Raw genomic sequence first — 72089 nt, 5'->3', positions numbered from 1 at the left:
TGCATTGTTGCTGACACTAGAATCCACAGTCCTTCTAGGAATGCAGTGTTATTTATGTTTTACTGTCTTGGTTGCTATGGGAGCTGGGGCAGAGATCCCAAGAGACAATATCATGAAGAAAATCTGAGGAGATGCTTCAGTGTGTTCAATACATGTAGTGAGTATTATAACTTCTAGCATGATATACTTTGGACAATAATTTAGGGAAAATAAAATAGCACTAGGAAAATAAAATTTCAGTAGAAAGAGAGCATACAGAGAAAATGAAAAGAACTCTATTTTCATGCTGGTTAAGTTGGTATCTGTGTGAATTAGGACAAGCCATACAACATATCAAGGATATATTTTCTCATCTGTAAAACAAAGAGAATTCACAGAGTTCAGTGACGGCAGTATAATTTTATGATTTTTCTAATTATTTTTTGGTGTTATTGTAAAATTGCAGTAATTAAAAGAAACTAGGAGAAAAGTTAAGAATAGTAAAAATTTTAAGAATAATATACTTTATAGTCCATAAAGGATAAAAGCACATTTTTGTAAAAATTAACTTAAAACACCAAATATATATGATATGTAAAATTATCATATGCTTTCTTTTATGTATTTAGATTTTTTTTCATTTACAGTTCCAAATTACATTATTAAACAAGTACCCACCAGTTAGAAGAAATAAGGTATTTTTAAGAAGAGCTGTTCACTAAAGTTTTATGTTCAAGGTATTTTCTCATCTATGAAATTAGTGAGGTTGTACTTTGGACTGCTCTTCTGTGATTTTTTAAAAATAGAATGCTATTTTTGAATAAAGACAAAACATGATCAGAACTTTAAAAAAAAGAAACATGAATATTGGGGACTGAGAATGTGTCATTGACTTGATTTAAAATAGTCCATGGTCTGTGGCCCTGAGGAAATCAGAAGTAAGTCAAAGGACAAGGGGGAAAAAGTCATCTAGAAAAAATTGAGGACAATGTCCCTGGGTGTGATTTGGAAGGAAGCAAGAATGACATTTGCAGAATTTGGCAAGAAAACTATGGGAAAGAGCAAGATCTAGAAGAGCTGCTTCCAAGTTTTAGGGCAGTTGGGAATCAAAACCCTGAAGAAATCTGGATGAAGGGAAATTCCACTTTGGCATCCCTGGAAATGCTTAAGTGGATAGGCTTGCCTGTCGATATTATTGAAAGGATGCTGATCGTTTCCTTTGTCTAAAGCACGAAAGAGAAGAAAATACATCTTATAATAAAACTCAGACACATTATGGCAAAATTAAAATAAAAATTAAAGGAGTATTTCATATTAGATGTTTTCCCTAAGCCAGAACTCCTTTCTTTGGTGACTTAAGAAATAAGTAATTAGGGACATTCTAAAGGGCATAAATATACTTCAAGGAATATCTAAGAGCAACAACATACTTATTAAACATATAAGCTTCAATGATTTTTTGAAAAAGCACAGGCTTCAATGCATAAATAAATTTACAACTTCCCAAATCTTAAAACCAAAACATGAAATGATTTCTCCAGGGGAAAAAAAGGAGATAAAAGAAAGCCTTGATAGAAACCCCAGAAATAAGTCCATGTACAATTAATTTATGACAAAGGGAGCAAGACTCCGCAGTGTTGGAAAGATAGTCTCTTCAACAAATTGTGCTGGGAAAACTAGACAGCTACATGTTAAAAAATGAGATTAAATCATTCTTTAACTCTACACACAAAAGTAAGCTGAAACTGGATTCAAGACCTAAATGTGAGACCAAACACTATAAAACTCCTAGAGGAAAACAGAGGCAGATTTTCTGACACAAATCGCAGAAATACCTTTTTTGATCTGCCTCCCAGAATAATGGAAATAAAAACAAAAATAAACAAATAAGACTTACTTAAACTCACTAGCTTTTGCACAGCAAAGGAAACCCATAACAAAACAAAAAGACAACACACAGAGTGGAAGAAAATATTTGCAAATGATGTGATGGATTTTGTTGTTTTTCAGTTGCTAAGTCATGTTCAACTCTTTGCGACCCCATAGACTACAGCACACCAGGCTTCCCTGTCCATCACCATCTCCTAGAGTTTGCTCAAACTCATGTCCATTGAGTCAATCATGCCATCCAACCATCTCATCCTCTGTTGTCCCCTTCTCCTCCTGCCCTCAATCTTTCCCAGCATCAGAGTCTTTTCCAACGAGTTGGTTCTTTGCATCAGGTGATCAAGGATTGAAGTTTCGGCTTCAGCATCAGTCCTTCCATTGAATATTCAGGACTGATTTCCTTTAGGCTTGATCTCCTTGCTGTCCAAGGGATTCTCAAGAGTCTTATCTAGCACCACAGTTCAAAAGCATCAATTCTTTGGTGCTCAGCCTTCTTTATGATCCAACTCTTACATCCGTACATGACTACTGGAAAAACTAAGGCTTTGACTACAGGGCCATTTGCTGGTAAAGTAATGTCTCTGCTTTTTAATATGCTGTCTAGGTTTGTCACAGCGTTTCTTCCAGGGAGTAAGTGTCTTTTAATTTCATGACTTCAGTGATTTTGGAGCCCAAGAAAATAAAGTCTGTCACTGTTTCCATTGTTTCCCCATCTATTTGCCGTGAAGTGATGGGACTGGATACCATGATCTTAGTTTTGTGAATGTTGAGTTTTAAGCTAGATTTTTCATTCTCCTCTTTCACCCTCATCAAGAGATGATGAGGTTTAGTTCCTCTTCACTTTCTGCCATAAGGGTGGTATCATCAGCTAATCTGAGGCTGTTGATATTTCTACTGGCAATTTTGATTCCAGCTTGTGCTTCATCCAGCCCAGCGTTTCTCATGATGTACTCTGCATATAAGTTAAATAAGCAGGGTGACAATATACAGCCTTGACATACTCCTTTCCTAATTTTAGACCAGTCCAGATAAGGGATTAGTGCTCAAAATTTGCAAACAGCTCAAGATGCTTAATAGCATCAAAACAAACAACCCACTCAAAACTTGGGCAGAACTCCTAAATAGACGTTTCTCCAAAGAAGACATACAGATGGCCAATAGGCACATGAAAAGATGTTCAACATCACTAATTATTACAGAAACGAAAACCAAAACTACAATGAGCTATCACCTCACACCAGCCAGAATGGCTGTCATCAAAAAATCCACAAGCAATAAATGATGGAGACAACGTGGAGAGAAGGGAACTCTCCTAAACTGTTGGTGGGAATGTAAATTAGTACAACCACTGTGGAGAACAGTATGGAGGTTTCTTTAAAAAAAGCTAAAAATAGAGTACCATATGACTCTGCATCCCACTCCTGGGCATATATTTGGAGAAGAAAATCATCCAAAAAGATACATGCACCCAAATGTTCACTGCAGCACTGTTTACAATAGCCAAAGCAAGGAAGCAACCTAAATATCCATCTACAAAAGAATGGATAAATAAGATGTGGTCCATATAGATTACTCGCCCCTTGAAAAGAAGAAAATTATGCCATTTGCACCACCATGGATGAACCAAGAGAGTGTCTTACTGAGTGAAGTAAGTCAGACAGAGAAGGAGAAATATCATATTCATCCTTTATATGTGGAATCTGGAAAGACATGATACAAATAAACTTACTTACTAAATGGAAACAGACTCACAGACTTTGAGCGTGAACTTAGGGTTGCCAGGAGGAAGAATGGGGGAAAGGGATAGTTAGGGAGTTTGGGATGTACATGTACACACTGCTATATTTAAAACGGATAACCAACAAGGACCCACTGTATAGCACCTGGAACTCTGCTCAATGTCATGTGGCAGCCTGGATGGGAGGGGAGTTTGGGGGAAAATGAATATGTATATCTAGGTATGGCTGAGTCCCTTCACTGTTCACCTGAAACTATCACAACATTGTTTGCTAACCAACTATACCCCAATACAAAATTAAAAGTTTTTTTAAAAGAAATCCTTGGCAAAAAATTAATTTGTCAAAGTAATTCATATTCTTCACATATGTACTAATGATTAAAACATTTAGAAATAATCAAGGGGTTAATTTTATTTGTGTTAGATGAAACTGCTGCTACATGGAGTTTTTATTTACCAATATCTAACCCTAGAGGCAGTTTTTAACAGAGTAGTTCAAAGAAGATTTCCAGCATTTGTACTCATTAATATGCCTTTGAAGAATGACTGACACCTTTATGGAGGCAAAACAATTATTCTTGGTAGAATTCTTGTTCTGTGAGATACTAATGATCAGGAGGCAGCTTCCCGGTGTATGCAAGGGAAGGTAATGAAAGGGCACAGGGTCCCAAAAGTGCACCCTTGGGCATGGGGACCAAACTTTAGGAAACACAATCCATAGTCTCCTGAATTTTAAGTTAGATTTTATGTTCGATTTTTCTCTCTATTTCCATGTCAAAGGAACTCTGTTTTGATACACCTTTGATTATTATACATTTATTGCAGATTTACACTTAATTTGATGAGGCTACCTAGTTCCTTGACTGATAAACCCACTTGTGCAACAGTCGTTAATCTGTGTAGGGCAATCTTTCATACTTATACATGAAAGGGGATAAGCATTTCAAGAGGATTAGAATCACAGTAAGTCTTTTTATCCTAGAAAATTATGATATTACAAACTTACTTCCTATACTTACTAACAGATTACCTCCATTGGGAACTATAAAAGCAAATTCTCAACCCCACAAAAGGTACAAAAGAAAAAAGCATACTTCATGAAGTCTTGATTGGCCTTAAGAGAATAGTTATGTCCAAAGTACAGTCATTGTGATTTTCCTGTTTCATTATTTGGAAAGCAGTTGAAAAGACACGATTAAAGGATGGGCACTCCATGTCTCTCTGACTGGAACTTGAAAAGGTCCCACCATCTCCCCTAAACCTTCTCAAGAGACATTGCTTCAATGTCTTACAGTTTTTTTTTTTTTAAGCAGAAGACTGTTTGTACATAATATTACTTATTTCTTCATCCAATTCACTTGCATTTCCTAAGTCAGGCCCTTGATGATCATGGCTAGATAGCCTCATACTCAAGTTTCTGTTGTCAACTCGTCTTGTGCCCATGTTGACTATTTCAAATGATAAGTTCCATTGAAAGCAAGCCCCATTTTTTGTCAGTTTCATTGAGAAGAATTAGGTAATATCATTCACTATTGGTGGAAGTTGAAAGGGCATAACCTTTTTTTGGTGGGGGGCAATTCTATAGTATGTATCAATATTTAAAATGTGTGTAACCACTGACCCTTCAAATCTGTCTCTAGGCATTTATTCTATGGAAATATTAAATAGACAAAGATGCATAGTACAACAATGTTTACTAAAGTTTTTTAACAATGAAAAGTGGAAGTATTTGCTAAAATATGGTGCATATGTAAATGGAATACTTGGAAGCAATTTGTTTAAAATGAGATATAGTTATATTCCTTGACATGAAGAGATGACTATGATATATGACTAAGTGAAGATGAAAGCTATGGGAGACCAAGTCTATACAAAGTCTTAATGTATCATCCAACATCTTTACTAGAAATTCATACTCAGATTCCATGTGTTTGTATATGGCTAGACTGAAAGAATACTCACTGAATCACTAAAAGGAATGATCTAGAGAGTAGAACAATTCCTTTCTCCTCTATATCTATATTGTTTGAATTTTTACATCAAGCCTATGTTACTTTTTTTTTTTTTTAATATTAAGCTATTTCTATTTGGGGAGGAAAATTTACCCCAGTGAGAGGAAAGAAGGATTAACATGGTATCATGATAATGGTTCTGAATCATGGATATCAAGAAAACTCTCTGAATGTCATGATTCCTATGGTCCCATAACTGAACTTTCACTCTTGAATCATTGTTTGGAAAAAGCTCAACGTTTTAAGAGTTCTAAACAAAAGATGACTGAAAGTAAGACTATTTTGCATTAGAAAACATTTTCTAAGTCTTCTTAGCCCAGAACTCATATCCCAAGAATGTGGTTTATCTTCTGGTGATTTATTATTATTATTACTACTCCTGTCAGTACTAACTGTCATATGTCGTTAGGTGTATGCGAGGCAACATATCCCTTCCTCTCTTCTTTTCTTTATTTTCTTCTTCTTCTATTCTGCCTCCCTGACCTCTTTTTCCTTCTTCTCTCTCTTAAACTTTATTTTTTCCCAAGTGCCTATTATGAGTATATGCTAGGAAACATATAAAGTATCTGACATTTAAGATTGCTAATTTAAACAACATCAAATATAGCTTCTCAATTTTACAGATGAGAAAGCTGAGTGTCATAGAAATTAACTAGCTTGCCAAAGGTCACAAGCTAGTGAATAGTAGAAACAGAGTTTCAACATGTCTTAACTCCAGAGCTCATGATTCTTTCTTTTATATAATACTTCTTATAAGGCAACCAGAAAAATATCACAAATATATTAGTGTTCATTGAATAAAAAATTTAGCATAATGACAAAATTTTAATGGATGGCTGTATCTTTACAACATAAAAATCGTTATCAAGAATCTGGTGGAAGGGGTAATGATACTCAGATTTGGAGAATCTTGGCAAACCACTGAATAATACAGGAATGCACATTTCACCCAGTGAGAGAGGATTTTCGTCAAGAGGGAAGTTAACACCCACATGGCAAACACAGTTTGCGGATGCCTGACATTTGTGATTTCTTACTCGATCAGAGTTCACTGGAGGGAAGTCCTACTGCAAAAGGGCCCCACAGAAAGAATACTCAGTGGTTCCTTGTAATCAAAATCGTTCTTGGATGGGCTGCTCCTGTTTTGTCTCTCTATCTAGTCACAGTCGATGCCTATTGTGGCATCTGCCGCTCTCTGATATTTTCATTCCAGCATGTGATCCTCATTTTGTCTACAACCTCAGGGTACCCACGTGTTCATCCCAAGCATGCTGTCTCACAATTCCTTCCTCTCTTCTCCTTTTCTTTATTTTTTTCTTCTTTTTCTATTCCTCCTCTCTGACCTCTTTTTCCTTCTTCTCTCTCTTAAACATGATTTTTTCCCAAGTGCCTATTATGAACCCAAAACTATGTCAACCGTCAGCCAGAAACACTCTGGATGCACATCCCTTCACAGTCCTCACCTACTTTCCCTGCTTGTTTTATTCATTCTTGTGACACAGTATCAAACACAAAGACTGGTACTTATTAAACGTTTAATGAATACATAGTTGAATATCTTCTAAGCCTTTAGCTCTATATATTTAATTTAAAACAATATGTATACAATTTTAAAAGCCTATAGAAGGTAACTAGGCTGAGAAATGGGGAAAAGCAAGGATATGATTAGAAGTTTAGAAAAGATAGGGTGTGTTCATTGTTTGTGGATTGAGAAGAGTTCTTATAAGCACAAGTAACAGTTAGCATGCTACTAAACTTCAGGGCACCAAACTAGTTCTTCTGCTCTATGGTTTATCCCCAACATCTGAAATTTTCCCCTTGTCACAGTTTTGGGGAGTTTTTCAGGATTATTTTAAAAGATGTAAACACTTCTAGTAATGTTAGGATATTATCTGTCATATATACCTTAATATGATGAAAGCCCATCTGATTGATTTCCTCTTAATTCAACAATGAACTCTACAGCAGGGATTCCCAACCCTCTTGTCAGGAACTGGGCCACATCGCAGGAGGCGAGTGGCAGATGAGAGCAAGTGAAGCTTCATCTGTGTTTACAGCCGCTCCCCACCGCTGGCATTACGGCATTCCTGCTCAAGCTCCACCTCCTGTCAGATCAGCGGTGGCACTAGATTTTCATAGGAGCTTGAACCCTACTGTGAACTGCGCATGCAAGGGATCTAGGTTGCATGCTCCTCAGTTGCAGGAAAACAAGCACAAGCTCGCACTGATTCTGCATTATGGTGGGTTGTATATTATTATATTATATATGTAAATATTATATTGTTCATTATATATATCACAATGTAATAATAATAGAAATAAAGTGCACAGTAAATGTGATGCATTTGAATCATCCTGAAACCATTTTCCCAACCCTGCTCCTGGTCTATGATTGTCTTCCATGAGACTGGTCTCTGGTGCCAAAAATATTGGAGACTGCTGATCTACAGAACTACCAAGTCACACAGAGTAAAATCCCTACCCCTAAAGAGCTCATAGCTAGAAGAGAAAAAACTTGACAGTGTGCATGTGTGTTTCTGTCTGTCTTTCTGGACATTTTCTTGGTGATGTCTTCTGGTTCATTTGCACATTTCTTTCTGGTTTTTCTAGTTAATATTTTCACTTTTGCCTACAGTCAGTTCTCCATAATGGTGCTTGCTTTATGACACAAAGAAAATGTAGGGCACACTCTATGTTCAGAAAGTGCTTTGCCAGCTCTTTAGTTGATTCCTACTTGTGCCTACTACACTATGGATGAAGAATCCCTTTTAAGAATAAGAGGGCAAGTGAAGAAGTTATGCAACATGCTTGAAGCCACAACACAAGTCTGTAATTAGCCACTACCTTTTTAACTGACTCATAGTCTACTGGCTTACTCACTCTTTTCAAAATCATCACCATTCTGAAGTCAAAGAGTCAACAGTCAGTCACTGGGAACATATGTTCAGTGAATGGTACACAAACTAATACAGGTTACCTTTATGTTGCTTCTTAATCCTAAAATATGTAAAACAATTCTCATATTAAATGGTCCAAGCAGTGTGTGGGGAGAGAAAATCAAGTGAAATATGACTAATTTTTTTGTAAAATTTCATCTTAAGATTCTGACAAGCTCTAAAACATTGGTAATGATATTGCATTAACACAGCAACTTTGCTTCAATAAAAGGAGAGCCTTGGCATGAACTCTTCTTTAACCTACCACCCACATGCTGTGAAAACACTCCCTCTCATCATGGCTTTGTCTCTGCTCCTTATTATCCAGTGATTAGGTATGCTTCCTCTTCAACTTAAAAACTGTCAGAAAAAAAAAAAAAAATACCCTGGTTTCCTCCAAAAGAAATAAGCAGAGGCAAAGGTCAGAGGGATGCATTCCATGGAAGCTGTCCATCGTAGAGCAAAGTGCAAAGCAGCTGGCCTGAATCAAAAAGTGCCTGTCCCCCCAGCACATACACACCGCCCACCAATAGCACTGAGAGTCTGGGACCACATCTCCCATCTCCATATTTCCAAAGCAGAGTGAGACTCTGGTTGTTGAATACCCCTTTTCACAACTCTGGGGGAAGAAGCTGGCTTTACATGTGTGTATCAATGTTGTATTTAAATATTTGTGAACAAAACCATAGTTCCCCCTTGTGGGAATTCCTTTTCTAAACAAAGTCAAATTTTCTCCCATGTGCCTTGCCTATGGGAACCAGGCTCCTCCAGAAGGAAGGAGCTTCCTGTACTATTTCTCAGCTTGAGCTGTGCTGTGCTTAGTCACTCAGTTGTGTTGACTCTTTGCGACCCCATGGACTATTGTCCACCAGGCACCTCTGTCCATGGGGATTCTCCAGGCAAGAATACAGGAGAGGGTTGTCATACCCTTCTCCAGGGGATCTTCCCAACCCAGGAATCAAACCCAGGTCTCCCACATTGCAGGCAGGTTCTTTACTGTCTGAGCCACCAGGGAAGCTGGTGGCTCAATTTATCCCACTGCTTTCCCACCCTCTTGTTGCCATTCTTTTGCTCAGTCTCTCACCATCTCTTAACTCTTGCTTTGTAAATGAATTGATATCTGCTTGCTCTCCCCTTTAAAATCCACCCTTCCCAGTGCCATTATATCTTTGTAAAACACAGATTTGAGCCCATAGCTTTGATGGTTTAAAACTTATACACAAACATTAAGGATGATTATGTACCCTAAATCCATACCTCATTCCTTGGGTTAATCAATGTATTAATCCAGAAAATATTTGGTGGAAGAGGTACTAAGAAGTTTAAGTCATGGATAGGATATGGTTTAGGATGGAGAAGGGAGGTAAGGGATGAGGGGGACCTGGGTTTGGAATGAAGATATTGCTTATCTTTTATACTGTATATGCTAAAGAAAGATGCTAACAGCATTTTAAAAAGTGTAGGAGATCAGCAAGAGCTTCTTGTGCAAAAAATTTTCATATTAAGATGACTGACAAGCAAAACATCTAAAAACACTTTATATTGTATTTTATTTTTGTCCCAGGTTGGTAACGAGAATGGGAAGTTGAATCATTAAAGAGAGGCAAAAGCCACGTGTTATTTATTGTTACACTTCCTCACTGCATCTAGGCTAATATCTTGGACACCGTAGGTTTGCAAAAAAGATTTTGTGAAAACTATTTGCTAGTTTGAGCTTCATACATTGAAACTAGGTTTGAAAATGTAAATAGTATAATTTCTACTAGTTTTCATGGAAGGCTGATCACTAAAATTTAGTTAAATCTGAATTTTCTTTATTAATACAAAGGGAAAATATTCTTTTCTTAATTCTTTTTAACAATTTTAAAATTTAATTTGGAGTATTGTTTATTTACAATGTTGTGCTAGTTTCTGGTGTAAAACAAGGTGATTCAATTATACATATATCTATATTCTTTTTCATGTTTTTTTCCCATAAATGTTATTATGGAATATGGTGTACAGTTCTTTGTACTATACAATAGGTCCTTGTTAGAGAATATTCTTTAAAAAAGTGTTGACTCTAAGGTTGCATAGTATTAAATCTTTTTTTAGTGTGACTCTCCTTATCATAAACCACTTTACTCACACAGCAGTCCATTGGATGCTGTGGTGAAAAATAATTATTTGGTGAGGGAATATTCTATTTTATTTATGTATTTATGTAGCAAGAGTTCATCTTAGGAACTGAGATGAAGATAAATTATGGAGGAACTAGGCCGTTACGTGTATTCCCCACTGCCCTATAGAGCAGATGCATAAAGCAAGAGGTATGAGCCTCTGCTTTAAATTTCTGGACTGCTTACTGCAAGGTAGAAAGACTCTTCTATCTTACCTGATACATAACTTAAAGGACTTGTGCATAGAAAGTATATTAGCATCCCATAGAATGGCCCATGTGTTTGGAACATAAATAGAGCTGCTTTTAAAGACATCTCTTCAACTAAGTAATTCTGTGTCTTTCTTTGAAACACACAGCTGAATTAGTTTATTTATTTATCTCTTTGTATATTATCTTCTCCAGTGCTAGAATATAAGCTCCATGAGAGAAATCAAGTGCCTGGTGTAGCTTGTGCAGTATTGAATCCCCAGTGGCTAGTAAATGGCATATGAGACGTTGAATATATGAATGAAACAGGGTCATGGTACTCTAAAACAGCACTGCTCAATAGAAATGTTATGTGAGCCACATACATAACCTGAATTTTTCTTGCAGCCACACTAAAAAGTAAAAATAAACAGTAAAAATAAAAGTAAAAAATAAATATAAATAATTTAGGGTTTGTTTTAAAAACATTTTTTAAAATTTAGGGTTTTAAAAATTTAGAGTTTTATTGGGTTATATTTTATTCAACCCAATACATCTAAAATGTTGTCATTTTGACATATCATCAATGTAAACATTTTTAATGAGATATTGTACTTTTTTTCCATATTGTGCTGAAAATTCACTATGCTTTTTATACTATCAGTACACCTCCATTCAGACTCTGAAGTTTATTTTGAAATGGCTGATAAACATTTACACTGCATAAAATTTATGGTTGAAAGTATAGATTCACATATTCAGGTTCTTTCAGTTTAGTTCAGTTTAGTTACTCAGTCATGTCCAACTCTTTGTGACCCCATGGACTGCAGCACCCTAGGGCCTCCCTGTCCATCACCAACTCCCACAGTTTACCCAAACTCATCTCCATCTAGTATCAATGATGCCATCCAACCATCTCATCCTGTGTCATCCCCTTCTCCTCCTGCCCTCAATCTTTCCCAGCATCAGGGTCTTTTCAAATGAGTCAGTTCTTCACATCAGGTGGCCAAAGTACTGGAGTTTCAGCTTCAGTATCAGTCCTTCCAATGAACACCCATGACTGATCTCCTGTAGGAGGGACTGGTTGGATCTGCTTGAAGTCCAAGGGACTCTCAAGAGTCTTCTCCAGCACCACAGTTCAAAAGCATCAATTCTTCAGCGCTCAGCTTTCTTTATAGTCCAACTCTCACATCCATACATGACTACTGGAAAAACCATAGCTTTGACTAGATGGACCTTTGTTGGCAAAGTAATGTCTCTGCTTTTTAAAATATGCTGTCTAGGTTGGTCATAGCTTTTCATACAAACTTTTAAAAGTTTTATAACAGCTGAATCAAGACCATTTTTAAAATTTTAATTAAAATTAAGTAAATAAAAAATGTAGTTTCTCATTCATACTGCTGCTACTGCTGCTGCTAAGTCACTTCAGTCGTGTCTGACTCTGTGTGACCCCATAGACAGCAGCCCACCAGGCTCCCCCATCCCTGGGATTCTCCAAGCAAGAATATTGGAGTGGGTTGCCATTTCCTTCTCCAATGCATGAAAGTGAAAAGTGAAAGTGAAGTCACTCTGTCGTATCCGACTCTTAGTGACCCCATGGACTGCAGCCTACCAGGCTCCTCCGTTCTTGGGATTTTCCAGGCAAGAGTACTGGAGTGGGGTGCCATTGCCTTCTCTGTTCATACGAGCACATTTCAACTATTCAAGAGCCACATGTGATTACTGTATTAGACAGTCCATCTCTTAAAAAAAATGTTTAAATTGTAGTATCACATACACATGATATACATTCAAATGTGATACTCATTTGAAAATCTATTTGAGACAATTTGTTACTAGAATAAAATATCAACATATATTTCGAAAAGTAAACCATTATTTATAGACTGGGAGAAAATATTTGCAAAAAACACATTTGATAGAAAACTGCTACCCAAATGTTCGAAGAATTCTTAAAACTAAATAATAAGAAACAAAGAACACAATTTAAAAAATGGGCAAAGACTTTAACAGACACCTCAGAAAGAAGATACATGGATGGCAAATATGCATATGAAAGAATGTTCCACATCACACATCATCAGGAAAATGCAAACTAAAACAATGATACCACTGCAACCTATTAAAACAGCTGAATCAAAACACTGACAGTACCAAATGCTGCTGAGAACGTGGAGCAACAGAACTCTCATTCATTGCTGGTGGGAAGGCAAAATGTGTACATTTGCTTTGGAAGACAATATGGCAGTTTCTTACAGAACTAAACATAGTATTACCCCATCATTTACTCAAAGAGGTTGAAAACTATGTCCATCCACACAAAAACCCGCATGTGGATGCTTCAGTTCAGTTCAGTCACTCAGTCATGTCCGACTCTTTGCGACCCCATGAATTGCAGGACACCAGGCCTCCCTGTCCATCACCAACTCCCGGAGTTCACCCAGCCTTACGTCCATTGAGTCAGTGATGCCATCCAGCCATTTCATCCTCTGTCATCCCCTTCTCCTCCTGCCCCCAATCCCTCCCAGCATCAGAGTCTTTTCCAATGAGTCAACTCTTTGCATAAGGTGGCCAAAGTACTGGAGTTTCAGCTTCAGCATCAGTCCTTCCAAAGAAATCCTGGGGCTGATCTCCTCCAGAATGGACTGGTTGGATCTCCTTGCAGTCCAAGGGACTCTCAAGAGTCTTCTCCAACACCACAGTTCAAAAGCATCAATCCACAGTCCAACTCTCACTTCCATACATGACCACAGGAAAAACCATAGCCTTGACTAGACGGACCTTAGTCGGCAAAGTAATGCCTCTGCTTTTGAATACGCTATCTAGGTTGGTCAGAACTTTTCTTCCAAGGAGTAAGCATCTTTTAATTTCATGGCTGCAGTCACCATCTGCAGTGATTTTGGAGCCCAAAAAAATAAAGTCTGAACACTGTTTCCACTGTTTCCCCATCTATTTCCCATGAAGAGATGGGACCGAATGACATGATCTTCATTCTCAATGTTGAGCTTTAAGCCAACTTTTTCACTCTCCTCTTTCACTTTCATCAAGAGGCTTTTTAGTTCCTCTTCACTTTCTGGCATAAGGGTGGTGTCATCTGCATATCTGAGGTTATTGATATTTCTCCTGGCAATCTTGATTCCAGCTTGTGTTTCTTCCAGTCCAGTGTTTCTCATGATGTACTCTGCATATAAGTTAAATAAGCAGGGTGACAATATACAGCCTTGACGCACACCTTTTCCTATTTGCCACCAGTCTGTTGTTCCATGTCTAGTTCTAACTGTTGCTTCCTGACCTGCATACTTACAGCAGCTTTATTCATAATTGCCAAACCTTGGAAACAACCAAGATGTCCTTCAGAAGGCGAATGTATGAATGGTCTGTAGTACATCCAAACAATGGAATATTTTTCAGTGCTAAAAAGAAATGAACTATTAAGCCATGAAAAGATATGGAGGAAACTTAAATGCACATTACTAAGTGAAAGAAGCCAATCTGACAAGGCACATATTATATGATTCCCGTTACATGACATTGAGGAAAAGCCAGGGCTATGGAGACAATAAAAATGACAGTGGTTGACAGGGTTGTGGGATAGTGGTGGGAGCATGGAAGGGAGATGAATAGGCAAAGCACAGAGGGTTTTTAGGGCAGTGAATACTCTGAATGATGTTATGAGGATGAATATATGTCATTATGGGCTTCCATGTTGGCTCAGTTGCAAAGAATTCCCTTGCCAATGTAGGAGACACAGGTTCAATCCCTGGGTCAGGAAGATCCCCTGGAGGAAGAATGGCAACCCACCACAGTATTCTTCCCTGGGCTATGCCATGGACAGAGGAGCCTGGCGGCCTATGGTCCATGGGGTTGCAAAGAGTCAGATATGACATAGTAACTAAACAACATGTGATTATATTAATACTTTGTCCAAACACATGGGACATACACACCAAAAGTGAACCCTAAGGTAATATATGGACTTTGAGTGATTATAATACACCAATATAGGTTCATTCTTAGTAAAAATTACCATTCTGGTGAATGATATTGATAATGGGGGAGGCAATGCCTGTGGGCGGCCACGGAGTACATGAGAAATCTCTACTTCCTTCTCAATTTTGTTATAAACCTAAAACTTCTCTAAAAATTTATCATAAAAGCAAAACAAAGTAAAAACAAAAGCCATTTATTAATTTAGAACATGAAGTTATCCCTGTATGAAACTTGATCATTTTTATTTTCTTGTTTGTTTGATGAATTCATAATAGTAAGCCTACCCTGCATGGTACGTCACCCACAGTCTATATATCTATGCAACAGTTCAGAGTGATTGAACATTATCACTGTGCCATTAACATATGCAACCAGTAAAAGTTACTATTGTAACACAACATTACCAGTTTTTCGTAGCAAATTTCTTGCCTATAGAAATCTGTCCTTTACGGAATCCTCTTACTCAACCATTTCTTGGAAGCCCTTAGGATTCTTACAAATCAATGATATGCTCAGCAGATACTGTTCAGTGCAATATACAGTGTAGTGATAAGGAACACACCCCATGATATTTGAATTTCTTTTTTCTTTCCTAAAATCTGGGTGTGTTCATGGGAGTTTGTTCCCCATGTGACTGTCTTCCATCATTTTGGTGTGGGTGCGGGGGGGACCAATAAACATGGTTACTTTAGAAAAGCATTCTCATGACTTATTTACTATGTAGAAGAAGGAAATTAGATTTCAGAAGCTGGTGACTACCCCACTCCAGACTGTATTTAAGTAAAGCAACACCATTTAGATCTGGATAAATTTAGAACTTATTATATAGGTCAAGACAGGACGAATTTTCTCAGTAAGGGGAGTATATTTTGAATCGGTGCCTTTTTTTTAGGAATTTTGTGGAAATCCACACAATGCTCTTATTTAGGGAATGGAAAGAATGAGGTTAAATGATCATTTGTCAGTTAAAACTGCTGTCTAGATTCCTGGTGGAGAATTAAACTTACTTTTTCTTTTTCATTCATATAAAACATTTGAAATGAGGAAGCTGGGGTACTTTAAAATGCCATTACTTATTTTGTTTTAATTTCCAGGTAATTCCTGAGACAGTACTGCCCTCAATAGCCTTTGCAATTACTTAAGAATATCCAAGGTAATTCTTACATCCCTCAATTCAAACAAATCACATAATTATAATTTTAATAGGAACTCCAGAAAAGGGAGTCAGAATTTATCCCAAGATAATTACACTGGTCCACTCTTCACTGGGATAAATAGGTATGTAAAAAATAGGAAATTCAATGCACTGAATTTTAAGCTGTCAAAACAAAGTTGTGAAAATTTCTGTTAAAGGTTAAAAATAAGTTGTACTCTGCGTCCATGACCATTTGCCAAGGAGAACCAAAGTTGAGAAATTTCTATTAAAAACATGACTCAGAGGAAAAACTGCAGAGGCTGGCAGTGAAGGAAATGATCTTATATCATTCCCAATTGGTTATGCCCAAGATCACATGTTCTGGGCACCTTTAAAAGGAAGTTATCTGGACGCAGAGGGTAACAGCATCTTGCTGAAAGCTGCACTTCTTTCTCACCTTGAAGAATAATTCTAGAAAGCTCACAAAATGTGTGATGCATTTGTAGGTACCTGGAAACTTGTCTCCAGTGAAAACTTTGATGATTACATGAAGGAAGTGGGTAAGGAAATGCATTGTTGAATGGCTGGGCTTATAACTTTTTCTCTAGGAAAGAGAAGACTATGGTTCTTTTTCACTCTGGAAGCACTGGTCTGACATGAAATGCTGCTTTTTCTATAGAGGTGATAAAAACAACAAGTGAGAATCACTTGTTTCCAGAAACATTCTAGACGGAAGTCACAACTAATACTTCCTTTCCTAAAGGTGAACTGATATGAAAAAGAGTATAAGTGGCATTGTATAGAAATGACAAGATTTTATTTGATTGCTAAACTTGAATATCTTTGGTTTACTTGGCTTTCTGCCTCTTTTTCATTCATTTCTTTTGCATATAAAATAAGCAGTAACTTGGAAATAAGCCTATATTTATTCCCTAGCATGTGATAATTTCCATTTGAAACTGAAAGCACTGTATTTATCATCTTAATGTAATTTTTTGAGTAATGTATGTTGACCAATTATTTTATTGTTTTAAAGTCAGTCTGTTAAAATGTGTGGTTGTATTATGGAAGGAAAAATTCTAATTTCTGAAAATGTTTTCCTTAAAAGTCTTAGATATTTGTTTGACTTAATATTACAAGGCATGACACAGAATTATTAATAGAGGCTTTCAGGTTTGGGGATTCTGCTAAGATCACCTGTGTGTTCCTCAGATAATTACAAAGTTAAAGCAAAGGAGCAGAGAGGCGGGAATTCAGTCAGGCAGCCACACCCATGCATGATGAAGATGTATCCACGGGTTGCAAATTGGGGAGGGATTTTTTTTTTTCACAATATCTTTATTAGAGGTTATAATTTAATCCCTAAACCTCAAGACTTAACCTTCTTCTAAATCTTATAGTTATTTCTTGCTTGTTTATAACTACTGTTTTCCATGTCTATAGACAAGAAGGAAATCAGGAACACCAATATGAGTGAGAACTAGTTTTCCAGACTACTGACTAGTTGTAACTCAACAAACTAATCAATATGCACTGATATGGATATTACAGGACTTGAGTCTATTTACCTATTTATTTTTAGAAGCATTTTACACTTTTCAGTTCAGTTCAGTTCAGTTGCTCAGTCGTGTCCAACTCTTTGTGACCCCGTGAATCGCAGCACGCCAGGCCTCCCTGTCCATCACCAACTCCCGGAGTTCACCCAAACCCACGTCCATTGAGTTGGTGATGCCATCCAGCCATCTCATCCTCAGTCGGCCCCTTCTCCTCCTGCCCCCAATCCCTCCCAGCATCAGAGTCTTTTCCAATGAGTCAACTCTTCGCATGAGGTGGCCAAAGTACTAGAGTTTCAGCTTTAGCATCATTCCTTCCAAAGAACACCCAGGACTGATCTCCTTTAGAATGGACTGGTTGGATCTCCTTGCAGTCCATGGGATTTTCAAGAGTCTTCACTTTTAGTATTTTATTTAAATTCTTATACCATTGCGTTTGGGCTTCCTATGTGGTGCTAGTGATAAAGAACCCACCTGCAAATACAGGAGATTTAAGAGACAGAGGGTTCGATCCCTGGGTCAGGAAGATTCCCCTAGAGGAGGGCATGGCAACCCACTTCAGTATTATTGCCTGAAGAATCCCATGAACAGAGGAGTCTGGTGCGCTATGGTTCATAGGGTTGCAAAGAGTCAGACACGACTGAAGGGACTTAGCACACATGCAGGCACCATGGCCTTTTAAAATTATTAAGTGTTGATGATAATGAAAGACAATAAGATACATTCTGAAATTAGCTGCTCTAATTGATTACCTTCAGTCAGCAGGTATCGTTTTCATCAGTCAAATGGAAACAGAATCAAGCAAGAGGAGAGTGTGATTTTCCTAAGCTTGGAGAATCTGGAACCACACCCGATGCCTCATGCATTCACTGTGCTGACTCACTCCATGAATTTGAGGTTACATTTTGTAACAGAGACAAGACTTGATGAAGCAGCATATTATCTTCCCACCTGTCACCACTTTCAGACAGGGAGCTTCAAATCAGAGCCTTGGCATTGCTTGTTTTGTATGATATATTGCCTCCCCACTATTCTTTAATTTTGGTATCTATACATAGTCAAAGAAGTAGATTTGTGCATGTGCATTTAAAAAATCCAACACAACTATGACTGTTGTAAAATCCTATGCAGTGCTGGTAAGGTACTGTTTTCTATGTTAAGTTGTAAATCATTCAACCCAAAGCTGTAACATCCCCCAAAACACAGTCCTATTTTCTTTCTTTCTTTTTTTTGTTTAAGAGGAGTTTGCCACTTAAGTGATTGGGAAGCAAAGTATTCATTTCTGAACTTACTAAAATAATGATTTCTTAAACTTTGAAATCTTCAGTTGAGGCTTAAGCCCTCTTTAAAATTTTCTATAATTTATTGGGAATACCATCACCATTCTAAAATTGTATGAATGCAAGAAATGTTTTGCCTTTCAGAAAAATTAATCAAGATCTTCATTTCAGAGTAATTATGAAAAGCCAAGAAAACTAGGCGTGGCAGTGAATGCCATGAAATGTGGTTTTTGTACACCCAAATTAAATTTTACCTGAGTGACTCTCTATTGGTCCCTTGAATCCTATTGAGAGTTCTACCTTTGACTATGGATTAGATCATTTTTGTTATTCAAGAAGCAATGGTTGAGATTCCCAAGTGTTTCACGAACTGAGTCAAATGAAGGTGGCTGCTCTCATGGTTGAGATGGCCAGATATTTTGAGAGTGCAGTGATTTTTAAAATATGTATGTCCCAGAAAATTTAATCTTTTACATATGCTTATGGAAAATTAACAATGGGTCTCCTGAAGAGTCTCATCTGAAACCCAGAGAGGGAAATTTAAAGAACAGACTTACATCTAATTGTGCCTTGGGTGTTCTTTAAGTATTAGCTGATTTTACTTATTTTCAGGAGATGTTTAAATAAAGACTTTGATAATAAACTCATTGGAGTCTTTCTCCTTTAATATACTCACTGGAGTGCAGATAGGTACACAGGCACACATATATCTAAGTACACACACACACACACACACACACACACACGCCTGCTCTTTCTTAGATAAATACATGAGAGAAAAATCGTATACTTGACATTTTTCTTTTCCCATCTATAGGTGTGGGCTTTGCTACCAGGAAAGTGGCTGGCATGGCCAAACCCACTTTGATCATCAGTGTAAATGGGGATGTGGTCAACATTAAATCAGAAAGCACCTTTAAAAATACTGAGATGTCCTTCAAATTGGGCCAGGAATTTGATGAAGTCACTCCAGATGACAGGAAAGTCAAGGTGAGGAATAAAGAACTGGAGCAGAGTAAAAGCCTGATTTATAAACGACTGCTGCCTATAGCAAGCCATTTTGTAGAAGGAGGAAAGCCATTCCATTATAAGCCAAAAAGCTCAGATTGCTAGATCTGAACCATGTTACCTTTGATATTTAGTTGGTGAATTTTCTCCCATTTAATAAAATTGTCCTTATTACTTTAAAAATGTTTAACATAATAATTTGTCATACCATATATGTGTGTGTCTGTGTATATATGCATATATTATTTAAAGTAAATTGAAGTAACATAACAATGTTAGAGAACTTTTAAAAGAGTGGGGGGAAAGAAAAAAAAACACCTATGATGCTATTCCACATAAATTTATTATGTATATTCTTTCACAGTATTTTTTTCAAATGCATGTTTGTATAATATTCTGATCATAATATACATGTAATTTTGCATGTTGTTTTTGGCATTCATTGTTTTCTTTTGCAACATTTTCTTGTAATTTAGAATTGCTAAGTACCTCAAAATAAGCAAATAAAAGTGCTCTATTTTTTTTTTCCCTCCATGATTGTAATTACTTTTAATTATCCCCACAGAGCATCATAAACTTAGATGAAGGTGCTCTGGTACAAGTACAAAACTGGGATGGGAAATCAACCACCATAAAGAGAAAACTTGTGGATGATAAGCTGGTGCTGGTGAGTATCTTCTCACTACCTAACTCTAGATTTTAGTGCTAGATCATCCCATAATCGTTATCCTACCTAGAGAAATAGACAATTGCCCTTGTAGAATGAAAAGTTAGTCTATTGGGATTATGGTTTCACTCTGGCAATTATCCTTCTAAGCTCCGTCTATGTATACTGTGCCCCAGGAAGTATTTTCTTATCCCTCTCAATGTGAACCATATTGTATTGTGCATTTCTAATTATGTTTTTCACTCACCACATAGATTGTAAGATTCCTTGAGGGCAAGACTTGTATCTTCTTGATCTTTGTGTCTCCCTAGTTTATTACAATGTCAGGTATATAAGAAGAGCCAAGAGTGAATATCTTTTGATGAACATTTTTTCCTTCTCAGCATTGAAGGAGACAATAAATAAATAAACCATGAGTTGTTTAGTCCCGAGGTTTTTACCAATATTTTGCCTTTGTGCCTAGGAATGTGTCATGAACGGTGTCACTGCTACCAGAGTTTACGAGAGAGCATAAGCCAAGGGATATTGAAATGGATGACGTTTGCATCGAACTCCATGACTTTCTGTTGGATGTGCTGTCCAAACATATATTGTTATTTTCCACTAATAAGCAAGAAACTGATTTTCTCCCAGACTGATTTTGATATGGTTGTGTTGGTTAAATAAAACTTTTTAGATTTATAAGGCTATGTAATGATTTATTCATCATGTTTAACAATTTCTTACTCATAATTTAGTGATGGAAATATAAAATTGTATTATTGCTTTGTTTCCAGTATAATATGATTTGTAAAATAATAATACAAGGTGAAAAAAATATGAATTTCCCATAGCCTTAGGTAGAAAATGATAAATATGTACTATTACTGAATATGAAGTCCTTCTTTACCATAGCTACAGTCAAGCAACACCCTCTCAGGGACCTAAGATAGACTTAAATGTAGTGAAATTGTCCACAGTCAGCTGGGCCAAGTGTTGTCATTTCACAAAAATCTGTCTTAGAGCATCAAGAAAGAGAGGTGGAATAGGAACGAAGAGTGTACAAAAAGATTTCTGGGCTATAAATTTTAACCTGAAAAATTATTAGTAAACCAAGGTATCCCTGGAATCTGTCTAGAATTAAGTCCAAATCATCACATGTTACATTTATTCCAGAAAAGACATGACAGGCTTGTAATGAGTTATGATGTAAATGTTCCTGTAGTCATTTCCAAAGTTTTCTTTTTTTCTTACCAGTGGAATTTTTAAAAAAAAAATATTGAATATGTCCTGGAATTTTTAATGCAAATAAAATTTCACTGGAATTTCAATATATAAAACAAACAAAAATGATAATAAAGCCAGTAAGAGTGTGTTTTCATTTATGTGTGTGTGTGAGAGAGAAAGAGAAAATTTATTTCTTCTGCACTTTGTGGAACTTTGAGGTACCTCTATAGATCCTTGGAGTTCCGTGTACATAGACTGAAATTTCCCTATCACATACTTAGCTTTCATAGGAAGCCAAAATCTTTTAAAGTGTGTCTTGCAATTGATACATTCTGTTTGTGATGCTTACTTTAAAAATAAGTTTATTAGAGGCTTCCTGGTGGCTTAGATGGTAAAAGAATCCACCTGTAGTGCAGGAGACCCCAGTTCGATCCCTGGGTTGGGAAGATCCCCTGGAGGAGGGCATGGCAACCCACTCTAGTATTCTTGCCTGGAGAATTCCATGGACGAAGGAGCCTCCTGGGCTACAGTCCATGGGGTTGCAAAGAGTTAAACACAAGAGAGTGACTAACACTTTCACTTCCAGCAGTTCAGTGGTTAAGATTCCATGCTTCCACTGCCGGAGGAGTGGTTCAATCTCTGGTCAAGTAACTAAGTTTCCACATTCCACACAGCATGGAAAAAAAGAAAATATTTATTGTTTTCTGAATATAGTCCATAGGGTGGCAAAGAGTTGGAAACAACTGAAGCAACTTAGCATGCACACATGCACCATATGCATAGGTGGTGTTAGTGGTGAAAAACCCACCTGCCAATGTGGGAGACATAACAGATGCAGGTTTGATCCCTGGGTCAGGAAGATCCCCTGGAGGAGGGCATGGCAACTCACTTCAGTATCCTTGCCTGGAGAATCCCATGGACAGAGGAGCCTGGTAGTCTATAGTCCATAGGATCACAAAGAGTCAGACACAACTGAAACGACTTAGCACACACAGACACACACACACACACACACACACACTATATACATAATACCAAGATACAGACAGAGAAGCCAGAAGAGGTAAATTAAGTTTCTGATCATAATAATTTACTTTACAAAAGCAGAGAGTTAAACTCTCACTTTGAAATTACTTAAGAATTGGAGAATTCAAAGAGAGGTTTGTAGGAATTGTTTAGAAAAATTCTTGGTAAATCAATATTTATTAAACACTTAATATGGTCCATGAGCTTTGCATGCTCTAACTTAATTTATTATCAAAATAATCCTATGATGAGGATTTGGTATTCCTGTTTAAAGATGAGAAAACTAAAGTTCAAAGTTTAAGTCTGTAAAACTAAGTAGGGAATAGACATAGGAATTTGATATTCAAGAGAGCAATCCTAGCTGGGACATAGATCCAGAAACCACCCATATTCAGTAGGCTTCCCAGGTGGCAATGTGATAAAGAATCCACCTGCCAATTCAGGAGATGTAAGAGAAGTGTGTTCGATCCCTGGACTAGGAAATGACAATGCGCCTTAGTATTCTTGTCTGGAAAATTCCATGGACTGGGGAGTCCGGTGGGCTACAATCCATGAAGTTGAAATGAGTTGGGCACAACTGAGCACACACCATCAGCATTCAAGTGGTAGCTTAATTCATAAATCGTGCTGTGATCATTCAAGGATTTTTTTCAAAATCTACTCTTCAAGTTTTCTTATTTTTCAGTTGATGTTGAAGCATAGAATAAGAAGATTCAGTCCAATGTAAATTTGCTAGATAAGTCAGTTTCTTATTTTCTACATTTTCACCATAAAATAAAAGCTGTAGAAACAAGATATGTCTTCAATGTCAGTTCTCTGATTTATCCTCCCTGGGACCTCTTTGAACCTCACATAATTTTTCATTAACATTGCTTCTATCAACACACACACAGAAATATAGAGGCGATTCTACTTTTAAAGGAAGAGAGAGAGGATCAAATGGGTACTTCTCAGAGATGTGTGGACATAGAGCCCATCTATATCTTAAAACAGATATGAAAAAAAAGCCACTCACTCCCTCTTTGGAAATATTAAGAATTGGGTGAAATACTGGGCCAACTTATACCTTCTTTAATGCAACTCCCATCACTATCACTGAGCTCCAATTTCTGTGAATAATTGACTTGGAATAGGTAAGCCTCCAAGATGGCCTTTGGGTAGCAATGTTTTTGGTATTTGAGATCTGGCTTCTGAACAATATGGTTATAGCACTTCTAACCAGAGTCTATGAGTACCAAGAATTTCTGGATTAGGGAATGAGGCATAGCACTTAGATCACTTATCAGTGGACATCCCTGTGCTCAGTTATGTGGAAAACACAATTTTAATGTTATATCTGATTATGGATCTTTCCATCCATTTGCGCAACCACCCCATCTCAATTTACAAAACATTAAAATAGTTTATGTGTAGCCAAACAGCCAGAAAATGCTAGGCAATAGGAAAAACTCAGTTACTGAGAGCATCTCAAAGGCAAGGATTATGTCCTGTTTGTAGCCATGTCCCCAGACCCTGGCACAATAAACAACAGATTTGAAGTTTAGTAAAGAGTTTTGAGTGAGTGAGTGAACGCTCTTCCCTGTGCTAGGTGTGGTTTGTAACACAGAAACAGTCCATGATCATGCCCTCAGTGTGGTAGAGAAATACCATGAACATCATCACATCACCTGGGAAAATTTTTCTGATAGTTCCTCCTCCTCCCTCACCCTCCATATCTAAGAAGAGTTAAACTCTTCCTCCCATGACCACAGGAAAAATACGTGTTCTTACTATAACATGATATTACCACATTTTAATTTCTCATCTTTTCCATCACTAGGCTGACACAGCCTCAGGACACTTATGTATATATGTAGTATCTAGTACAATGCCTGAAATGTGGTAATCACTCAATAAATTTTAGTGGAATGAATGAAGACAAAATATAGAGGAGGATGTGAATTGTATGATAAATTGCGTGGTATATTTTATGGATTGGAAGGAAGCTAAGGGCAAGCAGAGTACTCGGTATGTGCTGGAGGAAGGTTTTCAGCATAGAAGATGTAGTTGAGCTAGGCCATGAAAGATAATTATAAAACTAATTAATTGCTTATTAATTAATTTTACAGTGGAATGACTTGGCAAAAACCATCTTAATGTTAGTCGCTCGGTCGTGTCTGGCTCTTTGAGACCCTATGTACTGTAGCCTGTCAGGCTCCTCTGTTCATGGGATTCTCCAGGCAAGAATACTGGAGCGGGTTGCCATTCCCTACTCCAGGAGGTCTTTCCAACCCAGGGATCAAAACCACCTCTCCTGAAGCTCCTGCTTTGCAGGTAGATTCTTTACCACTGAGCCACCTAGGAAGCCCAATGAAGACCCTATCCTCCAAATACCTGGGATATGTGCCCTAATCACTAATTGCTGCTTCTGATCACTGAAGTGCAAAGAAGAGGTGGTGGCCACTATTGTTGCATTTCCTCCCATTGTTGCAAATACCACTCTTCTCCCCCTCCTCAAGAGATTGTCAGGAAATTTAAAGGGCCAGCACCTTTTCCTTCCCTTCATTTCTTACTATTTCCTCTTTGAGGAGCCATAATTAAAGACCAGGACATTCAAAAGCAATTTCATATACAGAGGATATTAGAAAGTCACTGTACATTCCAAGGAAAAGGTACAGGGTCAGAAAGGACATGAGAAGACCTTAAGTTTCTTCCTTAGGCTGGTCCTTGGCACAGAGCCAGACTCCAGCAATCAGAAAACAAAAACAAAAAGCAGCAAACCCTAGAGAAGGAGGAGAACCTAATTTCCAGAGTTAGCACATTATTAAATTCAAATTTTCAGTTTTCAACAGTAAAATCACAGAACATGGAAAGAAATAGAGTTTGGCCCATTCAAAGAAAAAGTTAAACCAACAGAAACTGTCCCTGAGAAAGACCTGAAGTTGGATTCACTAGTCAAAAATCAGTTACATTTCTATACATTAACAATGAACAATTCGAAAAGCAAATTAAGAAAACAATTCCATTTACAATAGCACCAAGAAGAATAAAATACTTAAGAATTAACCAAAGAAGTGGAAGTTTTGTACTATGAAAACTATAAAAGATATAACTAAGTGGAAAGACATCCCATAGTCATAGATTGGAAGTTGTCAATACTACACCATTTGAAGTGATTTACCAATTTAGTGGAATCACTGTCAAAAGTCCAATGATGTTTCTTGCAGAAATAGAAAAGCCCATTCTAATATCAAGGGATCTGAAAAGCAAAATATATATATATATATATCCTAAAAATGAAGAACAAAGTTGGAGAATTGATACTTCCTGATTTCAAATTTTATTACAAAGCTACTATAATCAAAGCAGTGTGATACTGGCCTAAAGACTGACATATGGGCTAATGGAATAGAATACAGAGCTCCAAAATGAACTCTTGCACATTGCCAAGACCTTTCAGGGGATAAAATACAATCTTCTCAACAAATGGTGCTTGGAAAACCAGATGCATGCATGCTCAGTCACTTCAGTCATGTCCAACTCTTTGTGACGCTATGGACTGTAACCTGCCGGGCTCCTCTGTCCATGGGATTCTCCAGACAAGAATACTGGAGTGAGCTGCTGGGCTCTCCTCCAGAGGATCTTGCCTGACCTGAGACTGAACCTGGATCTCCTGCATCTTCTGCATCACAGGTGGATTCTTTACTTCTGAGCCACCGGGAAAGCCCTGGAAAACCTGATATCCACATGCAAAAGAGTGAAACTGATGTCTTTTTTTAACACCACATGCAAAAGTTAACTCAAATGTAAGACCTAAAACTTGAAACTTTTAGAAAAACTTCACAACATTGGACTTGGCAGGGATATCTTGAATATAATACCAAAGGCACAGGCAACAAAAGAGACAATAGACAAATTTGATTCCAGGAAAATAAAAAATCCTGTGCCTTAGAAGACATTATCAACAGAGTAAAAACGTGGCTCACAGGACTTCCTTGGTGGTACAGTGGTTAAGAATCCCTCTGCCAATGCAGGGAACATGGGTTTGATCCCTGGCTCAGGAAGATTCTACGTGCTGCAGAGCAACTAATCCTGTGGGCCACAGTACTGAGCTCCAGTGCCACAGTTATTGAAGCCCACCTGCCTAGAGCCCATGCTCTGCAACAAGAGAAGCCACAGCAATGAGAAGCCCGAGCACTGCAACAAACAGTTGCCCCTGCTCATCGCTAGAGAAAGCCCATATCCAGGAATAAAGACCCAACACAGCCAAAAATAAATACACACATACATACATAAAAATTTAAGAAGCAACCCACAGAATGGGAAAAAATATTTGCAAGTGATATTCCTGATATGGAACAAATATCCAGAATATATAGAGAGCTCCTAAAAACAATAACAAAAAAACTACTTGATTCAAAAACAGGCAAATGTCTTGTATCAAAGAAAATATATAAATGGTCAATAAACACATGAAAGGATGTTCAGTGTTGCTAATTATTAGTGATAATGCAAATCAAGATCATAATGGGATGCATCTCACACACATAAGATGGAGGCTATAAAAAAATAACTTGTTAGTGAGGATGTGGAGAAATTGGAAACCTTGTACAATGTTGGTGGGAAGGTAAAGCAGTACAATTGTTGTGGAAAACAGCAGGACAATTCCTCAAAAAATTTAAAATAGAATTAACCAGGTGGCATCAGTGGTAAAGAACCTGCCTCCCAATGCAGGAAACTCAAGAGATGTGGATTATCTCTAGTTCGGGAAGATCCCCTGGAGTAGGAACTGGCAACCCACTCCAGTATTCTTGCTGGAGAATCCCACGGACAGAGAAGTCTGTTGGGCTGTAGTCCCTAGGGTTGCAAAGAGCTGGACACGTCTGAAGCAACTGAGCATGTATACACCAGCAATTCTACTTCTGGTTATACACGCAAAATAATTGACAGCAGGGTCTCAAAGAGATACATGTATAATCGTGTTGGAAGGACTGATGCTGAAGCTGAAGCTCCAATCCTTTGGCCACCTGATGCAGAGTCAACTCATTGGAAAAGACCCTGATGCTGGCAAAGATTGAAGGCAAAGGGAGAAGAGGGTGGCAAATGATAGGATGGTTAGATAGCATCACCAATTCAATGGACATGAATCTGAGCAAATTCCGTGAGATAGTGAAGGACAGAGAAGCCTGGCAAGATACAGTTCTTGGGATCGCAAAGCGTTGGACATGACTTATCAGCTAAACAACAACAAAAGTTCATAACAACATTTTTCATCTATTGCTAAAATGTAGAGGCAATCCAAATGTCCATCAAAGGATGAATGTATAAGCAAAATATAAATAACACATTTTGCTTTATCCAATAGAATACCATTGTGTTAAAAAGGAAGAAAATTCTGAGATTTCCTACAACATGGGTAAACCTTAAGGACATTGTGCTAAGCGAACTAAACTGGTCACATATACACAAAAACAAACACTGCATGATTCTACTTTATACAAGGTCATGGAGGCAGAAAGTAGAATGGTGGTTACCAGGAGGCAGGGGTGTGGAGAATGGAGAATTGCTATTTAACGAGTAGAGTTTCAGCTTTGTAAGATAACATTTCTAGAGATGGATGGTGGTGATTGTTGCACAACAGTGTGAATACCACTGAAGCATGTGCTTAGAAATGGTTAAAGACAGTTAATTCTGTGTAATGTCTATTCTACTGCAATAAAAAAATTAGAAAAAAAAATCTAGTGTAGGTCCAGCTGTTTTTGTACAGCAATAAAGTAGCAGATGTATTGTTGAATCATTTTGTAGCTTTTAGTACATGTTTAACTTTATCTGTGTCCCTCACCAATGGAGAATGTAATATCTCAAAATTAAAATTTATTTTAAAAGTGTTTAATAGCTAAACAGTCTCAAGAAAGAAAGTTAATGTAGAAAATGAGATACTGGAAAAGCATAGAAAAATGAGATCATGGGGAAATAAGTATTTAACCTGTCATGAATATAAAATGTGGAACGGTTCTATAACAGAATATCGTATTCTAGTTCTTTTGTTGGGATTAACAGTTAAGAACATTTTAATTAAAAAGTTTTTTTTTTTTACTGGAGGGAATGATAATTTTAAAAAACATTTGTGTATTTATGGCTGCACTGGGTCTTTGTCGCTGCACTCCATCTTTCTCTAGCTGCAGCTGGTGGAGTCTCCTCTTTGGGTGTGTGGGCTTCTCACAGTGGCTTCTCTTGTGGAGCCTGGGCTCTAGACCCCAGGCTTCAGTAGTTCAGCAAACAGGTTTAGTTGCTTCATGGCATGTGGAATTTTCCGAGACCAAGGGTTGAACCTATGTCCCCTGCATTGGCAGGCAAAATTCTTATCCACTGTACCACCATGGATATCCGAAATGGTGGTTTTTAAAAAAAAAAAAAGAAACAAAGATGCCAAAGCTAGTAGTGATCGGCAGGACTAGAAGAGAACTTTCTTGGTTGAGAAGGTAAATGTGTATGATAACAATGAAACACTGAGCAAAGATGAAAGGAGTCGGAGAATCCCTATACTGTCTGATGACCATAAGGAAAGGCGTGTCATACGAGCAGGTCAGGAGAGAGCAATGTATTAAAAGTGAAAGTGAAGTCGCTTAGTCGTGTCGGACTCTTTGCGACCCCGTGGACTGTAGCCCACCAGGCTCCTCTGTCCATGGGATTCTCCAGGCAAGAATACTGGAGTGGGTTGCCATTTCCTTCTCCAGGGGATCTTCCTGACCCAGGGATCGAACCCAGGTTTCTCACATTGCAGGAAGACGCTTTAAACTCTGAGCCAAAACTCTGTCTTAAATACAATTTGATTCCACTAATATAGGGTACCTAGAATAGTCAAATTGATAGAGCTGGAGATTACATTGGTAGATACCCAGTGGGTATCCCTGCTCCCTGGGACCCAGCGGGTGGGGGAGGTGGGGATGGTGGTGGGGAGTTATTGTTTAATGAGGACAGAGTTTCAGTTTAGGAAAGTGAGGAAAATTTCAGAAGATGGATAATGGTGAGAACTGCCCAGCAATGTGAAGGTACCTAATGCCACTGAACTGTACAATTAAAGATGATTAAAATAGTATGTCTTATGTGACTTTCAACAGAATAAATTTTTTTTTAATTTAAAAAATCTTTGTCTTTACTTGTTAGAGAGATTAATATCAGTGATGAGGGAAACTGTCAGTTAAAACAAAATAAACATTTTATTCCTCTTGTCATTCATTCATAAAACATTTATTGAGCACCTACAATATACCAGGCACTGTTTCTCAAGGATTCAGAAGTGAATCAGAAATATTTTCTTTACTTGGTGTATTCATGAAAGAGCTCAGGGGACAGCTGGAGGAGGACTCGATGCAATACTGTGAGAAAAGTTCCAGAATATACTTGTATTAAGGTATAATCGTATCACATAAACAAGGATCAGCCAGCTTGGAACCAGTTTCACATAGGACATGATTTTGAGTTGGATCTGGAGACCTGGGAGATACTGTGCATGAGGCCAATATCACATGATACATAGGATTTTCTTTTAATATTTTTTTTTTCTTTTGCCACACCAAATGGCATATGGAATCTAATTCCCTGTTCAAGGATCAAACCTGCACCCCTCGCATTGGAAACACAGAAACTTAACCATTGAACCACCAGGGAAGTCCTGGAATTGGTTTTCAAAGTCCAAATTTAGGTGGAGCTATTTACAAAAGCTTATCAATTATGGTTTAAACTGCAAGGAACAAAAACTCAGACACAACGTTTTTTAAATAATAATGGAATTCATCAGTTCTCCTTATAAAGATTCCAGAAACAAAGTGGTCTTGAGTTCTTCCTCCTTTTCCTCTCTCCCACTCTCAGTTTTGGCCTCATTTTTGAATTGGTAACACAATGGACGTGGCAGTTTTAAATATCATGTGTGTGTGTGTGTGTGTGTGTGGTAAGTCGCTTGAGTTATGTCCAGCTCTTTACAACCCTATGGACTGTAGCCTGCCAGGCTCCTCTGTTCCTGGGATTCTCCAGGCCAGATTACTGGAGTGGGTTGCCATGCCTTTCTTCAGGGTATCTTCCTGACCAGGGATCGAACCTGTGTCTCTTGCATCTCCTGAACTGGCAGGCAGGTTCTTTACCACTAACGTCACCTGTGAAGCCCCTAAATATCATACAAGAGAGCAAAAGTTGCCAAGGAGGGAACCGGCCCTGTGATTCTTTTTTAAGGGTGAGGGAATTTTATAAACGGCAGAAGTTTGACCTTCTCTTTTGCCTCATGGGCCACAAGATTGATTTCTGAATCAATCAACGGTAGAATACTTGGAACAAAACTGGTTAGACTAAGGGGAGACCTTGATTATGCTATCCCACCCCGGCAAACATACATAGACTTGTATGCCTGCCATGTTTCAGACTGAGTACACACAAATCCAGAACCAGTAAAGCAAGATCAAGTCACTTGCTCTTTACTTGAGCATCACCTCTGAGTGTGCTTTCAGCTGCTAAGGCACTTATATTCAGTCCAGTCTCAGTTCCCTAAAACTGACTCTAAGGTTTTTTCTTTCCTTGTTTTGCCCTCCAGATAGTTTAGCTATTTCCCCTATATTGTATTATAAATAACTTTTTAATAAGTTTCCATCAAAATAAATTCCTCATACCACTTAAGATTTAACTTTGCGGTGCAAAAGCATCTGCTTTTTTTTTTTTTTTAATTTCCCCACAAATAGATGGTCTGAATGAAGATTTCTTTGACTTTAAGGAATATTTTGACCCAGGCAGATGATAGTATAAATATTATTCTTCACTCTAATTTTCCAGCCTTCTTGAAAACAACTGGAGTTCAAAGCTGTCATGTAAATCTACAACCTCAGAATCCAATCTTTCCCAGTAAAGGCCTTACCTGCCTAAAGTTCACTTCCATTACTTGGGTTACAGAAGAAGATTTTAGAAGTAATGGCACAGATATTTAAATTACTTCCTGCCTTCATCTTTCTTTTAGAATGAAGATTACAAAATACCATATTTCTACCTAAAACTTCCATTCACAACTTCAATATCAATATTTCTTGATATTAATTATCGATTAAAATTTTAATTAATCTTATTTCACATCAAGATATTTTGATATTATCAAGATTAATATTTTAATTACTCTTCTTTTAATATCAAGATTTCTTTGTTATCCTAAAAGATGAATTTTAGCATTAGCTTCCCCTCATTTTTAGAACTTAAATTATAAAACACCATAAATGATAATTGCTAGTTTTCTTCCCACTCTGCAATTACTCTTAATTAACAGCAATGATGCTTTATGCCTCACTCCAATCAACTGTAGGCATTTCAGTTACATTAAGTAGTATCAATTCATCAGCCCTGCAAGGAAGGGAGGGGCGCATGTTCTTATAATGAAGAGAGTACTCTGGCACTGTGACTTGTCCAAATAAAAAGCAGCTGAGGTAGAGCAAGCAAGCAAGGATGTCCCTGTATCAGGTAGGAAAACATCTCAGTCAGGTGTTCATTAAATATTTGTTAGGTTATTCCTTCAGAGTTGACTCAGCATTCATAGTTCAAAATGCTGATCTCTATTGAAAACTGTCTCCATTCCACAATACTTATCAGGTGACTCTGAGGTTACCAATCTGTTTATTAGAAGCTATAATCATTGACTTAAATTCAACTTATCATGTTAATTTTCTATCTTTATTTGCAAGTAAATAAAATGAGTCAACACTGGTGCCTAGAATCTTTGGCTTACTGCTCCCCATTGGCCATTTCAGAAGAGTCACATGATGAAGATGTCTTTTAAATTAAGATTCTGGTAGCAGTGTGTCACTTAAGTTTCTTTGGCTTTTGGTTGTGAGCACCTCTTCTCTGCAAGCTTTCCATCATGATTAAGCCCTTCTTGGGAACCTGGAAACTGGTCTCCAGTGAAAACTTTGATGAATATATGAAAGAGCTGGGTGAGAAATAGCTTTACAAGATTTGGAAACTGGCAATGCTTTTTGTGATGTGGTTGGGCTTGCACTTTACAATGAATTTTCCTACAATTATCTTGTTCATTTGGGATCTTAGGGTATATTCATGGGGTTAACAAAGTTTATGTATCTACATTTACTCTTTTATTACTAGTAATAATTATCTCTTTCTGCAATACTAGGCTCACAGATACTTCCTTCTAATTATTATCTACAGTTTTAGACCATATATCCTTTTTGAAAATACTTCATCCTACCCTCGTGATAGAGTTGCTTTTTATCTTGGTAATTTCATTAAATAGCTTTTCCCAGCTCCCCATTATAGATAGCAATACCTATCTATAATTAAATTTATTAACAATTCATTTCAAGGTTTACTTTAAGTTATAACTTCAAAAGAGCAAGAACAACAAGCAAAATTTCTATTGGGTTAATTTTTAGAGTTCTGATACACATGGGAGATTTTTAAAACATTATTTTGAAGAGTTTCAAATGTTTTATTGAAATAGAACACATAGAAATAGAATATTTTTACTCATGGAATTTCCCACCATTTGACGTCTCTCAGAATTGTAAGTTCTGCATACTTTAGCTCTTATTCAAGTTGAAATGAATATAATTTACAATGGCTCAGATAACTAATAATAACTGAACTATTCTTTACTAATGCTAGAAGAATAGTAATTTTTAAATATTTAATTAAGCAATTTTAAACATATAAGAGAGACCTCCCTTTTAATAAAAAACTATATATAAAGTTTTTCTGCTTTTATGTAGTCAGAGGCTTCCCATCTGCCCACAATATGAATGTGAAATCGATTTCTATATCAATATTAAGAGACGGGAGTCAACCCTTCTGCTCAACTATTGCAGGAGACAAATTCAACAATGGACAATTCCCAAAGCGAATAGCAGGGCTAGGCTCTCAGCCAAATTGTCTAATTTGCCTGTCTCCTCTTTATTCAGCCAGATCTGAATTGTACCTACAAATAAGAGAACCCTGCACTTTATAAGTCATATTCTTTTAGAGTAGGTTAAATACTTGGAAAGTTTTTTTTTTTTTAAAGGAAAATAAAAAAGCATGCTAAAGTTTATGGACAATTAGAAAACCTGGGTTTAAGTTTCAGTTCTGCTAATTACCAAGCACATCATCTAGAATAAGCCTCTCTACCTCTCTGGGAGTCAATATACTCATCTCTAAAATGAGGGTAATAATACCCCCTGCTGTTGAAATAGTGTTGTTGAAACACTTCATGAAGTAAAGCCCAAGCATATGATTGAAAGGCACCACACAAATATAGATTTTAGATGAAGTATATAAGAGTCTCCGTGATTTTAGATGAAGCACAATAGTCTCAGAAAGTGAACTTAGCTTTCAAAATGTCAAGTATAATTACTAGACATGTCTTCTGATTGGGAGGTTTGGCTTAATCAGCTGATATAGAGAGCACTAGAGAAAAGATGGCATACTATCCAAAATGTCAATGGGGAGAGGATGCATTCTTTTTAAACTGCTTTCCAAAATGATTGCTAACACTTCTTCCTAAACTTCTTAAGAAGGCGTGTTGTTTCCTCTATTCATTGAGTTTTCTTCTCACTCTTTCCTGCAGGAGTGAGTGTTGCAGTCCAGAACCTTGCAGGATCAGCAAAGCCAAGAATCATTATTAGTGCCGACGGGGATAAGGTTAGCATCAAAACTGAAAGTACTTTCAAGAACTCTGAGATCTCCTTCAAAATAGGGGAAGAATTTGATGAAACCACCATAGATAACCGGAAAGTGAAGGTAAGAACTAAATCTTCCTGCTCCATAATCAGGAAAAATCTAGCAGGCAGTTAGGCATAGTCTGTTCTAATTCACCCAGTCAGTTTATTTTGTTAATTAATAGTGCACATCTATAAAGTCAGTTCTTTTGCAAATGATTTAGGGCCCAAAAACTCAACGCATTTTCACTGCTTCTCAGATCTCTGTTATTTTTTGTTTGTTTTTAATGTTATTCATTTGTTTATTGGCTGTGCCCGGTCTTTGCTGCTCCATGGGCTTTTCTCTGGTTGCAGTGAGTGGGGGCTACTCACTAGTTGTGGTGAACAGGCTTCTTGTTGCAGTGGCGTCTCTTGTGGAGCCCAGGCTCCAGGGCTCTAGGGCTTGGGCTTCAGTAGTGGTGGCTCCCCAGGTCTAGAGCACAGGTTCAATAGCTGAGTTGTGGTGCATGGGTTTAGCTGCTCAGCACCAGATCAGGGGTTGAACCCTTGGCTCCTGCTTTGGCAGGTGGATTCTTTACCACTGAACCGTAAGAGAAGCCCTTTCTTTGTCATTTTATAAAACAGAATATGGAACAATCATTCACAAATAGTTTAGGTATTGCTTACCTGGGGGAAAAGAACATCACTTGAATAATCTTTTGAGACTTCCCTAGTTTGATGGTATTAAATTAGGACAAGAACTGATGTAAGAATTTTGGAGAAAAAAATTTCAAAATGGAAATTAAAAAATAGATATCTGGTCTTGTGTCATTAGGATGTTGCGAATTGCTATTTCTGACTGATTCCTTTCCACATTTATAGAGCATCATAACACTAGATGGTGGCTCAATGATTCATGTTCAAAAATGGCTTGGTAAAGAGACAACGATCAAAAGAAAAATTGTAGACGGAAAAATGGTAGTGGTGAGTTTTCTCTAAATTTAAAAAATTTTGATGCTACTATTTGACGCATACCTTTCAAATCATTCAATTGTCTTATGGCCCAAGGAGGCAGTCTGGGGGAAAAGGGACAGAGCAAATTTAACCTGTCATGTACCAACTCTAATAGATCCCTCTTTGCTTTTAGGAATATATCATGAATAATGTTGTCAGCACTGGTGTCTATGAAAAGGTGTGAAGAAATCGTATGCATCAGTGAAAACTTGTTCACTAACAGGAAATTGGGACTTGAAGAAGATGTGCTTCAGGGCCAGTGATTTTAAAAAATTTTCTCAACATAAAATTGCTCAATAAAACCAAACTAAGTGCAGTTATGGAGCTGTGTAATCTTGAGAGTTAGGAACAATCTAAATGGATGAGACAAGAAACTACCTGTTTCTGGCGTGATTGTAAGATCACTAAGTGCCTTTTATACTTTGCACACTTGACTTCTGCAATCCTTGCTTTTCCTGCAATGGACCCATTCTATTTAGGTTAAGGCTTTCTGTCAAAGGATGCTCTGTTGAAATTCATGTGACATCAAAGAGGGATATATTATAATCATTGGAATCTGCCTGCAAAGTAGGAGACCCAGGTTCGATCCCTGGGTTGGGGAGATCTCTTGGAGAAGGGGATGGCAACCCACTCCAGTATTCTTTCCTGGAGAATCACAGGGACAGAGGAGCCTGGTGGGCTACAGTCTATGGGGTTGCAAAGAGTCAGACATGACTGAGCAACTAACATCCCCCTTGAACAATATAGGTGTTGAAAACCAGTGTTGCTATCTATTTTTGCAGAAGGTTGGCCCTACTTAAAGTCTTGTAGATAGGACAGATAGATGATAGACAGATAGATAATGAATAATAGATAGATAGATGAGAGAGACAGGGAGAAGGGGAGAGAGACAGACACAGAGACAAAAAGGCTACAAAATATAGCCTGAACATTCTACACTGTGCTTGAATTATTATAGAACATTTAAAACAGTCATTATCCTACTTTTCCATAAATGTGTTTAACATAATCAGGCTAGTGCACCTGTCACCATCACTTACAACTTAGTCTTTGCAGAATGATGTTTTATTGAATGCCAGTCCTGGACTTCTAAACACCTAGTGGGAATATAATTGTTAGAGCTTCATAAAGTCCCGTAATAGTTTCACTGATTACTGTTGCTAGGAAGTACTCTCAGGGCTTAGAGAGAAACAGAGCAATTACAGGTAAAATTTTAAAATTGAATGTGTTTGTGGCAGTGGGAAGAGGAAAAGAAAAAAGAGGAAGAATTCTGTATATCTCATACTGCAAATTAAACCAGACAGTAGTTAGTAAAAAATAACCCCTGAAGGTAGTGTTTAATTTGTGCTAGTTTGTCATCTAAACTGAATGAGAAGTGAAAAGTGGAAAGAGAGGGACACTATCAGTAATTACAGCTGGGCCATAGCATAAACTGGGACTGTCCTAGGCAAACTAAGAAATATGGTTACCTTAGTAAGGATGAAATTAAAGAGTAATGAAAAGGACTTAGCATCGGGTTGGGACAGTAACTGAATTCTTGTCCAAGGAAAGGAGCTAGGACTGTCATATTAAACCTGAAGACCTCAGCATAAAACTGCACTTGAAGTAGCCACACTACTGCCCGACATGGGCAGGGACAGTCATTGCCGCATGCTTGTCTCTGTCCTTCCTAAAGGACTCGAGCATGTACAAAATGGACCTGCACTCATTCTCCAGAAGTCCAAGAGGTTTTCAAGCCCCAAGGTAGCATCCTGTGCACAAAGAGGAGCAGAGGCTGATGTTGCCTTCATCTGAGTATGGTCTCTGCGATGGGAGCGCAGATGACAGCACTTCAGCAATAACTCAGACCACTGGTTGAAGTGTTTTCCACAAGGATTCAGTTCAGTTCAGTTGCTCAGTCGTGTCCAACTCTGCGACCCCATGGATTGCAGCACACCAGGCCTCCCTGTCCATCACCAACTCCCGGAGTTCACTCAAACTCATACCCATCGAGTCGTGATGCCATCCAGCCATCTCATCCTCAGTCATCCCCTTCTCCTCCTGCTCCCAATCCCTCCCAGAATCAGAGTCTTTTCCAATGAGTCAACCCTTCGCATGAGGTGGCCGAAGTACTGGAGTTTCAGCTTTAGTATCATTCCTTCCAAAGAACACCCAGGACTGATCTCCTTTAGAATGGACAGGTGGATCTCCTTGCAGTCCAAGGGACTCTCAAGAGTCTTCTCCAACACCACAGTTCAAAAGCATCAATTCTTCGACGTTCAGCCTTCTTCACAGTCCAACTCTCACATCCATACATGACCACAGGAAAAACCATAGCCGTGACTAGATGGACCTTTGTTGGCATAGTAATATCTCTGCTTTTGAATATGCTATCTAGGTTGGTTATAAATTTCCTTTCAAGGAATAAGTGTCTTTTAATTTCATGGCTGCAATCACCATCTGCAGTGATTTTGGAGCCCTCCAAAATAAAGTCTGACACTGTTTCCCCATCTATTTCCCATGAAGTGATGGGACCGGATGCCATTATCTTCGTTTTCTGAATGTTGAGCTTTAAGGCAACTTTTTCACTCTCCTCTTTCACTTTCATCAAGAGGCTTTTTAGTTCCTCCTCACTTTCTGCAATAAGGGTGGTGTCCTCTGCATATCTGTGGTTCTTGATATTTCTCCCGGCAATCTTTATTCCAGCTTGTGCTTCTTCCAGTCCAGCGTTTCTCATGATGTACTCTGGATAGAGGTTAAATAAGCAGGGTGACAATATACAGCCTTGACGTACTACTTTTCCTATTTGGAACCAATCAAGGATTCAGTTCGGTTCAGTTCAGTCGCTCAGTCATGTCCGACTCTTTGCGACCCCATGAATCACAGCACACCAGGCCTCCCTGTCCAGATGCTTACTCCTTGGAAGAAAAGTTATGACCAACCTAGATAGCATATTCAAAAGCAGAGACATTACTCTGCCAAAAACGTCCATCTAGTCAAAGATATGGTTTTTTCAGTGGTCTTGTATGGATGTGAGAGCTGGACTGTGAAGAAAGCTGAGCGCCAAAGAATTGATGCTTTTGAACTGTGGTGTTGGAGTAGACTCTTGAGAGTCCCTTGGACTGCAAGGAGATCCACCTGTCCATTCTAAAGGAGATCAGTCCTGGGTGTTCTTTGGAAGGAATGATGCTAAAGCTGAAACTCCAATACTTTGGCCACCTCAGGTGAAGAGTTGACTCATTGGAAAAGACTCTGATTCTGGGAGGGATTGGGGGCAGGAGGAAAAGGGGACAACAGAGGATGAGATGGCTGAATGGCGTCACCGACTCGATGGACGTGAGTTTGAGTGAACTCCAGGAGTCAAGGATTAGGGTATTCTAAAAAGCACTAGGCACTTACTCATTTAAATCTTTGACTTTACAGAGGTAAAATTTTAAAAAGTGTAACTTAGTTTTGAGTTTTCAAGACTTATTTCTCTTCTCATAATGTCATAGCTCAAGTTATAGAGAGCCTAAATGAGATAAAAATTCTGGTGTGGCATCTTTAGTAGGTAGAATCAAGCATGCTACTCCTGAGAAAGTCACTCATTCTGCAAGTTCTTACTCAGTGACCACCATCTGTTCAGTGCTCTATTGTTTCAGTCATGTCCGACTCCTTTGTGACCCCATGGACTGTAGTTCACCAGGCTCCTTCTGTCTGTGTGATTTCCCAGGCAAGAACACTGGAGTGGGTTGCCATTTTCTTTTCCATCAATACTCTATTGCTGCTGCTGCTGCTAAGTCACTTCAGTCGTGTCCAACTCTGTGCGACCCCATAGATGGCAGCCCCCCAGGCTCCACTGTCCTTGGGATTCTCCAGGCAAGAACACTGGAGTGGGTTGCCATTTCCTTCTCCAATGAATGAAAATGAAAAATAAAAGTGCAGCCTACCAGGCTCCTCCGTCCATGGGATTTTCCAGGCAAGAGTACTGGAGTGGGTTGCCATTGCCCTCTCCCAATACTCTATTAGGTGATGGCAAATAGAAATGAGTTGAGGATAGAGTTCACAACTGCCTTTTATTGTTACAAGTAACAGAGGCATCTTGAAACCCTATTGATTTTATTTTTGTTCTCAGTCAAATTGTGTTAATATTTTTATAAGAAAAAATTCATTTAAAGTTTATACTTAGAATTATCAGTCTTTACTAAGGACATTGACATGATCTGACTTACCTTTAAAAACTGTCACCATTTATCTATAAACAAATAACAACTTGTCAAGTTGCACTGGGTTTCTAGAAAAAGGATAATAATGACAATTATTGCTGAGCAATAAAAAGCCATTATTCACTTTCCATAAGGGTCTGAAGTAGAGAAAATGACAGATTTTATAAGCTATAAAATAAAATATGTATTTTTGAATATTTTTAGACTGAAAAACTTAGTGATAAACTATTACATTTTAAATTCACACTGAAGTTTACAGAAAAGAATTAATTATCCAACTATCAAGCATACTAAAAACATGATTAATACTATTATCAATGAATAACTCACCAGATTTCTTTTTTTGCTACCCAATACTATTTAGAAAACCGCTGACAAAGATAATTTATTTTGAACATTTTTAGTGTATTTAATTTTCATACATTTGCACAAAATTGTAAAAATCATAAAAGAACATGCTTTGAAAGTGATTAAAAGACAACTATTTCAAAGCTAGTAACAGAAAATAGACAGAAATTTAGGATGAAGAAATCAGGACATAACCTAATCCTTGATTTATTTCTATTTTAAACATTTACAGAAAACGATAATCTGTCCACTTTGAATGTTGGTATCTAGACCTTGAGTAATTTTTTGAGGGGGTCAGAGTTGGGAGGAACCTTCTAACAACGAGCCTCATGATAGAACGGGAAGTGACTGCTACCCTCCGAAACACATTGCAGGAAATGAAATTTGAGAACCAGACAGAGCAGTACTTGAATCCTGCTTCTGCCACTGACTGTTTTGTGAGCTTGAATGAGCTGTTCACCCACTTTGGTTTTCTCCTTTGCAAAATGGAGACTGCCTACTTCACAAGTTTGTGATGAGGCTAAATGAGACATTCTTCAATGGGCCAGCACAGGGAATCCCTCATGTCTTCTCATTTTTCCCACATCCTCTTCCCAGATAATAAGGCAATTAGAATGCAAAGAATAGGAACCACAGAACTGAAGGCATGTGCACTAAAACAGTGGGCAGACAAAGCTGGATTAGAAGAGTGCTACAGCAGAGGTAGGCAGGGTCTAGGAGCAACTAATCAGTTAGAAATGGGATTTGGGAGAAATCAATTCCAGTTTACTTTGTAACAGAGTTCATCTGTCAATACATAAGTTACAAAACAATTTCACAAAGGTTTTCTTTTTTGGTTCTCAGAATCAATATTGTATAGGTGATAAAGCTATAACTCAAATGCTATCCATTTGGTAGGTGGTAAAGCTAGACCAGTATTCCCAGTTCCTTATAACATTCTATCAAAATATAGACTTTAAGATAGTTATTCAGACATAATGTCAGGACTTAGTGTGCCCAGATTTGAATACAGAAGAGATAGTTAATTTCCCACTAGATATCTGGGCTTGCCAATACAGTATTGGCACTGAGAAGCATCTGCAAGCCAGACATGGCTTAGTACCGACCTGTGTCCTTGGGGTCATGTGACTATTTCCTGCATCAGAGTCTAAGTGGAAGTGACATGTGCCACTTCTAGGTCAAGAGAATAAAGAGGCAAGTGTGTCTTTTTCAGCTCCCCTAACCCCTGGCTGCTTGGAGGAGAGGACTCTGAAATCTGAAGCGTGCTATAGGCATGAAATGAAATTGAAAGCCTCTGAGCCTTTCTCGATGGAGTAAAGCTACCCATAGATCAGGAGCACCTGCAGTGGACAATACAGGGAGCAAGAAATAAACTTCTGGAATCCTGGGGTTCGTGGCAGCAGCTCACATTACTGAGTTAGTGTGCCCATTTAAGATAATGCATTTTCACCAAGTATCCCCAATCATGAGCACATTACAGGCTAGAATTTAACTACAAAACTAGTTTTCCATTGTTTGAAGGAAGGCATGGTTTGACATGAATAAATGAAAGTACAGTTTATACATGAATTGATTCTATGATCTAACTTTACCTTACCTGAAATACGTGTGTGTGTGTGTATACACATACATATGTGTGTGTAAACCACATTGTGTGTTCTCAATCACTCAGTCATGTCTGACTGTTCATTGCCCCATGGACTATAGCCTGACAGGCTGTCCATGGAATTTTCCAGGCAAGAATACTGGAGTGGGGTGCCATTTCCTCCTCCAGGGGATTTTCCTGACCCAGGGATCAAACCCACATCTCTTGTGTCTTCTGCGTTGGCAGGTGGATTCTTTACTGCTAAAGCCACCTGGGAAGCCCATAAACCATATTATACCATCTCAATTATTGAAAAAATTTTAAAATGTGATCAAGGAAATAAAGTAGGCAACCTGGATAACACATGGTTAGAAAATCATCTGAATTTTTGTGAGTTTATATTTGTTCCTTATGAAATTAAGCTACATACACACACACACATATACTCACACACTTCTCACTATGCTTTGCAAGTGAATTATTTTGAAGAGATTGCCTTCTCCCATAGACTATAAGGGAGCAGATGGCTGAGTCCTGAAAAGTGTTTCCTACAGCTCTTTGTGCTAATGACTGAAAAATACTACCTATTTTAATGCTGTTGATATCACTTTCTCTCTAAGAAGAAATGCAAATGGAGTAGAAAAAACTGTGAATAGGTCTGTATATTCTCTAATAACTAGAGAAAAACACTGAAATGCAGAAATTCTGACTTTGGTTATCTCCCCAATGAATGAGTAACCAGATCTCAAGTGTTCTATTAGGAATAATGATGTGAAATCTTAGACCAGTCTCTGGAAGAGAGGCAATGTATGTTCAAGCCTAGTAAAAACAAAGCTAATTGCATTGTTTGGAGGAATGACTAGCTAGTTCTTCCCTCTATTTATTGCCATTCAACAAAAGAAAAGCTATTAACTTCCTTTGGGCAGCATAATGCAACTGTCACTATAGTAACTAAAAAATCAAATACCCACTAGTGGCTGAGAAAGCTCCAAGAAATGGTTTTCATTAAGAAAACAACTTTAATCTCAGCATTTTTAAGATAAGACGAAAACGCTTACTTGCAACCTGAAAGAGGAAGCTATCAAGCCTGAATTGCCATTGTCACATTCTGTCAAATAGATGTCTGGAGGAGCACCAGATGCCCTAGTGTCTGAGTTCTGGAGATAAATAAGACTATTGGAATCAGGGCATCTGGTGTGTAAGAAATTATGAAAAGTGACTCTTTAGTGTCATTCATTGTCTCCATCTGCAAATGATAAAAAAATAATAATTGCATATTCTAAAATGTCTCTGAGTGTCTGTTTAATGCATGTCTTCCTAACTGGAGTATAAGGCCCATGAGGGCAGGAAGAGTTGTTTCATTCACCATGTTATCTCCAGTGCTACTTCAGCTCAATAAATTCATGTTGAACAATTATCTGTGTGCATGCAGTGAGCATATGTACCACGAACCCTGGAATTATTTCACATGCACTTTTCTAGTGCTATCATAAGATAGTGTCGTCCTGAATAGGGAAAGGACCGTCTGCTTTGCCAGTGACCAATGGAGCGACTAAATGAAGGAATGGGTACTACAACTAAGTTTTACACTTAAGTGTAACTTACAGCCTTTCTCTTTCCATGACTCTAGAGTGTATGCAAATGGAAGGAAGAGAAGAAGAGGAAAGGAAGTTTAGAAGAATCATATTATTGATTATAAGCATGAATTTTAGATGCTTTCATATTTGCTATAAGATTTAATGTAAAGAAAATCCCTCATAAGCACAAAATTTACATTTCATTTATTCATTCAAGCAGTAAACAAACGATTACCTACTGTATGCATGCATGGGGTTAAGTACTTGGGCCTTTATGTGAATAGCTGTTGTTTAGTCATTCACTTGTATCTGACTGTTTGTGACCCCATGAATGGTGGCATGCCAGGCTTCCTGTCCTTCACTATCTCACGGAATTTGCTCAAACTCATTTTCATTGAATTGGTGATGCCATCCAACCATCTCTTCCTCTGTCACCTCCTTCTCCTCCTGCCCTCAATCTTTTCCTGCATCAGGGTCTTTTCCAGTGAGCCGGCTCTTTGCATCAGGTGACCGAAGTATGGAGTACTGGAGCTTCAGCTACAGCATCAGTCCTTCCAATGAATATTCAGGGTTGATTTCCTTTAGGATTGACTGCTTTGATCTCCTTACTGTCTGAGAGACTCTCAAGAGTCTTCTCCAGCACCACAGTTTGAAAGAATCAATACTTTGGCACTCAGCCTTCTTTATGGCCCAACTCTCACATCCATACACGACCGCGGGAAAAATCACAACTTTGACTGTATGGACCTTTGTTAGCAAAGTGATGCCTCTGCTTTTTAATACACTGTCTAGGTTTGTTATAGCTTTTCTTCCAAGGAGCAAACATCTTTTTAATTTCATGGCTGTGGTCACTGTCTGAAGTGATTGGGAGCCCAAGAAAATAAAGTCTGTCACTGTTTCCACTGTTTCCCCATCCATTTGCCATGAAGTGATGGGACTAGATGCCATGTTCTTCATTTTTGAAGACTGAGCTTTAAGTCAGCTTTTTTACTCTCCTCTTTTACCTTATATTATTTGAATATAATCACGTATCATCCCCCACACACATGGAATCAAGACTTCGGTGCATGACATTCATGTTAATGAAGTAATGTCCAAAATTAATAAAAGTTAACATGTTAAATGACTAATTGCTTTGAGTGCTAAATGAAGATATACTAGAAAATATCAGGAAAGATGATTGAATTGAAATCTAAAGGCTGTCACTCCAAAGGTAGAGAAGAATGACTGAGCTGAGAGTTCAGGAATAACCCTATGGGCATGGTTATTTATTTTTTTTATTGAAGTATAAAGCTGAAACTCCAGTACTTTGGCCACCTCAGGTGAAGAGTTGACTCATTGGAAAAGACTCTGATGCTGGGAGGGATTGGGGGCAGGAGGAGAAGGGGACAACAGAGGATGAGATGGCTGGATGCCATCACTGACTCGATGGATGTGAGTCTGAGTGAACTCCTGGAGTTGGTGATGGACAGGGAGGCCTGGCGTGCTGCGATTCATGGGGTTGCAAAGAGTCGGACACGACTGAGTGACTGAACTGAACTGAACTGAAATGTTTACAACATTATGTTAGTTTCAGATGAGCAGCATAATGATTCAGTCACTTTACAGATTATACTCCAAAACATTATGAAGAGATAATGGCTATACTTCTCTATGCTAAATAATATATCCTTGCTGCTTATCTGTTTTATACAAAGTACTTTGTGTCTCTTACTCTGCACCCCTAACATGCACCTCTGCTTTTCCCTCTCTCCACTTGTAACTGCTAATTTGTTTTCTCTGTGAGTCTGTTTCTATTTTTCTATATACGTTCATTTGTATTATCTTTTTATATTCTACCTAGAGATTTAGGCAAAATACCTAAATTTTTAAAGACACAAATCCTAGCATTATTCATTTTATTAAGTGTTTTAGAAAATAACACATTCTGCTAATCAAAAACCCTTTCTTTCATAACTGTTTCTTCTATCCCAGTACAATATACTTCCTCCAGTTACATTCTCCTGGCCTAGGATTGGGTTAGCCAGCTAACAGAGGAATTGTTCTAGTTACTATTTCATTCCCACCTTGGATTATCCAGGCACAAGTAATTTAAGATGATTCTTGGATCCACTGTGTATGACTTTGCATTTTTTCAGCCCAACTTGGACTCTAAACACATAACTTCAATGGTTATGGTACAACTATGATATTGGTAACCTGAGACCTAGAGGTCAGTGATTCTCCTGTTGTGGGTAAATTGATTTGGTTATTTTAATTATTGGGAAGAGTGCCAAACTGTGTACTAAACATGTAACCTGGTAATATCCATTGTCTCAAGGCCAGGATTAATGTCAGCATGAAAAACCTGTTAGGAAAGGGTATGGTATCAACTTGGTATTCCCAAGAGCCACACTTATGCTCAAAGTGTTTTCATATTTGCTCCGCTTGGTCTAAGACTGGGAGTCTGATGTATCGTACAACCTGGATACTTCATCTTTTGACTTTCACCTCTTTTGTTTTTTAAATGATTTATTTATTTTCATCTGTGATGGATCTTCATTGCTGTGCCGGCTTTCTTGAGTTGCCGCAAGCAAGGGCTACTCTTCATTGTGGTGCACGGCCTTCTCATTGGTGGCTTTTCTTGTTTTAGAGCACAGTCTCTAGACATGCGGGTTTCACTAGTTGCAGTACATGGGGTCAGTAGTTGTGGCTCCTGGGTTCAGTTGCTGTATGGCACTTAGGATCTTCCCACCCCAGGGATTGAACCCATGTCCCCTGCTTTGGCAAGTGGATTCCCATCCACTGGACCACCTGAGAAGTCACACTTCTCTTGCTTTTTGAGCAGAGAGTGAATGTCTCTATCCAGTCATGGTGATATCAGCGTGTTGCCTGATCTTTGGCCAGGACCTCCAGCACATATATTACAGCAGAAGGTGAAGGTGAAGGTGAAGTTGCTCAGTCGTGTCTGACTCTTTGCGACCCCATGGACTGTAACCTACTAGGCTTCTCCGTCCATGGGATTCTCCAGGCAAGAATACTGGAGTGGATTGCCATTTCCTTCTCCCAGGGATCTTCCCGACCCAGGAATCGAACCAGGGTCTCCCGCATTGGAGGCGGACGCTTTAACCTCTGAGCCACCAGGGAAGCCCATATTATAGCAGAAGCAGTGTAAAATATTGGTCTAACATCTATGCACTGAGAAACGATACCAGGTTCAAACCAAACCTCTCCTTATTCAAGTTTGGACACAAGCTACCTTACCTCCCCAAGTTCCAGTTTTCTCATTGGTAAGATGGATGTAATAGTAATGCCTTACTCTTGGAGTTGTTGAAAGGATCATATAAAATAATCCATAAGAAGCACTTAGCATGGTGACTATTGAGTTCTCAATATATATTATTTTTATAAAATATCCTTTCTAAAACTATAGACTTATTTTAAAGGACTCAAACTAGTTTTATTAACCAAGAACCTGCTTAATTTGGACCTGAAAGGTTTTTTTAAGATTAAAATCTTTGCTATGGTCAAAGAGCATGTTTTAGTGCTACTTTTTTTATTCACCCATGAAAGCAATTTCTGTGCTCTGCTGCAATAAACTGACCGTATTGTCTGCCTACTCTGCCTGCCTTGGATATGCCAACTATTCCAAGCCTTCCTTACCTATGAATACTTCCTCACACTGTTCTCCTGCATTTCTCTCCCACAACATATTTGAGGCAGTTATCACAATACTCATGGACATTTTTCCTCTCTTTCTTCTCTTTCAATAAGAATTCTTAATTGTGCAGACTCAGGATTGAGAGTGAGCAAGATGCCTAAGCACACACACACACGCACACACACACACGCACACACACATATTCATTCATTCATGCCCATATAATTTAATACAGCATAGGGCTCAATTTATGGACTCTTTTTCAAAGTGTTAAGGACCGAAGCACTTCTTAAAAATGTAAGATCAACCAAAATTTTTAAAGATTCAAATAGTACTCTTATTGATTTTTATAAACATTTTTGGAGACTGAAGGAGACATTATGTGAGGTTTTCTTTTGTCCCAGTGGATAATTGAAGAGCCATTCATTGCCCAGTCCTGACACTGCTTTTCCCCATTGGGTCTCTGTAAGAGTCACATGCTTCAGACATCTTTGAAAAGAATCTTCTGAGGCTTCAGCATCTTATTTGAGTCTCCTGAATCTCACCTATCACTGGGTTGAATTCTCATCCATCACAATGAGCAACAAATTCCTAGGCACCTGGAAACTTGTCTCCAGTGAGAACTTTGATGAGTACATGAAAGCTCTGGGTAAGAAATGCTCTTTGTTGTTCTAATTAAGAAGATCCTTTTTGAGAAAAATGCATTGACTATTTCCTTCTAACTCCTTTCCCAGGAGTCTGGGAGCTTCACAGGTTGAAGTACAACCCTCTTCTGGGATTAATCTTCCATGGTGTCAGTCAGATAATTTTCACTATGTTTGTGGCAACTTTAATAGACTTTAACTCAAATAAGAGCTGCTTAAATGCATTAGAATGCCTACTGATTTCAAAGGCAGTTTCATATCAATAGGATTTTGGTTCAAACCCGGAGGAAAGAAATCTTAGAAACTTAGTCAACCCATTCTTCGGCTTTTCTGAAAGTTAGTTTTATAACAACTAAAGTGTTCATGAAGTAAAGAGTTAAATATACTAAAGTTAATGGAAAACCTCAATTTAAAAGTGCTATTTAGCTAAGCCAGAATTTTCTTTCTCTACCTCTAGATTGTCTGGTATTACATAAGTATGTGGATAAACTGTTTGTGAAAAGTGAATGCTTCATAAAGCAGGATATTCAGTCTAGGAAAGTTATTGAGGAAAAAATAAGTTTGTTGTGACAGTGAATTCCAGTTCGATTACACTAATATCATGCTTTCCTGCAGTTGGAGCAGTGGATAGAGACAGAAAGTCTAGTCATGACCACCATCAGCTTTATTTGCAACTATTTCTAGGAAATGTTCCATAGATATGAGCACAAGTGGTGTGAACAGTCTTTGGAAATTTCCAGAGCTGTATAAATAAGGAGAGAAAGAAGCCAATGACCTCAGGTATCTATGGTCATCAAAGTACCAGTAATTTTACCTATTCAGAAAGCTTTTAAGAAGGCTTCTATTTTTAGATAAAATAAGCAAAATCATGTTGTATTGCCTGGAAAACTATGGGAACTTATGGGAATAGATTCATACTCTAAGTTTGGTTAGATCTATGGATTTCACTGTACAGCTGAGGTAGAAGCAAAATATAAGAACATCTCAATAAAAGACTCCCTAACTGAATCATTGTCAAATTTTAGAGTGCAAAAAGACACCTTGAGGCTTGGTGAAATGTAGATTCTTAGGCTCTATTGCAGAAGTTTAGTTTGAAAAACATAGTCCAAAATCACATCAAATAAGAAACAATTAATCAGAATCAGAAAAAAAGAATACAGCTCATAATCCTTTATTGGCTCTAATTCTTCACACTTCTTTATGTATGCTGCTGCTGCTAAGTCGCTTTAGTCATGTCCGACTCTGTGCGACCCCATAGACAGCAGTCCACCAGGCTCCCCCGTCTCTGGGATTCTCCAGGCAAGAACACTGGAGTGGGTTGCCATTTCCTTCTCCAATGCAGAAAAGTGAAGAGTGAAAGTGAAGTCGCTCAGTCGTGTCCGACTCTTAGCGATCCCATGGACTGCAGCCTACCAGGTTCCTCTGTCCATGAGATTTTTCAGGCAAGAGTACTGGAGTGGGGTGCCATTGCCTTCTCCGTCTTTATGTATATATAGCCATAAATACATGTCTATTTATATATAACTAGTTTTTTTCTTTTTGTGTCTCTCTCATTTTACATGTCTATTTTTCTATGTATTTCTATAATCTTAAGGAATACAGTAATGATACTTGAGTCTAATTTTGTTTTGCTATCAAACGGAAAAATATTTTTTAATTATTTTATTTATCTTTATCATTTGCAGTGGTACAAATAATTTAGGGGCTACAACAAACTTTCAGAAGTGAGTGTCCATCAAGGATGTGGGAAGAATTCTTATCTATATCTGTAATATATTACAGAGGGAAAAAAATCATAGAAGAGCATATATAAGTCATAGTCTCATTTAAAAAATATATCTACAATATTTATTTGTACAAACTAAAATGTCTGGAATGATCCATACAAAACTATAATTAGTGCTTCTCAATGGAGCATGGGATTGGATAAGGTAAAAGTAGATGACTTGCACTATTTAGGCTAAATACTTCTGTGTTTAAAATCTTCAGACATTACTATTGTAATAACAAAATTTTAAATGTCCAAGTTGGTAGACATGTGTTTCCATCAGGTGATGAAACATGGGAGGAGATCCTTAGTAGTGATATTACCTGCCACCTACACACACGAAGCTCAGCTGAGTATAGAATATAACCACCCATATAATCCCTTTAGGTAGACGCTCTCTGAGTCAACAAAATTCTAACACTATCTTGACTTTCAGGTGTGGGATTAGCCACCAGAAAACTGGGAAACTTGGCCAAACCCAGAGTGATCATCAGCAAGAAAGGGGATATTATAACTATAAGAACTGAAAGTCCCTTTAAAAACACAGAGATCTCCTTCAAGCTAGGCCAGGAATTTGAAGAAACCACAGCTGACAATAGAAAAACAAAGGTAAACTTTATTGTTTCTCTTCAAAGTTAGTTCCATCAACTGCTTTGAGACAGATTATTCCCACTAGTGTTCAAAAGGGTAGCCCACTTCATTCTGTTGAAAAATAAATGTGCCTCATGAAACATCTGTTATGAAAATGATTCAGTACTGAATGAACTGCTTCTTTAATCAAAGTCTTAGAAATTCAATTATATGAATGTGTCTCTGCAGAGCACTGTAACCTTGGCAAGAGGCTCACTGAATCAAGTACAGAAATGGGATGGCAAAGAGACAACAATAAAGAGAAAGTTGGTAGATGGAAAAATGGTGGTGGTGAGTAATTTCACTCTAACTATGGAAATAATGCATTTAAATAGAGAAAATGGTTATGTTATTTTCAAAACAGTCTTTCTTCTTTGGACTACAAATGGAAAAAATGGTTAAGAATAATGGCAGAGTTAATGTTTGATATTCAAACCATAGAGTCATCTATAGGTACTTCAGGTTCAGATTCAAGATTTAGAAATGACAAAACCTATCTGCTATTTTAGAAACAACATCTAAAAATGATTTTTTTTTAATGTATGGATAAGTTAGGTTAGACTCACAAAGAGAAAAGTAAAAGCAAATCTAAGTTTTACAAGCAAAGCACATTGCAAAACGGTCAATTGCAGTATATTTATAGATATTTAAGCATATTGTTTTCAAGAATCCATAGTAACTTGTACTAAAACATGTCATCAATATAAGTTGAGATTATTGGAGACCTTTTGTAGATGGCAGATAAAAATGATGACAAAGGTTATATGGGATGATCTCTAACAATTTTTTTTGAGGTGCTGTTCTCACTAATCGACACATACATTGACTATAAATAGATTCATGTGGTGTTTTGAATGTTTTTTCCTTTAGTACAGAGGGTCTGGTCCCTAGCTCCACAGCAGATTTACATAGAAAGTAAATACCAATATGGGAGCCCCAATACAGATCAACTGAAAGCAAATTTCTTAAAGGAGGAGGAGCCATTGGTATTTTTAAATATTCCCCAGATGATGCAAATGTGCAGATTGTCCTGAAAATCAGTTTTAATAGCTTTCAATCTGTGCAAATAATGCATAAAAACTTGCCACTTAGAAAATATAACCCTGTTGTAACTTAGATCAATGTTAAAACTGTTTCCCCTATTTCAACAGCCATGATTCTGAATTCCCAGATATCAACTGACATATTGATATTTGATTTCTGAGTTTAATCTTATGAGATTTCTTATAACGTCTGTTATTAATACAACTTTGCTGTACCCTAGTTAGAGGTTTAGATATTCAATTAATCTCTTTCTTTTTTTTTAAGGAATGTAAAATGAAGGATGTGGTCTGCACCAGAATTTATGAAAAGGTCTGAGAAAAGTTTTCTTACTGAAGTGATATTTGATCATCTGATATTGGAAATCATGTTTCCATCGGCAAGGCCTGCCTACACTACACCTTGTTTTTGCTCTTGTCTTAATAGATCAGATAAGCAAAGTCTTACACTGAGGATTAATCTAAATTTCAGTATTATTTAAACATTTTCAATTTGTATGCATGTTTACTATATTAAAGATTAAAGTATGTATATTGGCCAGACCTAAAGAATGGATAATGTCATTTAATTATCTGTTATGTTCTAACTTATGTTGTATTTTAAATATTTGCAATGATAGTAAAAGGAAGTAATAAGATAGTAAAAGGAAGTAAGTAAATTGATCAGGATAGCAAGCTCAAATGCTAGTGATGGGGGTTAGAGGATCAGAAGTGAGGCAAACTATAAGAAGGATCTGTTTTAAAATGAGGAGTTTTAGCTTCAGCTAAAAATAGCAGCCACTACTCCAACCAATTTAAAAATTGAGCATTAATTTACAGGCAAGATCAGGTGTGTTCAGGGTGGTGTGGTCATAGACAAGGTGGCTAATTTACAGACAGTGAAATGAACAGATATTATAGAGTTCAAACGATTGTGACGAATGTGTGCACTCATATAATTCACATCCTGATTGAGATATAGCACATTTCCCTAATCCCAGAATGTTTTCTCATGCTTCTTCCCAATGTCCTGTCCTGTCCCAGCTCTGACAGAAGCAAGTAGTGATTTAGTTTCTATCACCATAGATTAGTTTTGCCTGTAATCAACTTTGATACAAATGGAATCAAGCATTATGTGTTCTTTTCTATTTGCTTTATAAAAGTCAGCATAATGATTTAAAAATTCATTCATATTGTTGCATGCAGCAATAATTTGTTCCTTCTTATCATGGAGTAATATTCCATTGTATAAATATATCACAGCTTAGTCATCCGTTCGTCTCTTAAGACAATAAGCTATTTCCAGGTTTTGGCTTCTATGAATAAAGCTGCTATAAACATTCTTGTATAAGGCTGTTTGTGGAAATATGAGTTCCTTTTCTTTTGAATATTAGCTAAGCATGAAATTACTGAGTCCAACTTATTTTTGGCAGGCAAGAATAGGGTAACATTCTGCCCAAGTAATAAAATTATTTCAGATATATTACATGATTGAGCAAATGAGAAGATGTGTTGATGTTGTTAGCAGCTAGAATTTTCCTTCTGGAAGAAGGAACATGCAAATATGACAGAGGGGAGACAAGAGAGAACCAGGTACAAATCGATTGGAATAAATGTAAATTCATACGTATGGGTATGTATGCACATGCATACTTTTCTTAGATTTTTCTACCTAAAGAACTCAGAAGCAAAGACAACTCCATAGGAATGAGTATGCCCAGTGCTCAGATCTTGGTGTCTAATATATTCTCCACTAAAAGGAATGATGGTTCCTTAGAGAAATGGCTAATTAAGATGTGAGAGCAGAGTAGGTACAACATAAGTGTAAAATATCTTGTTAAGGAAGAAAGAAATTAAGGAAGTTTTCCAAAAAATAATAAAGATATGTCACCAAAATATCAGAGTCAGCTTGAGGATACTCTTAATTGACCAAAATGGGGACAAGTTGAAAAATTATAAATTAATAAAACATTGGGAGAAAGAGAAGAATCCATGAATACACTGAAAAAGAAAGAAAAAGAGGGTGAGAGAGAGAAGAAAGTGTCTTCCTTATAGTGGAATGTCACAGTCTGACTGATAAATGTGGGAAAAAATGCTGGGATTGGAAAAACTGACATTTTTCCAACCATTTCAGTCAAAGCTAGCTCAGATAAGAATTGCCAATGGATGTAAAATCTAGAGGACTTCCCTGGTGGCAAAATCTAGAGCAAAGATTTGATTAGGAGTAGGATATTTGTTTGGTCTTAAAATATCTCCATACAGATTCCTTATTAGTTACAAAGGAAAAAATTATAACCATTCAGTAGAAGACCTGGACCACCTCTTTTTTAATCAAAATAACCCTCATCAATAAGGTTAAATGAAAACCATATGCCTTCAAATGTGATATCCTGAGAAGGAAGCAATGTGGCTTATACAGTGTTCTGGCCTGGAATCCTTATCTGGATCTAACCATGAGGAAACAGCAGACAAATTCCAAATGAAGAATGTTCTGTTATAAAAGAGGAGGGGGTGTTGGTGGAATTCTTCGAAAATGTCAGTGTCCCATGAGACAAAGAAAAGCTCTGTTGAAATGTTTCAGATTACATTAAACTAAAAATACCTGACAACTAAATGCAGTAATTTATGCCAGCCTGGATTCTGTACTAGAGACAAAATAAATATTCCAAATGACAGTATTAGGTTAGTTGGTAAATTGGAATATAAGGAGTAAATTAGATACTAATAGAAGCTTACTGTGTTTATGCAAGAAAATCTCCCTGTATGTAGTGAACTATTTTGGAATAGTGAACTATAATGTATATGATTTACTCTCAAAAATTTTATAAAAAAATATTTTGGGTGTGATTATGTGTGTGATATACATTACATAGAGATACAGAGACAAAGCGATAGGTACAGCAAACGGAGTGAAATTGAACAAACGATGAATCTCAGTAAGAGCTTTATGTGTTCTCTTTCAAGTAATCTGATTCTTGATATTTTATACAACTTTGAAGTTATTTCCAAATAATTTTTTTAAAGCTACACTTGATTCTTCTCTGCCACTGGGCATTCAGTCAACACATGTCTGGGAGACATCATAAACTGAGGTAATGTTTTTTTAATTTTTATATTTTGGCTCCAGCTAGATAAACCCATAAAAAAGAGACTTTAAAAACTATGGTGTTATTTTTAGAGGTCTGTGGTAATATGACTCACCATAAAATGTATTCCTCAAAAAATATAATTGCATCATTATACAAAAATCACAGGAACTTTTGCTCTCATAACAGGAAAAGTGGAATTATGCTGATAATGAGGAAGATGAAGTAATTATTTCAGCAGGTACTACATATTGTTAGATTTGAAAAAGATCTTCAAAGAACCAGAAGAGAGGAGGGGGAAATATTAGGTTCAAAAATAATATCAGAAAATTATTTTGATTCTTTAGTTATATTTTTATGTAAGCTGATTAAGAGCAGTCAGACTGCCTAGTTCAAATTCCAATTTGCTACTTTCTAGCTGTGTGTCATTGGGCAAGTTACTTCACCTCTCAGAACCACATAAAGATTTTATCTTTACCTGTAAAAATGGGGTTAATAATAGAATATACCTCAAGGAGTTGTAAATAAGAAATGTTAATACACAAAGTACTTAACAGTGCATGGCACAAGAAAAGCATTATAGAAGAGTCTTTGTTATTATTATTTACCTAGTAATGCACACGAGGTTCATATAGATGAGAACTTCACAGGATCTCAGAGCGGTTGACGTTGATTACTATACCAAGTGACTAACTTTATTAAGAATATTATTTACACAAAAGTAAAAACAATCAAAAATCCTACTGAGGTAAATTCAAAGAAAACCCAACAAACATTGCTCTATAACTGCTAACCTAAGCAACTTTAAAAAATGTCAATTGCTGATTATCTACTCTGAGCTAAACAAAGCCTAAATAAATACATTTAATCCTCAAAGGGTAAATAACTTATCTGATATCAACTTTCCTGGAAGTCGTTCTTTTAGCAGCAGCGGTGTGCTGGAGCTGGCTCAATTTGTTTCACAAGAGCTGATAGATTTTCAAGAATTTGGCAAGCTGGTTGTTAAACCACTGGTAGCTTGAAATCAGCCATGATGGGAATATTTATTTACATCATGGAAAGAGGCAAAGCACAACTAATGAGAGCTTTGTTTCTTGAGACAGCTTTAAACACTTACTAGCATATCACTACCTAGAAGTAACATAGTACTTGGATTTTTACTATTGGGAGTCTTAGCTTCATGTTGACCACAATATTTCTAATTCTTGAGGAGAGATTTACCTGGTGATTTCTTAAAAAGACATTGCTGCTCAGCTTTTAGGATGATTTCTTCTAAACCAGGTGGTACCTCACTAAGTATGGCTGCACATTAGAATCATCTAGAAGTTTTTAACATCGAGAAGTTTTAAAACAAGACAACATCACAGACCCATTAAGCCATAATATATGGGTGATGGGTGAGACCCAGGCATCAGTATTTCTCTAAAAACACTCCAGGAAATTCCAGTGAGTGGCCAACTTTGGAACCACTGTGCCAAAAAGTCTTCCAAAGTTAGACATTTAATGTAGTCTCTCACGTGGTTATCAATTAAAATGGAGTAAAATGTCATAGAAAAACTAGGAGTACTAAATGTCCCCAATGTGACACTAAATAGCAGCACATAGTGAAAATACTACCATAAAATCAACTCAGATGTAATCAGGGCCGTTGTAAGCAGGAAGCCAGTGTTTACTTCTTTGTTATTTTCACCGGGAGCGACACAATTGGCTGTTATCCATGACATATGGAAAAGTGAAGGTTTAAAAATAGCTAAATGTAGATCAACAGGGAAAACAAACTAAAATAATGCTAAACCTTCACAGAATATAAATCACCTTTCAGCAGAATTTAAAAAGTAAGTTCAAATTACTCAAAAAAAAAGTAGTACAGGACTACATTTTGAAATAGCATTTCTCACATTTTACTATTTTAAAAAATAGATTAGTGGAATGCAGTGTGCTCAGATCCCAGTTATTGGATTGAAATTCTGGCACTATTATTGAAGTATAAAATCCTGCCCATAGTAACTGACCTGTGCAACAGTTCTAATAGGTCTAGTAGTGCAAGGTGAATATTCTAGCACCACCAAAGAATGGATGTCTGCAGTTAAAGGGTTTTGAAAACTGGATCTGTGACAAGTCTAAAGTTTCATATCCATGAAGAAGACCAAATAATATCACTTTATTGCTAAAATTCAATATGAACATGAATTTTTTCACCATCTAGCATTACAGTACCATTATTTTTCTATAATTACATTTTTCTCAGGTTTTTAATGAATATAAATTACATTACACAAGTAACTAATGCAAAGTAAGTTGATGATAAGAGTTCAACTTTAAGATTTACAAAATAAATCATCAGTGGGCTTGTATTCCCCTGATGTAATTTGGTATCTGAAGAATACTTACTAAACCTAAAATGAAAGTTGCTCAGTCGTGTCCAACTCTTTGTCTGACCCATGGATTATATAATCCATGGAATTCTCCAGGCCAGAATACTGGAGTGGGTAGCTGTTCCCTTCTCCAGGGGATCTTCTCAACCCAGGGATTGAACCCAAGTCTCCCACTTTGTAGGTGGATTCTTTACTACCTGAGCTACAAGGGAAGCTCTTGTAGCTTAAACTTAAACTAAACTTGAAGCTGGTACAAATTTTGATTTTTTTATTAAAATCTATCTCATATGCCTCATTTTATTTAAGTACCATCTTCCTCAACCAGATTGTACACTGTTGAAAATAAGATCACATTCTAAGCTGCTTAGATCTAAATACCTGACTGATATGGGAAGGTGCAGGTATTTACTGAATATTTCAAGTGTTAGAGAAACAATGGGAGTATACTAGCAAGAGTCCTGCAACTGTAGTGGAAAAATAAGGATTTGAACCCTGACTTTGCTACTCTGAACCTGTGTGGCATTCTGTCAAAAAGTCTGATTTGCAATTTCCCAATGTGTACCATGGAGACAATAATGGCATCCCACACATTTAATATAGGAGGACAAAATAGCATGCATGTGAAAATACTTTGTAAAGTGTAAAGTATTACTCATACATGAAATATTATTATGACTCTTCTTACCTAACACATAAATATAAATTCTTATATTCATCATACAGGTTCTTTGGGGATTTTCTTTGTTTCTGTATAAGAATACTTCAAATAATGACTGTATATAAGACCTTTTCTATTTATCATGTTCCTAAATGATTAGTTGTTAAAGAAAAGTGAATAAAGTCAAATATGTTACACTCTTCATACATTTCACTAATAAAGGGAAATGAAATAGATATGATGCTTCAGCATCTGAAATCATGGGCTAGGATCCTGGTTCTACAGCCTCACAGCTGGGTGACCTTGTGTAAATCATTTACCATTGCATGGTCCAGTTTTTCCATCTTTAAAAGGGCATTTGGGACTTTCCTGGTGGTCCAGTGGCTAAGACTCCATACTCCCAATGCAGAGGGCCAGAGTTTGATTCCTGGTCAGGGAACTAGATTCAACATACTGCAACTAAGACTCAGTGCAGCCAAATAAATAAATAAATATTAAAAAAATAAAAGAGCATCTTATCTGGATGATCTTTAAGACCCTAATTATTTCTAAATTTTATATCATTGTATGACTATAATTGGCTATTTAATATTCAAATAACCTTATTATGTTTGCAAATGTTTCAGCTATTTTAATAGTTGCCTATTTCCCAAACTTGTGAAAGTTCTGTGGAAAGAGAAATAAGCATTTTATATTTTTTCACTTTCCCATCTCACCTATTTCCCATCCAATAGATTCCTCATCATTTTTCAAGAACTTTCAATCCCATGCTGACTTCTCTATCTTGTCTCAAAGGAGGAGAATTTAATAACTCCCTCCACTGTGTTACATGGCAATATAGCAATGTATTCACATCTACAATTCCAGATTGAGAGTGCAGTTGAAGAAATTTTCTGTTTAAAATATTTTTATGATTTTAAAAATTTCCAGGCCACAGTGTTTAACTCCCAGAAGAGGTTTTTGCAAATATTTGCTGAATAGATAAATGCATGGTTGAGTACAGCTTCACCCCTTCTGACCACAGTCTCCTGAACACAGAAGCTCTCTCCATGCTGAATTTGAAAATAAACAGATGGTTAGATGTTTACACAGATTAGTCAAGGTAAATCCTTTCCCAGGAATTTTACAGACAATAAAAAGCAACCAGATGCCAGACAGCACTATAATGTGCTGTCACATCTAACTTTCCCTTCTTTCCTCTTGAAATGACTGGTCTGGAGTGCTACACTATAAACAGGAAATCTGTCTGCTTCTGTTTCTCTGGGAAGTCACATGCATAACACAGAGAGAGTTAAAAACCTGACTTAACAGATTTCCTGTTACATTCCTGATTCCACAGGAAAGCCAAGGGATTTTCTTGTTCAGAAGTCACAAAAGCCAGAGAATCCATGAATTAGTAATACGATGAAGATCTATTTCCACTTGTAACACGGAGTAGAGATTAGGACTAGCATTTCCAGCTGCATCCTCAGTACTTATCATATAGAAAATTCATGTTGATTTTAGATTTTTGAATTGTTGATGTGACTATGATAACATTTGCGAGGAAAGGACACAGGGAATAGTCAGAAAAGCACAGAAGAATAAACTCCTTTCAGTTTTCCATGTACTGGGGAACTGTACTTATAGCTCATTGAATCTAGAATTCCTGCAGTTTTCAACAGAGATCCACTCAGTCTTCCTGCTGATTTGTGTTTGTTTTGCTGAGTCATCTGGGAGCTGTGTGAGGGCACTTTTAGCTGGCGCATTCTACAGCCAGCAAATGTCTAAACTGAAGCATCTTTGCCTCCTTTGGGTCAAAACTCTCCGGTCATCAATAGGTCATCAGTGAGAAATGGAGTGAAGGTATTTGCAATAACTCCCAGGTAAGCACTGAAATAACTCACAAGTGAACAAAAAGAAATACACACCTATTTTTGGAGAGTAGAAAGAAGTAGAAAAAAAGCAATATTCAATTGAGCCTATCACTATTTGCAGTATTTACTCAGAAAATAAAAGTATGATTCATACATAAACGATAGAAATACTAAATTATTTCCCCCACTCAGTTTTCTTGATCCCAATGAATATAGTAAAATAATTATAGAAAAACTCTTTCTATATGGCAATCATTAACAACGACAATATATTAGACACCACATTCTACAAGGAAATCACAATCTAAATTCAAGGGGCGGAGTCATTCATTCAACAAATATTACTTCTGAAGAAAGATGAATGATTGAAGGTCCAGCCTTCAGGTAGCAACTCAGTGAGCAAGAGCCAGGTGAGAAGGGGAGAAGGGATACCTGTTGAGGGAGGTCAATTAAGAAAAATAAATAAAATGTTCATGAGTTTTATGTTGTTTGAATGAATGCTCGCTTAGTCATGTCCGACTCTTTGCGACCCCATGGACTCTAGCCCACCAGACTCCTCCATCCATAGAATTTCCTAGGTACAGGAGTGGGTTGCCATTTCCTTCTCCAGGGGGTCCTCCAGACCCAGGGATAGAACCCAGGTCTCCCACTTTGAGGGCAGACTCTTTACCATCTGAGCCACCAGGGAATCCCTATGTTGTTTGAGGATATGTCTAAAGGTAGTTGACATGATCTTCTTATGCATGAATGTTGAGTGGGCCTCTGCTCTTCCATTCTCCTTCATTAAGAATTAAACCTGAAGGGCAAAGAAGATGCCTTAGCAGTTGTGTCATTCTATTTCTTTAGTCTGGGCATTCACAACACAAATCAACATTTCCCCTAGGGCTGCTAGGTGATGACTGCTGTGTAGCCCAGCAGGGCCCAATGTGCAGGGGGACTGCCTGCTGTGTGATCACAAACCAGGATGCCCCAGGGTTTTAACCTCCTTTTTCATCACAGCCTCATCACCAACCACAACCAAGCAGATCTGCCAAGAACAGGGCTGTATAAATACAAGGGAAATCTTCCTGTGCTAAAAGAAGACATCAAGTAGTTCCCAACTGAGTGGTAAAGTAGAAACACTTACGACTCTTGGTAGCAGGCTTTTCTGTTTTTACCAAGTTATATTGGTCAGGGAAGCCCCTTAAATATGAAAGCCAAATTCTACTTTTTCCTCTTTAAGTAGTCTACATCATTAGTAAAAGATACTAACTGAAAGAGCCTGAAGAAGCCTGAACCAACATCAATATACATTTTCAATTAAAAAAGTTAATTAAAACTTAGGCCTGCAACCTTACCTTAAGTACATTAATAGGCTAGGTCCTGGAAATGAAAACATATCCTATTTAAAGAACAAGGCAGAGTAAGTTTTTTTAGCTGGTATTTTCAGTGTTCTTAAAATATTATTTTCTTTTATGTCTGTTGCCAAGCATCAACTGGAGCAAAGGAAAAATTTCATTCTATTCATGCCTCAGAGTTTAAAGCAGCATGCAAATAGCTTGACAGAACCTAGCACTCTGTAAGGAGCATGTCCTGAGTGATTTAGCTCAGATGATTTGGTCTCTTATTGCCCAACAAATCAAAGCACTTCCTCCATTATGCTATATCAACATTGTTAAAAGATAAACTGAGGAATATTAAAATTTTTATGAGTTTATTCGAGCAAAAATAGATTCTAACTGGGTAGCAACAAACTGAAAGTGGTTAGGAGCCTTCCACCAATAGGTGTTTAAAGAGACCTGGAAGCAAAGCAAGAAAGTACTCAATTGGCTGTAGCTTAAGTGTTTGCCTTCTTGAGGGAAGCCCAGTTGTCTCTTTGTTATGGGTTGTCCTTTGGTTCCAGTTTCTTAATCTTGAGGTGTTTACAGGCTTAGCTTTGGTTTGCTTACATGGGCTGCCAAGGCATTAGAACCACCCCAGTTAGTTAATTTAACAACCTACATGGAATGAAAGTGTTAGTTGCTCAGTTGAGTCCGACTCTTTGGGACCCCATGGACTGTAGCTTGCCAGGCTCCTCTGTCCATGGGATTCTCCAGGAAGAATACTGAAGTGGGTTGCCATTCCTTTCTCCAGAGGATCTTCCCAACACAGGGATCGAACCCGAGTCTCCTGAATTGCAAGCAGGCTCTTCACTGTCTGAGCCACCGGGAGAGAAAAAAATTTTTTAATTAATTAAGTGATTTTTAATAGTTTTCTGAGGAAAAGTTCTGAAAAATTGTATTACTTCTCCTAAGTTACATAAAGAGTAATTTCAGTAGACAATTACTCCCTTTTCTATTTTGCTCTATGCAAAAATATAAGTTCAAAAATATTTTTTGAGCTTCTACTATGAACTTGGCACTATTCTTAGAGCATTGGTTACAGAGCCCTCTTTTATTCTTGCATAACCTAACCCCAATCTTAACTCTAATCCCAACTCTAACCCTAAAAAATTCCTCATTTACAATAGGGCCACTGAGGCACAGAGTGATTGAGACCTTGTTCAAGGTCGTGCAACTAGGTCAGTTAGCTTCCTCAAAGTCAGTGCTTACAACCACAATGCATACAGTCACATACCAGGTTTCTCTCATTTTCCCATCAGATAAGATTATTAAATTGCAATTTTTTAAGCCAAGTTAAGCTAAGCTGAGCTATAAGAATTTAAAATTACTTAAGCTGAACTATTAAAAACATTTGCAGGGCGGTCCTAAGATAGCAGAGGAATAGGATGGGGAGATCACTTTCTCCCCCACAAGAGAACGTTTAAACGCTGAGTAAATTTCACAAAACAACTTCTGAATGCTGGCAGAGGACATCAGGCACCCAGAAAACAGCCCATTGTCTTCGAAAGGAGGTAGGAAAAAATATAAAAGACAAAAAAAGAAACAAGAGGTAGGGATGGAGCTCCGTCTCAGGGAGGGAGTCTTAAAAAGAGAGAAGTTTCCAAACACCAGGAAACACTCTCACTGCTGAGTCTGTGGCGAGCCTTGGAAGCACAGAGGGCAACATAACAGGGAGAAAAAATAAATAAATAATTTAAACCCACAGATTCCGAGCCCAACGATAACTCCTCCAGCAGAGAAGCAGCGCAGACGCCTGCACCTGCCACTAGCAAGTGGGGGCTGGGCAGGGAGGCACGGGCTGCATTGCTTAGAGTAAGGATCTGGCCTGAATGCCCGGAGGGCAATCTGAGCGAACTAACTTGGGCTAGCAAACCAGACTGTGGGATAGCTACCAGCAAAAAGCCCTAAGACATCACCAGGCCCACACACAGAACAAAGGACTGAACAGAACTAGCCAGCTGCAGACCATCCCCTTCTGGTGACAGGCAGCCAGAGCTGGAAGGGGGCAATCACAGCCCCAGAGAGACATTATCTACCAAACTGCAAGCAGGCTTCTTTGCTAATTAAGACTTCCTGTGGCTCTGGACAGTCAACATCTGCCTGAGAAGGTGCGCCGGTTTTACACCCAGAACACCGTGGGGCAGGGACGGGGGAGGTGATAAGTCGCAGCAACTGTGCTCGCCAAACACTTCATCACCTGAGCTGCTCGGACCTGGGAAGAGCACAAAACGCAAGCCCAACCGAGTCTGCGCCTCTGAGGACTACCCGAGTGACTGAACCTGAGTGGCTTAGACCTGGGAGGTGCATGCAGCCCAGGGCCGGCCTCGGACGGTTCCAGCAGAGCAACCTAGAGCCTGAGCAGTGTGCACACGGAGGGCACACGTGCCGTGAGTGGGGGCAGGCCCAATGTGGCTGAGGCACTGTGAGCACATGCCAGTGTTATTTGTTTGCAGCATCCATCCCTCCCCACAGCATGACTGAACAAGCGAGCCTAAAAAACGTGTCCGCCAATGCCCCCTTTGTGTCAAGTCGGAAATCAAACACTGAAGAGAGCAGCAAACAGAAGAAGCTAAAACAGAGGGAACCACCTTGGAAGTGACAGGTGCAATAGATTAAAACCCTGTCATTAGTACCAACTACATAAGAAGGGGCCTATAGATCTTGAGAAATATAAGCCGGACCAAGGAAATATCCGAAAATGAACTGACCCCACAATACCCACAACAACACCAGAGAAAGTCCTAGATATATATATATATATATTTTTTTTTTTTTTTTACTATTTTTACGATCATTCTTTTCTTTTAAATTTTTTTTAAAAAATTTAAGTCCTCTATTACTCCTTTAATTTTCACTTTTATAACCTACTATTACTTTTCAAAAACAAAAAAGACCTTATTTTTTTAAGCAAACTTCATATATATATATTATAATTTTTGTGACTTTTGTTTTTTTTTTCTTTCTTTTTCTTTCTTCTTTTCTTTAATATTGTATTTTTGAAATTCCAAACTCTACTCTAGATTTTTAATCTTTGCTTTCTGGTATTTGTTATCAATTTTGTACCTTTAAGAACCCAATCTTCAGTACCCATTTTTACTTGGGAGCAAGATTACTGGCTTGACTGCTCTCTCCCACTTTGGACTCTCCTTTTTCTCCACCAGGTCGCCTCTCTCTCCTCCCTCCCCCTTCTCTTCTCTACCCAGCTCTGTGAATCTCTGTGTATTCCAGACGGTGGAGAACACTTAGGGAACTGATTACTAGCTGGATCTGTCTCTCTCCTTTTTGATTCCCCCTTTTTATCCTCCTGGTCACTTCTGTCTCCTTCCTCCCTCTTCTCTTCTCTGTTTAACTCCGTGAACATCTCTGAGCTGTCCAGCTGTGGAGTGCACATACGGAAGTGATTACTGGCTAGCTTGCTTTCGCCTCTATTGATTCCACCTCATCTCATTTGGGTCACCTCCAACTTCCTCCTCCTCCTTCTCTTCTCCATGTAATTCTGTGAACCTCTCTGGGTGTCCCTCACTGTGGAGAAACTTTTCATGTTTAACCTAGATGTTTTATCAATGGTGCTGTATAGAAGAAGAAGTCTTGAAACTACTGTAAAAATAAGACTGAAAACCAGAAGCAGGAGGCTTAAGTCCAAATCCTGAGAACACCAGAGAACTCCTGACTCCAGGGAACATTAATTGACAGGAGTTTATCAAACTCCTCCATACCTACACTGAAACCAAGCACCACCCAAGGGCCAACAAGTTCCAAAGCTAGACATACCATGCAAATTCTCCAGCAACACAGGAACATAGCCCTGAGCTCCAATATACAGGCTGCCCAAAGTTACTCCAAAACCACTGACATCTCATAACTCATTACTGGACACTTCATTGCACTCCAGAGAGAAGAAATCCAGCTCCACCCACCAGAACACCTACACAAGCTTCCCTAACCAAGAAACTTTGACAAGCCATCTGTACAACCCCACCCACAGCGAGGAAACTCCACAATAAAGAGAACTCCACAAACTGCCAGAATACAGAAAGGCCACCCCAAACTCAGCAATGTAAACAAGATGAAGAGACAGAGGAATACCCAGGAGATAAAGGAACAGGATAAATGCCCACCAAACCAAACAAAAGAGGAAGAGATAGGGAATCTACCTGATAAAGAATTCCAAATAATGATAGTGAAAATGATCCAAAACCTTGAGATCAAAATGGAATCACAGATAAATAGCCTGGAGACAAGGATTGAGAAGATGCAAGAAAGGTTTAACAAGGACCTAGAAGAAATAAAAAAGAGTCAAGATATAATAAATAATGCAATAAATGAGATCAAAAACACTCTGGAGGCAACAAATAGTAGAATTACAGAGGCAGAAGATAGGATTAGTGAAGTAAAAGACAGAATGGTAGAAATAAATGAATCAGAGGGGAAAAAAGAAAAACGAATTAAAAGAAATGAGGACAATCTCAGAGACCTCCAGGACAGTGTTAAACATCCCAACATTCGAATCATAGGAGTCCCAGAAGAAGAAGACAAAAAGAAAGACCATGAGAAAATACTTTAGGAGATAATAGTTGAAAACTTCCCTAAAATGGGGAAGGAAATAATCACCCAAATCCAAGAAACCCGGAGAGTCTCAAACAGGAGAAACCCAAGGTGAAACACCCCAAGACACATATTAATCAAATTAACAAAGATCAAACACGAAGAACAAATATTAAAAACAGCAAGGGAAAAACAACAAATAACACACAAGGGGATTCCCATAAGGGTAACAGCTGATCTTTCAATAGAAACTCTTCAGGCCAGGAGGGAATGGCAAGACATACTTAAAGTAATGAAAGAAAATAACCTACAGCCCAGATTACTATACCTAGCAAGGATCTCATTCAAATATGAAGGATAAATCAAAAGCTTTACAGAGAAGCAAAAGCTGAGAGAATTCAGCACCACCAAAACAGCTCTCCAACAAATGCTGAAGGATATTCTCTAGAGAGGAAACACAAAAAGGGTGTATAAACTGGAACCCAAAACAATAAAGTATATGGCAACGGAATCATACTTATCAATAATTACCTTAAACATAAATGGGTTGAATGCCCCAACCAAAAGACAAAGACTGGCTGAATGGATACAAAAATAAGACCCCTATATATGTTGTCTACAAGAGACCCACCTCAAAACAGGGGACACATACAGACTGAAAGTGAAGGGCTGGAAAAAGATATTCCATGCAAATGGAGACCAAAAGAAAGCAGGAGTAGCAATACTCATATCAGATAAAATAGACTTTAAAATAACGGGTGTGAAAAGAGACAAAGAAGGACACTACATAATGATCAAAAGATCAATCCAAGAGAAGATATAACAATTATAAATATATATGCATCCAACGTAGGAGCACTGCAATATCTAAGACAAATGCTAACAAGTATGAAAGGGGAAATTAACAATAACACAATAATAGTGGGAGACTTTAATACCCCCACTCACATCTATGGATAGATCAACTAAACAGAAAATTAACAAGGAAACACAAACTTTAAATGATACAATAGACCAGTTAGACCTAATTGATATCTATAGGACATTTCACCCCAAAACAATGAATTTCACCTTTTTCTCAACCGCACACAGAACCTTCTCCAGGATAGATCACATCTTGGGCCATAAAGCTAGCCTTGGTAAATTCAAAAAAATTGAAATCATTCCAAGCATCTTTTCTGACCACAATGCAGTAAGATTAGATCTCCATTACAGGACAAAAACTATTAAAAATTCCAACATATGGAGGCTGAACAACACACTGCTGAATAACCAACAAATCACAGAAGAAATCAAAAAAGAAATCAAAATATACATAGAAACTAATGAAAATGAAAACACAACAACCCAAAACCTGTGGGACACTGTAAAAGCAGTGCTAAGGGGAAAGTTCATAGCAATACAGGCATAGGCATACCTCAAGAAACAAGAAAAGAGTCAAGTAAATAACCTAACTCTACACCTAAAGCAATTAGAAAAGGAAGAAATGAAGAACCCCAGGGAAATCTTAAAAATTAGGGCAGAAATAAATGCAAAAGAAACAAAAGAGACCATAGCAAAAATTAACAAAGCCAAAAGCTGGCTCTTTGAAAGGATAAATAAAATTGACAAACCATTAGCCAGACTCATCAGGAAACAAAGTGAGAGAAGTCAAATCAATAACATTAGAAATGAAAATGAAGAGAACACAACAGACAACACAGAAATACAAAGGATCATAAGAGACTACTATCAGCAATTATATGCCAATAAAATGGACAACGTGGAAGAAATGGACAAATTCTTAGAAAAGTACAACTTTCCAAAACTGAACCAGGAAGAAATAGAAAATCTTAACAGACCCATCACAAGCACAGAAATTGAAACTGTAATCAGAAATCTTCCAGCAAACAAAAGCCCAGGTCCAGACGGCTTCACAGCTGAATTCTACCAAAAATTTAGAGAAGAGGTAACACCTATCCTACTCAAACTCTTCCAGAAAATTGCAGAGGAAGGTGAACTTCCAAACTCATTCTATGAGGCCACCATCACCCTAATACCAAAACCTGACAAAGATGCCACAAAAAAAGAAAACTAGAGGCCAATATCACTGATGAACATAGATGCAAAAATCCTTAACAAAATTCTAGCAATCAGAATCCAACAACACATTAAAAAGATCATATACCATGACCAAGTGGGCTTTATCCTAGGGATCCAAGGATTCTTCAGTATCTGCAAATCAATCAATGTAATACACCACATTAACAAATTGAAAAATAAAAGCCATATGATTATCTCAACAGATGCAGAGAAAGCCTTTGACAAAATTCAACATCCATTTATGATAAAAACTCTCCAGAAAGCAGGAATAGAAGGAACATACCTCAACATAATAAAAGCTATATATGACAAACCCACAGCAAACATTATCCTCAATGGTGAAAAATTGAAAGCATTTCCCCTAAAGTCAGGAACAAGACAAGGGTGCCCACTTTCACCACTACTATTCAACATAGTTTTGGAAGTTTTGGCCACAGCAATCAGAACAGAAAAAGAAGTAAAAGAAATCCAAACTGGAAAAAAAGTAAAACTCTCACTGTTTGCAGACGACATGATCCTCTACAAAGAAAACCCTAAAGACTCCACCAGAAAATTACTAGAGCTAATCAGTGAATATAGTAAAGTTGCAGGATATAAAATCAACACACAGAAATCCCTTGCATTCCTATACACTAATAATGAGAAAATAGAGAAATTAAGGAAATATTTCCACTCACCATTGCAATGAAAAGAATAAAATACTTGGGAATGTATCTACCTAAAGAAACTAAAGACCTATATACAGAAAACTATAAAACACTGGTGAAAGAAATCAAAGCGGACACTAATAGATGGAGAAATACACAGTGTTCATGGATCAGAAGAATCAATATAGTGAAAATGAGTATACTACCCAAAGCAATTTATAGATTTAATGCAATCCCTATCAAGCTACCAATGGTATTTTTCACAGAGCTAGAACAAATAATTTCACAATTTGTATGGAAATACAAAAAAGCTTGAATAGCCAAAGCAATCTTGAGAAAGAAGAATGGAACTGGAGGAATCAACCTGCCTGACTTCAGGCTCTACTACAAAGCCACAGTCATCAAGACAGTATGGTACTGGAACAAAGACAGAAATATAGATCAATGGAACAAAATAGAAAGCCCAGAGATAAATCCACGCACCTATGGACATCTTATCTTTGACAAAGGAGGCAAGAATATACAACGGATTAAAGACAATCTCTTTAACAAGTGGTGCTGGGAAAACTGGTCAACCACTTGTAAAAGAATGAAATTAAAACACTTTCTAACACCATACACAAAAATAAACTCAAAATGGATTAAAGATCTAAATGTAAGACCAGAAACTATAAAACTCCTAGAGGAGAACGTAGGCAAAACACTCTCCGACATAAATAACAGCAGGGTCCTCTATGACCCACCTCCCAGAATACTGGAAATAAAAGCAAAAATAAATAAAAGGGATCTAATTAAAATTAAAGGCTTCTGGACAACAAAGGGAACTATAAGCAAGGTTGAAAAGACAGCCTTCAGAATGGGAGAAAATAATAGCAAGTGAAGCAACTGACAAACAACTAATCTCAAAAATATACAAGCAACTCCTGCAGCTCAGTTCCAGAAAAATAAACGACCCAATCAAAAAATGGGCCAAAGAACTTAAATAGACATTTCTCCAAAGAAGACATACGGATGGCTAACAAACACATGAAAGAATGCTCAACATCACTCATTATCAGAGAAATGCAAATCAAAACCACAATGAGGTACCATTTCACTCCAGTCAGAATGGCTGCGACCCAAAAGTCTACAAGCAATAAATGCTGGAGAGGGTGTGGAGAAAAGGGAACCCTCTTACACTGTTGGTGGGAATGTAAACTAGTACAGCCACTATGGAGAACAGTGTGGAGATTCCTTAAAAAAACTGGAAATAGAACTGCCTTATGACCCAGCAATCCCACTGCTGGGCATACACACTGAGGAAACCAGAATTGAAAGAGACATGTGTACCGTAACATTCATCACAGCACTGTTTATAAAAGCCAGGACATGGAAGCAACCTAGATGTCCATCAGCAGATGAATGGATAAGAAAGCTGTGGTACATATACACAATGGAGTATTACTCAGCCATTAAAAAGAATATATTTGAATCAGTTCTAATGAGGTGGATAAACTGGAGCCTATTATACAGAGTGAAGAAAGCCAGAAAGAAAAACACCAACATAGTATACTAACGCATATATATGGAATTTAGAAAGATGGTAATGATAACCCTGTATGCGAGACAGCAAAAGAGACACAGATGTATAGAACAGTCTTTTGATGAAATGATTTGGGAGAATGGCATTGAAACATGTATAATATCATATATGAAACGAATCATCTATTTCGATGCATGATACTGGATGCTTGGGGCTGATGCACTGGGACGACCCAGAGGGATGTTACAGGGAGGGAGGAGGGAAGGGAGTTCAGGACCCGTGGTGGATTCATGTTGATATATGGCAAAACCAATACAATATTTTAAAGTAATTAACCTCCAATTAAAATAAATAAATTTATATTAAAAGACGAAAAAGTTCAAAAAAAATTTTTTTTAATTTGCTTTTTTAAAGTGTGTATTATTTGACACTTTTTGCTTCTAGGAACTTAGTTTGAGAAAATTTGCAAAGATGTGCCCGTGAGGAAGATCAAGGAAAGACTAGATTTTTTAAACATTTGACTGCATTTGTGTAATAGATTATTATACAGCAATTTGAAATAATAGGTATAGGTCTATAATAACTGATATGGAAAGTTGACCTCAACATATTTCTGAGTGAAGAAAGCTTACAACATAGCAAAGTTTTATCCCATTTTTGGAAATAATATGCATATGTGCTAGCTGTAAATATGTACATATAGTGATTATATTAGTAAATATTTATTAACTGTTTATTGTCATGCACTAAATTATATGTTTTATAGGTAATAATGCACATAAGTCTCAAAACAATCCTAGGGGATGGGTACTGTTTTTGTTCCCATTTTATAGATGAGAGAAAAGTGAAATATTGAATAACTTACCAAGAATATGAAGAAGGTATGAGTGCTCACAGAAAATGTTAGCTATTTTATTTCTGGATGATGAAATTATGGGAGAGGGGTGTAAGCACAGTTTTCTGTGTTTTAATTTTTCCCAAGTCATTAATTATTGATTTTAAAATATTTCTATTTCGAGGGAAAAAATTTGTTGTCTAATTTGATTATTCTTCCAATTTGATTACTCTTACAGATATCATAGGAAAGTTATTAATACCGGATGATCTCTGGTAAACAGAGAGCTAGTCACAATAACCCATTTCCTCTACTGGGCCTCCCTGAATCATGGCCATGACATGAAAACCACACTTCAGGCAGCCTGGATGGAGGGGGTTTGGGGAAGAATGGATACATGTATATTTATGGTTGAGTCCCTTTGCTGTCTACCTGAAACTATTATAGTATTGTTAATCAGCTATACCCCAATACAAAGTAAAAAGTTTATTTAAAAAAAAATAAAAATAAAATCACTTCATGGGAAGGTCAAGGGAGATGTTAATGAGTTTACCCTGAGACTTTGTATTTTACAGCAGTTCTTCAACTTGTGATCAGTTTGGAAGTTGCTCTTTCCACCCCACGGGGAGGCGTAGCAAAGTCACTGACCCCTGGAGTCAGATGAAGTGTTGAAATGAAGAGACCATTCCAGCAAGGAAACAACTGTTGGCCCATATCCCTCAATATGTTTCTGGAGGCTTGGGGACCCTCTTTCAGTTCTGTACAGTTAAGAACAGAGATAGTAAAGCTACTTGGTGAAGACTCAGTACTAGAACTCTGAGTGATTACAGATTGAGAATTTGCCATATGTAAAAATCCCCTTACACAGAAGTTATCATTCTAGGGCAATAAAGCCTAATACTGAGCTTGAAATGGATTTCAGTGCCAGCAACAGCTACCAGCTTGGATATAGACTGCACCATCACACAGACCACATACTCAGCTGAGAGCCTCAAGGAGACTTATTAAAGAAAATAGAAAATAAATGATAGAACCAAACTATTGAGTAATTTTGGTTTCTTATATTTTCCACATTAATGATTTTAAAAACTTTACATTGGACAAAACCCAGAGTAGAGTTCTCACTATACAGTTGAGATTCACTCACAAAGCGAGTGTGTTTGATTTTCTTTCTTAAATATAAAACAGCAAGTTAAAGGATCCCATGTTATTTGTGTAAGTAGATAATTCACTATATGTTTCCATATAGGTAATGTCAACCAAAGTCCTGGTTATCCAATTGGACTGACTAGGTAAGCAGCAAGTATTAGAGAATGATGGCTGAACAAAGTTTATGCCTGTTTAACTTTATTGCAGATCACAACAGCACGTTTTCAGGAGCGATTATTTTGGTAATCAACCAAGAGCTGAGACAGCACTTTGTCTCAAAATAAAAATGTGCAACAGTAGCACATTTCAATCAGTTCAGCAACAGCTACATACCATCAGCCTATGTCTTTATAGAATTATTACAGTATCTCAAGAATTTCACCATCTGCTCCTTGTTTCGAGTCATTTATTGTAAAGTTATTTTCTTCTTGACTTTTCTACCCCTTTTGTGAGCCAGCTTTTACAAATAGCTATAAATCAGGGGAATTGACCTCAGTAACAGAAAATTATTCTGAACAATACATAATATCATGGCAGATGACCAAATTACTGTGCAAATGCCAGAAGGAAGTTATTTGGTTCTAAATGTGAACGACAAGGATGTTTAGTTCACAATGTCCAATCAAGACATGTTATACTAGGGTCCCAAGAGAATACTCCTTGAATATGGCTAAGGTCACAAGAACTAATGATCTTATCACCATTGGATCAGTTCCCAGTTGACAGAATATGGAGTGATTTTTTACATTTTCCTAGTTTGTAGTTTGTAGGTAAAAGATCACGAGTGAGGCAGATATGTTCCAAGTTAGACCACAATTTCTTCTATGTACCTTTTATGCTAGATTTACTCCCCAGGAAATAGACTTAATTAAGAACAAGAAACCATGTTTGGATACTTAACAGTATTAGCAGAGAGATTTCTTATGTTACTATTGCTTTAAGCCATTTCACCAGTATAGTACCAAGATGCAAGGACGAGAGACAGAGAGGCTCTTCCTTCATCACTTCCCTCACCTGTGTTAACCTCCTTCCATTTCCTCATTCTCTTTGATCCGTTACTACTCAACATGCAGTCTAGGGACCAGAAGAATGAGCATTCCCTGGGAACTTTGAGAAATGCAGGATCTCAGGCCCCAACCAGATCTACTGAATAAGAACTTGCAT

The 72089-nt window shown here is 37.6% G+C and overlaps 3 protein-coding genes and 1 non-coding gene across 4 annotated transcripts; 3 read left to right on the top strand and 1 right to left on the bottom strand.

The window, feature by feature from the left end:
• Window positions 1–16465: 16465 nt before the first annotated feature.
• LOC138088263 (fatty acid-binding protein, adipocyte) lies at window positions 16466–21753 on the top strand. Its single transcript, XM_068983369.1, has 4 exons — window positions 16466–16584; window positions 19675–19847; window positions 20431–20532; window positions 20996–21753. Exons 1-4 carry the CDS (start codon window positions 16512–16514, stop codon window positions 21044–21046), a joined length of 399 nt encoding a protein of 132 aa, XP_068839470.1. The 5' UTR covers window positions 16466–16511; the 3' UTR covers window positions 21047–21753.
• Window positions 21754–32632: 10879 nt separating this feature from the next.
• On the top strand, window positions 32633–35598 carry LOC138088411 (fatty acid-binding protein 9-like). The gene is made up of 4 exons (XM_068983538.1): window positions 32633–32705; window positions 34331–34503; window positions 35283–35384; window positions 35548–35598. The coding sequence occupies exons 1-4, from the start codon at window positions 32633–32635 to the stop codon at window positions 35596–35598; spliced, it is 399 nt and encodes a 132-aa protein (XP_068839639.1).
• A 10564-nt stretch (window positions 35599–46162) lies between these two features.
• On the bottom strand, window positions 46163–46234 carry TRNAW-CCA (transfer RNA tryptophan (anticodon CCA)). Its single transcript has one exon. It is a non-coding gene; the product is annotated as a tRNA-Trp (tRNA).
• A 1090-nt stretch (window positions 46235–47324) lies between these two features.
• LOC138088388 (myelin P2 protein) lies at window positions 47325–51149 on the top strand. Its single transcript, XM_068983491.1, has 4 exons — window positions 47325–47397; window positions 49597–49769; window positions 49980–50081; window positions 51099–51149. The coding sequence occupies exons 1-4, from the start codon at window positions 47325–47327 to the stop codon at window positions 51147–51149; spliced, it is 399 nt and encodes a 132-aa protein (XP_068839592.1).
• Window positions 51150–72089: the final 20940 nt, after the last annotated feature.

This window comes from Capricornis sumatraensis, chromosome 11 (assembly GCF_032405125.1).
Source record: "Capricornis sumatraensis isolate serow.1 chromosome 11, serow.2, whole genome shotgun sequence".
Classification (NCBI taxonomy): domain Eukaryota; kingdom Metazoa; phylum Chordata; class Mammalia; order Artiodactyla; family Bovidae; genus Capricornis; species Capricornis sumatraensis.
The sequence above is the reverse complement of the archived record's forward strand: the minus strand, read 5'-3'. Positions and strand labels throughout refer to the sequence as shown.

Bases quoted from the DNA above. Each gene is read 5' to 3' on its own strand.
- LOC138088388 (XM_068983491.1), top strand. From the start codon at position 47,325: ATGAGCAACAAATTCCTAGGCACCTGGAAACTTGTCTCCAGTGAGAAC. The intron at 47,398-49,596 runs GTAAGAAATGCT...CTTGACTTTCAG, and splicing joins TGAGTACATGAAAGCTCTGG to GTGTGGGATTAGCCACCAGA. The intron at 49,770-49,979 runs GTAAACTTTATT...GTGTCTCTGCAG, and splicing joins CTGACAATAGAAAAACAAAG to AGCACTGTAACCTTGGCAAG.
- LOC138088263 (XM_068983369.1), top strand. From the start codon at position 16,512: ATGTGTGATGCATTTGTAGGTACCTGGAAACTTGTCTCCAGTGAAAAC. The intron at 16,585-19,674 runs GTAAGGAAATGC...TCCCATCTATAG, and splicing joins TGATTACATGAAGGAAGTGG to GTGTGGGCTTTGCTACCAGG. The intron at 20,533-20,995 runs GTGAGTATCTTC...CTTTGTGCCTAG, and splicing joins TGGATGATAAGCTGGTGCTG to GAATGTGTCATGAACGGTGT.
- LOC138088411 (XM_068983538.1), top strand. From the start codon at position 32,633: ATGATTAAGCCCTTCTTGGGAACCTGGAAACTGGTCTCCAGTGAAAAC. The intron at 32,706-34,330 runs GTGAGAAATAGC...TCTTTCCTGCAG, and splicing joins TGAATATATGAAAGAGCTGG to GAGTGAGTGTTGCAGTCCAG. The intron at 35,385-35,547 runs GTGAGTTTTCTC...CTTTGCTTTTAG, and splicing joins TAGACGGAAAAATGGTAGTG to GAATATATCATGAATAATGT.